Source organism: Papaver somniferum, chromosome 7, assembly GCF_003573695.1.
Source record: "Papaver somniferum cultivar HN1 chromosome 7, ASM357369v1, whole genome shotgun sequence".
In the NCBI taxonomy this organism is placed as follows: Eukaryota; Viridiplantae; Streptophyta; class Magnoliopsida; order Ranunculales; family Papaveraceae; genus Papaver; species Papaver somniferum.
This window is the reverse complement of record NC_039364.1, coordinates 224,362,437-224,427,986: the sequence shown is the minus strand read 5'-3', so window position 1 is coordinate 224,427,986 and position 65,550 is coordinate 224,362,437. Positions and strand designations below refer to the sequence as shown.

Sequence of the window (65,550 nt, the reverse complement as noted above, 5' to 3'; positions counted from 1 at the left end):
TGTATAAGAACGATACTTGTTCTGCTTTTAAGACTGTCGAAGAACGACGGACTCTGCGAGTCTGTTCTTCGTCTTCTTCTTCCTCCTCGAGCAGCAGCAGCAGCAACAATACCTCCTGTAACTTCTTCTTCTCGTCTCTCGTGAACTCCCAACTCTCTCCTAATGGTTTCTAAAACTTTCTAACCCTCTTTATGACTTGAACCAACTCTTATATAGTCCTCTAATCCCGAAAAATCTCTACTGAATCCGCGACTTTTCTTCTTTTTTTTTTCTTCTCTGCGTTGTTGAGAGAATATCTCTCTTGTGATCTCCCTGTACGCGTTTTTTAGCTATAAACTTGCCACCAAACTCATATCAAGACTTGAACAGGACCAAGTACAACAATCACTAGCGTGAAACTCTCCCAAATATTCCTCACAAAATCTTCAAACTCAACAGAAGCGTACGTGTCCTGTTTGGACTTTGATCACTTCTCCCAGCCATTCCAGCCCAATTGGTTGGGTCCAATCGATTGTAACAGACCTGTTGAGTCTTGTAGAGTCCATACGTACCAAATACAGCCATTGAATCTCCTAAAATCACGTAGAAATTCGATCTCCAAATCTGCTCCTCGCTGCATGCATTTTCCCGCCAAAACTTGTACTTGAATTATGAAGATGACCTCCCCTTATCCAGTTCCGGTCTCCCTTTAGCAGATGCCTGGAAATGGGTCACCCCTTAGTAATTAGGTTACCCCTTATCCAAAGTGAGAGTCTGTATAGTAGTTTTCTCCCACGGACGCAAAAACCATTTTTTTAGCCAATTTCGCCGCAAAAGCTTATTCTTCCAAGAATACCTACAGGGACATAAAAAGCCATAATAAATATAAAATCGAGCACCAATAATATATACAATTGAGATTATATAAGACACAAAAATGTGCCTATCAAATACCCCCAAACTTATTATTTGCTAGTCCTCGAGCAAACCAAATAGAAAATAAAATCCTAACTCACTGTCGCAGGCATCGTCGATTGCATTTAGCGTATGCAATAAGCCTTTAAACCCCTAGGTGGCCCTAGTGGCCGAGTTAAAGTCTCGGGAGGGCTTACCAGAGATATACCCACAAAACCATTACTCCTAATTGGTCACAAGTATCCAAAGAGCTATGAGGACATACATATTCTCAACCTATCTCCAAGTAACTAGAATGACAGAGAAATTAAAGGTGTCAGCTCTAAAGCTAACTGAAGAAAAGGGGAGACACATCCACACGACTGCTAGATAAAGAGATATCCGCTATACAGCTAGATAAACATTGTAAGATGCGTCCGCTGCTTTACAGCTGGATAAGATTAGGAGAGAGATAAAAATGAGAGGGACATCTTCTATACAGATGGACTAATTACGTGTGATGAGTTAAACCAGTGCTAGAAAGATCTTGTGCCAGATTGAAAGCAGACTAACAAAGCAACCAAAATGCATCTTTCTTCGATTCTCTCACAGTGCCCAGTAGAAACAACGCCTTCTTCGGTCTTCAACTGTTGATGATAAACTCTCGAACCTCATAGAACCTTGACAATTAACTCTTCTCTTTGATTTATTGCTTGACTTATAAATTTCTTCTTCCCTAAGGCCTTATTGAACAAAAAGAACGTAATGATGTTTCATTATTATTTTTCTTTTCATTTTTTTTTTCATTCTTTTTTTTTTTCATGGCTAAAATAAAAAAAATTACAAGACAAAAATTTACATGGCCATGAGAGAAGGACTTTCAAAACTTGGATCTTCGCAACTTGTGATGTCTTGGTATCATGGAGTCTAACAACTTATATCATTTACTCTTATAACTTCAACTTTGATTTTTGAATTATTCTCTTCTATTGTTGCTTCTAAACCTAAAACGTCTTCACTTTCTTCATAGATTTTGATGTCGCTCCGCTTGTTGATGATGATAAGTTTCTACTGAGAGAGAGTCGCAATCCAGTAACTAAGACTACATTGTGAGGTTGCTTTGTCTTTCTGGCATTTCTTGACCTACTTGCCTTTCCATCATGTATGGTTAGGTCCATCACGGTTACCCTCTAAAAAGAACAAGTTCTCTCCTGAATTTCAAGGATCTCAATGTCTTTTTCTCTAATGTCTCAATAAGTTGTTATCTGTAGCATTCCAATTTCTATCTTTTCGGTGAGAAATAATCTGTAAACTTAGCTAACCGGATACCATGTGATGCTAGAAGTTTCAAAAGTGCAACTAAAAAGTTTCTCCCATACCCCCAAACTTAAATCTAACATTGACCTCAATGTTCTAAAGATGAAAAAAAGCATGAACAAGGAGAAACTGTTACCATTTGAAGCAAAAGAGATAAGGAAAGATATTACCGTGTCGCATGAATATTGGGTTACCTCCCAAGAAGTGCTGAGTTTAAAGTCTTCAGCCAGACTAAGCAAGGATTAGTCAACTCGAACCGTATAACAGTAGCCGGAATAACTGTGGGTCTTTAAAACCAAAAAGAGCTGACAAAAGGAAACTGCAGTGAACCAAGAAAATGTACAAGACTAGCATGCCCTTACCTAGTTTCTGGATAACTATCACTAATTGCGGTTCAGCTCAGGTTCTATGAAGGGGTCTAAATAGACTATTTTCCTCGGATGCATTTCCTCATAGGTAGGATCCAAATTATTAGGTCCTAGAGTCTTGAAAAACTCAGATAAGAACCAGGAATCACAAAATAACCTAAATAATTTAGGATCCTCTAAGTCAATTAGGTATGACTTACATAGTTGACCACAGTCAGAGTAGTGGTCATTCTGAAGCAAATGTGTCGATTCTAATTTCCTAAAGTACTTAGGCTTAGTCTCAGAACGTAATAAGTGACACATTGGAAATCTATACGTTCCCACAATTGGAAGAAAACTATTTGGTGGGAAAACAAAGTCAATCTGGGTATCATAGCCTGGGCAAACCACATCAACCATAGGATGGGTTTCTAACGACTGAACTTTTTTCAGGACATCATTAGGTTCGGGAAACCTAGTATGAAGATAATCTTGTAAGATGGTTGAGGCATGGATATCAAGTCCTATGTGAGGGGACTTTCTGAGAGTTAAAGGTAAAGCACTAGGAAAGTGATAATCACCCCCAAACTTAGAGTTTTCAGTGTCTCTAGATAGACCTCTAATTATTTCTTGAATTTCCGTATCTTCAGAGTCCTTAAAATATTCAAGAGATTCTTCTAAGTTATTATCAGGTAGTGCATCTTTACTCATCTCTACGGGTCTATCTTCTTCTTCCAAGACTATTGTTTCTAAGTCGCTAGACTCTAAAACAACATTTTCAGAATAAACCCGTTCCTCTAAACCACTATCGGCTTCGTAATCAAAAGGAAATACTACATCGTCTAAAACGGTGGTATTCCTAATCAAATCCTCGTCCTCTTGAATAGGTGAATAATCATAAAAATTATTTGTATTTGAAGTAGAAATAATATAATCACTATAAAGCTCGATTGGATTACTAGATTCCTAATCACTATGCCTACATATTTCAGATTCTTCATCACTACTATCCTCATCATCATAATAGTACGAAGATGATTGAACCTTATCTAAATAAGTAGTTTTACCAATTATAACCTCGTTATCTTGATTATGTGAAAAACTATCTTCATTCTCAAGGGTATTATTGGATACACTATATTGGCAATTCAAGTTATTACGAGCAATACTTTCGTTCGTCTCTAACTCAAGTCTACGTGTCGACTCAGCTATCCTCTCAAGGGTCTCTTCCAAAGAAAGTTCCCTTAGTGTAGGATCTAAGTTTTGAGTTAATCTATTGAGGATATCTTCTACAGATTCATTTGTTGTTGCAGTTCTTTCGTCCATGACTACATTATTCACCTCATCTAATTTATATGTCGATTCAGCTAACTGACGTGATGACTCAGCTAAATTCCTGAGAGTCTCTTCTAGAGAAGGAATAGGAACTGAAGGATCATAATAAGGACTACTTTTCAATAGTTTGATTGTATCCTCTAGAGACGAAGAACTAGTACTATAATCTTCTTGCTCGTATGACTGATGCACGTGTGGATAGTAATTGGGCTCACCATGGTATGAACCATAACCTTGAAAAGGTTGGCGTCCCCAGCCACTATTCTCACTATGGTCATAATACTAATGATGTCCATATTCAAATTCAGGTCGATATTCATTGTATTGGCTTCTATCATACCAGTTCGACATTCTTAATTGCAAGGGAATTCTACACAATCACAAACAAGGCTGACTCGACCAAATCAAACCTATAGAATCTAGCAAACAAAAAGCATGATGGCTCCACTTAGATTGTTTCTAGACTAGCTTCTATCTCTCGAAGGGGAATTCGTTACAGTTTAAGCAAACCCCTCTGGAATCAATCCGAATCAAAGTAAGTTGAATTGAGGCGAGGGAATCTCAGTGGAGCTTTGATACCCAAGGCCTCACCGCTATCACAAGGCGGCGCAGTCACGCATTCAACTCACAGAAACCATTATGAACTTCGAGATTGCTTAAAAGATAACCAACATCCTTCGAAAATTTTTCCTAACAAGATCGATACCCTATAGGTCTCTTTCTAATCAGATTTTAAATCTTGGGTTCGCGTTAGGTTTCGTTTTCCTAAGGAGGGCAAGAAGGGAGCGGTGATGAAATCCGAACCCTTATCTCGTATTGTCCAGGCCTTGCCCTTTACTAGGAATTTAAAAACAGTCTGGTTCGTCCTCAAACAATTATCACCTTAAGGAATACAGTAACTCGCTTACAGGAGATTCGCGAGTGTTTCGATTGGACTTACCTCCCGTACCAGACGGGGGATGAACCGTTGTATTCGACTCGGGCCACGACTCATATGTCATGTACAAACCCGAGGGGCCGAGACGATATTGTAATCGTCGTCCTTCCCTGCAAACAGTTTGTATTTAAGGATCCCTTCCATAGGGTATAAAAATAAAAATAAAAATAAAAATGTCCAAAGTTTAAAGTCCACAGTCCACAAAAATAAAGTGCAAAAGAAAAAGTAAATTACAAAATATTTCCTAATACAATTCTAAAAAAAAAAAATGAAAAGAAAAATAATAATGAAACATCATTACGTTCTTTTTGTTCAATAAGGCCATAGGGAAGAAGAAATTTATAAGTCAAGCAAGAAATCGAAGAGAAGAGTTAATTTTCAAGGTTCTATGAGGTTCGAGAGTTTATCATCAACAGTTGAAGACCGAAGAAGGCGTTGTTTCTACTGGGCACTGTGAGAGAGTCGAAGAAAGATGCATTTTGGTTGCTTTGTTAGTCTGCTTTCAATATGGCACAAGATCTTTCTAGTACTGGTTTAACTCATCACACGTAATTAGTCCAACTGTATAACAGATGTCCCTCTCATTTTTATCTCTCTCCTAATCTTATCCAGCTGTAAAGCAGCGGACGCATCTTACAATGTTTATCTAGCTGTATAGCGGATATCTCTTTATCTAGCAGTCGTGTGGATGTGTCTCCCCTTTTCTTCAGTTAGCTTTAGAGATGACACCTTTAATTTCTCTGGCATTCTAGTTACTTGGAGATAGGTTGAGAATATGTATGTCCTCATAGCTCTTTGGATACTTGTGACCAATTAGGAGTAAAGGTTTTGTGGGTATATCTCTGGTAAGCCCTCCCGAGACTTTAACTCGGCCACTAGGGCCACCTAGGGGTTTAAAGGCTTATTGCATACGCTAAATGCAATCGACGATGCCTGCGACAGTGAGTTAGGATTTTATTTTCTATTTGGTTTGCTCGAGGACTAGCAAATAATAAGTTTGGGAGTATTTGATAGGCACATTTTTGTGTCTTATATAATCTCAATTGTATATATTATTGGTGCTCGATTTTATATTTATTATGGCTTTTTATGTCCCTGTAGGTATTCTTGGAAGAATAAGCTTTTGCGGCGAAATTGGCTAAAAAAATGGTTTTTGCGTCCGTGGGAGAAAACTACTATACGGACTCTCACTTTGGATAAGGGGTAACCTAATTACTAAGGGGTGACCCATTTCCAGGCATCTGCTAAAGGGAGACCGGAACTGGATAAGGGGAGGTCATCTTCATAATTCAAGTACAAGTTTTGGCGGGAAAATGCATGCAGCGAGGAGCAGATTTGGAGATCGAATTTCTACGTGATTTTAGGAGATTCAATGGATGTATTTGGTACGTATGGACTCTACAAGACTCAACAGGTCTGTTACAATCGATTGGACCTAACCAATTGGGCTTGAATGGCTGGGAGAAGTGATCAAAGTCCAAACAGGACACGTACGCTTCTGTTGAGTTTGAAGATTTTGTGAGGAATATTTGGGAGAGTTTCACGCTAGTGATTGTTGTACTTGGTCCTGTTCAAGTCTTGATAAGAGTTTGGTGGCAAGTTTATAGCTAAAAACGCGTACAGGGAGATCACAAGAGAGATATTCTCTCAACAACGCAGAGAAGAAAAAAAAAAAAAGTCGCGGATTCAGTAGAGATTTTTCGGGATTAGAGGACTATATAAGAGTTGGTTCAAGTCATAAAGAGGGTTAGAAAGTTTTAGAAACCATTAGGAGAGAGTTGGGAGTTCACGAGAGACCAGAAGAAGAAGTTACAGGAGGTATTGTTGTTGCTGCTGCTGCTGCTCGAGGAGGAAGAAGAAGACGAAGAACAGACTCGCAGAGTCCGTCGTTCTTCGACAGTCTTAAAAGCAGAACAAGTATCGTTCTTATACAGCAGTAAAGGCTTATCGTTTACAGCAGTCTCAAAAACACTTACCCCTTTGTAACAGTGACGTTGTAACACTTCTACAGCGTTGCTAATTCTTGTTTCATCTTATATACATCAATAAAAACACCTATTTTAGCCATGAATACATCTTGTGAGTGTGTTTTTGAGATGAGGAGCTAAACCCAATCCCAGGGGTGATGGAGGAAGCCATTCTTCCAAAAGTTATGTGGTAAAATTCATTTAAATTTATTTATGCAATCCTTTTATGATTAATTGCACCGAATGAAAATTGAATAAATGATTTTTATTAATTAATTGTGTTTTCTCTTGATGAAATATGCTTGGTTTATTGCTTTTGATATTTCATGCTTGCGATTAACAATGGATGTTTTGAAAATCTGATTTAGGCAATGATTAGAATCACAATTGTTTTTGATTTGAATTATAACGTCTAGAATTGCATGATAATAATTATTATTGAATCACATGAATTTTGGTGAATGGTGAAATCCTAACCCCTGGTCTTTCCATAATATTTACATCACCTTTGAATTTAATTTGTTTTATCTTTAATTTTTTATTAAGTCTAAAAATTATTTCCTTCACAAGTCTGAAAAGAACCCAGTTTTTACCACAACTACAACATCATTTGAAAAACCATCAATTAAAGATAACCGAACTACATGTTAATGGTGGTTTTTTAGAGTAGTTCGGTTATGTTTTTCCAGAACATGTAACCAAACTATTTTTATAGAGTTTACAGTGCATTGTTCGGTTGAGTCGATATCAACACTTTTGTTACCGAACTTTCTGTTTGGTAAGGTCGCAAAAAATATAAATACAGCGTTTCTAACCGAATCTTTGAGTTCAGTTTAGTCGAGTTTTTCAGTTTCATTGCCGAACTTGTACATAGAAAATCTAAAGATCGAGTTCGGTAAGGCCCCAATTTATTTCTGGAAACTATATAACCGAACTTTATGTTCGGTAGGGTCGATAAAAAAAATTACATTACCGAACTTGTAAGGAATTTTTTATGGTATTGACATTGTGCTATTACTTGTAGATTCCATGTGATCCAATAGAACCAATGGAAAACCAACCTTCCCCAGTTGGTATTTTGTACGATGACACATCCCATCACTACATGAATGACTTGGTATTCAAAAATCCGTAAGATGCAAAGAGTTGGGCTAGACAACATGCACAAAAAGACATGTGTGTATTAGTATTGAATGGGAGAAAAAGCAAAACTCGCATTGAAATGGTTTGTGAGAGAAGCGGTGATCCCGATAAAAGCCACAAGAGGAAGGGTTATGTTTATAAAGGAAAGAAAAATAGGAAGAACAAAACTTTCTCAAAGAAGATTCATTTCCCATTCAATCTTGCATTTAATTTGAACGAAGATTTGGGTGGATGGGTTCTCTACAGGGTTATGCAAGGTTGTCATAATCATCATCGTCCGGAGCATCTTGAAGGTCATTTCATGGTGGAAAAGCTAACTCCTAAAGAGATGGATAAGGTAGCTAAAATGAGGACAATGGATGCTCCAAATATTAAAGGAGGATAACAAGGATAACCACTCATCTTTGTCCACAATTTACATGCAATTGAGACAATTAGAAGGAAGGAATGGAGATATAGACAAGTAATGCAACAATTGTTTTTTTTTTTGGCCCAAGAGAAAAACTACGCGGTTCAAAAGTATGTGGATTCGGAAGGAGAGATAACACAACTCTTTATTGCGCATCCGACGAGTGTTCAATTGGCTCAATGCTTTCATGAAGTTCTAATAATGGATTGCACTTATAAGACGAACAAGTACGAGATGCCATTGTTGAATATTGTTGGGCGTACTTCAACGAAGTCACCGTTTACCGTGGCGTTTTGTTTCTTAAGAGATGAGCAAGAACCTAGTTACATTTGGGCACTAAAACAAGTTAAGGCAATCTTCTGAGGTGATGATATTCCCGGGGTTATAGTGATAGATAATGATGTCGCATTGATGAATGCAATAGAGGAAGTGTTCCCACTAGCACATAATATGCTTTGTACGTTCCATATATGGTGTAATTTGATGAATAGGTGCAAGCCAATAATTTGTCCACCCAAGAAAATAGGATATGAAGAAATTAAGATGTTATCGGAAAATGAACGAGCGGATGCAAAAGCGGAAGTTGAAAAACAATACGAAGCAAATTACGCTAAATGGGTTGCTTTCAACGGTGAATGGGAATCATTATGTTGGTCCCTTACCGAGGAAGAGTATTATCTAAATCTTGCGGAGTTTATCGCCCATTGGGATACTCCCGATTACCCCGGTGTTGTATCGTATGTTCTTCGCCAATGGTTGGAACCACACAAAGAGAGGTTTGTTTATGACTATACTAAGCATTATAAACACTTGGAAAAATCAAGCGACAAGTTTAGTAGAGTCGGCTCACCACCGGTTGAAGAAGAATCTCTTTGGATGTGTTGATAATTTCGTAACCGTGTGGAATGCTATGGCAAATTACTTCAAGCGCGACATTGATATAATTAAAGAGAAGTTCCAAAAAAGCTGTATATTCAAAATGAAAGGAAAATATGCCGACCACCCATTGTTCAAGGGAATCCATTACAACGTATCTCGACAACGTATGAAGTTGTTGATGATAGAAGTCGAGTTGATTGATAAGTGTGAAACCAAGGCGGATGAGGTGTGTGTATGTAACATGAAGAAGTCTATGGGACTCCCTTGTCGCCATATGATAATCAACTACGAGCATGTCGTAATTCCTTTAAGCGACATTGATCCATTTTGGAAGCATTTAAGTTTCATCCCTCCTCCAAAGGGAGAAGAAGCCGGAGAAGAGTTCGGTGATAACGAAATGGGTAGAACCGTACTAGAGATGTATCGTGGCATGAACAAGCTCCAAAAACAATTCTTTTGGGATGACATGAGGAAAATCATATATCCACAAATGCAAGAGAATGTCTATGAACCGGCAAAAGGCAAACCCAAAGGTAGACCAAGCAAAAAAAGAAACTAAAAAGCAACTAAGAGAATATGCAAAGGTGTTACGTAAGAAGAATAGTGAGCAAAATGCAAATACTAGAGATCCTTGTGGCCATGAGTATACCGCGACAATGTACTTGGAGAAAACCAAGAAACGGGGTAGGAGTATTGAGGAGAAAGGCGAAACAAGTGACCGAGATCTGAAGAAAAAGGGTCTGATGTGTCCATCACAACCAAGCCAACCATCTTCTGGCGACGTGAAGCTTAAGTCTCCAATGTGCCCCATCCAACCATCTTCCCTAGACGTGAAGCTTGAGGCTCCAAATAAAGATTATTTGAATGAGCTACCTATATACATTATAGAATACGTTATATCCACCGATGACGTTCCTACGGATGGTAATTGTGGTTTTCATGTTGTCAATCAACAACTTGGGCCTTTCATCGAAGGTGTGAAGCGATATAATGGGTGTGCAGTCACTCATATAAACAAAGATTGTTGTCCAAACAAAAGGAGAATCCGGACTTTTACAAGACAATGTTGTGCGATGGGAGGGTAGTCTCAATGAGAAATTTGTTGGGTATCAACGTAGTCTTCTTGGGGGGCATACGATGACATCGGATTATTGGATGAGCATGCCGATATGTGGACACTTAATCGTGGAGGCTTTTAATTGTGTGGTTCATTATTTCTCAAAATATGCTAGTTTCACATTCACCCCGAAAACAACCGTATGTGTCGAGCAACTCAAACGAAGGAGATGTGTGATGGCATTGGTTAACTATAACCACTTTATAGGCCTCCGGTTAAAACCCGATTGTCCATTGCCTCCAATATGTGGAACCTCTTATTGGCCTGCATTTAATCCGGATAAAATGTTGGGTTGGTGTATCATGTATGAGCCTAACATGGAGATGTGGAGTGCTTTGAAGAAGTCGTAAGAAATTGTACATGAAGGTCAAATTTCACTTGAGGATGATTAAATGACACATGTAATGTAACTAAGTATGCTTATCAATGGAATACTATGTTTTTTGAAGAGTGTTATTAATTATTGAGTAAATGTTAGTATTTTATGGATTTTCCAGATACTAGTTCGGTTAGGACATATTATTATCGAGATTGCCGAAACACTGTTCGGTTAGCAACGTGCATATTGCAGGTAACCGAACAAAATCTTCGGTTAGGTTGATGAATAATAACAGGTTACGGAACAGTAGTTCAAAAGTCTAAAATATTAACTACTGAATTTTACATTGAAGTTCGGTAAGGAAAAGAAATTACAGGACAATACCGAACTGTACGAGACACAAGTTCGGTTAGGAAATAAAATTACAGGACCATACCGAACTAATACAGGACTTTCGAAAATAAAATTACATAACATCTAATATCCAAAACGCATTATGGAAAAGTCTTTAAGGAAGCGGAAATGATATTCATATTTGAAATCCTTTATCTTCCATCCTCGTCATTCATTTTTTGATGTTAAAATTATTTCGTCGAATACTTCACTCCTAAGTCGATACCGCCTTACAATACGAAATAAAGCCATAAATTCCACAACTCTATCTCTAATCTTTCCAAATCGAATGAACAAAGCTATATGATCACGGTTATAAGGGTTTGTTGTGTCAGAGCAGAATTTCTCATGAATTTCCCCCCCAATAACTTTGACTCATAATACCATTCATTTTTAGTTCTTCACCCCTCTTTGGATAGTATAATATGTAGCTTCTGCAAAGAGAAAGATCTTCATCTAGGGTAAATTTAGGACTAGTAGCTTCCATTTTTAGGAGATTTTGAAACAAAATGTTAACTATGAGACACACACACACATATATATATATAGCACTTAGGTGTATAACGGCTATAAAATTAGCCGTTACTTGATATTACATTCTAATTTCAAAATTATGTACTATATTTGTGTCAGATAAAGTACATTGAAATTTCAAAATTAGAAGTTCGGTTAGGAAACAAAAACTTGCGAGCAAATCGAACCCTTAGTTCGGTTACATGTCAAATACATGGCTTCACCGAACTTTTTTGTGAAGGCTCATAGATGAACTGAGCATATATACGATTCCAAAAACACTCCAAAATAAACCTAAGAGTTGGTATATGTGATTTCTGCATCAAGAGAATGAGTTTTCCAACATGTGCAATAGCAAAAATTTGAGTCTCCGGAGAAGATTTCGGTTACCTAATATATTATCCCCTGCTAACTGAACAACTAGTTCGGTTGGGTGATAAATACATGTCTTCACCGAACTTTTATGTGAAGGCTCACACTCAAACTGAGCATATATACGATTCCAAAAACACTCCAAAACAAACCTAAGAGTTGGTTTATGTAATTTCTGCACCAAGAGAATGAGTTTTCCAATATGTGCAATAACAAAAATTTGAGTCTCCAGAGAAGATTTCGGTTACCTAACATATTATGTTTTGCTAACCGAACTAATATCTTATGGATGAAGGCTAACTGCTTCAGCCTACAGAGTAGTTCGGTAACCAGTGAAAATGTTGCGAGGTAACTGAACTATGACTTCGGTTACCTGGTAGAATTTTACAGGTTACCGAACTATAACTTCGGTGACCAGGAGTTTATCACAGGTTACCGAACTCCAAGTTCGGTTACAAGTTTAAAAATTGCAGGTCACCGAACCATACTGTATTTCAACATTTCAGTCTTATAACATTGAAAACACAAATGCAACAAAAATTGAAAACACAAACAAGGTTCTAAAACAAATATAAAAGTGTTATACATACCAAACTACGAAATCCTTAAGTAATTGTTTAAAACACACAAACATACCAAATTAAACCATACGAAATCCATAACTAAGATGTCTTTTGAAACTAAAATCATACGAAATCGCTAACGACCACTTTTACGACCCCTCTTACCACCTCCTTGTTTACCATGAGTTTTACGTGGAACTTCCTCATCACTTGTGGTATCACCTCCTTGACCAGTTTCCTCCACAGCGCGACTTGAACGTTCTCCTTGTTGTCGACCCCTTTTACCACCACCTTGTTTAGCACGAAATTTAGGTCGAACTTCCTCATCACATGGGGTATCATCTCCTCGCCCGGTTCCCTCCAAAGCGCGACTTGAACCTTGTCCTTGTTGTCGACCCTTCTTACCACCTCCTTGTTTACCACGAGTTTTAGGTCGAACGTCCTCATCACTTGGGGTTTCATCTCCTCCACCGGTTTCGTCCACAGCACGACTTGAACCTTATTCTGGTTGTCGACCCCTCTTTAGTTGCTTAGACCTACTTGGATCCACCATTCTTTTATTTATAAGACCCTCCCACTGCTTGTAGTAGTCGGTTTGTTCCTTAGTCGACATCGTCTCTCCACTTTTGATTTTATCCATCCATTTCTTCAACAATTTCGAACCCTTCAACACCTAATTCCAATTATAAGCACAAGTAAATATTTTTTCAATAGTTTGAAACAACCGAAAAGTATAAGAGAAATAAATTTTCTTACCACATTATCCCATAACCTTTTTGCTTCTTCTCCACAAATAGGCATCCCCTTCTGAGATCTCTTAGCCTCCCTCTCTTTTTCCTTTTCCTTTGCCGCATCAGTCTTAGCTTGTTGTTCTTTATTTATCACAAAAGGATGACTAATTTCATCATAAAAGTCCTTATAATCTTCCTCACATGCCTTTACATCTTCCCCGCAAGGTACACAATCACCTCCTGGTAAGTGGTAGTTAGTAAGTGCATTCCAATGTGCTACCGCAGGAGTTGGTTGATGTTTTGGCTCAAAATACTTCTCGGTGTTCTTTGTTCCTTCAACCAGCAAAGTGAAATTTTCATTCTCCATGTCGGGATCCATTTGGACGCAACAAAGTTGTCTTAGTACTCTCCTTGGATTATATATTGCGTAGACGTTAGGATACCAAATTGGTCCACAGTAAGGCGAGACAATATAGAAACCATTCAAGTCTTCTTCATCTACAGGGACATCATCGGGTACGGCGTATGGGTGAAATACCACATCATTCACCGTAAGTGCATCCAATCTCTCCCTCAACGAAGTCAACTGCTCTTCTTTATACTTCTTTTGTACATCCAAAAACAACCATTTTCCTGCTGTAGGTTGGCCATAGGGATAAGGATCTTTTTCCCTAGCCAATACCAATTTAGGGAAGTGGTCGTAAATCCAAACCTATGCAAAAATATCCACGTATATTAAAATTGAATTGGAAGCAGAAAAATTTAGCGAATAATTTGCTAATAAACAATGTAGAAAAACTCACCTGAACAAGAGTTAAGTAAACTTCAATTTGATTACACTTAATCCTCGACCCTTTGCTCATCTCTTCTAAAACAAAAGCAAGCACACCAATGGCCCAAGATTATTTATTCATCTCATCGAGATTCTCCAAAAGTTGTAGATAATGTGCATCCACCTTATTTCCAGAAGTGTCGGAGAAAATGACAGTTCCTAGCATATATAACCAATACGCGGTGATATGATGCCTAAGGGTCTCCCTGTCCATCACCAACTTTCCTTTCTCCACCTTCTTTTTTGTCCCTCCAAATGCTTCCTTCAACTTTACCAACTTGAATTTCTTGACCTTCTTCTTCAATGTTCCATTTGCCTCTCTTGGATTATACTCATATCCACGTTCAGGAGACCTCACAACACGTCTAAACTCACATTGAGACTTTCTTGCATCCCATACTAGACATTTTAGAGCCAAATCTTCAAGAGCTTCATAAGTCATTGAGGGGTCATAGCCTTTTAGAAGACATTTACCTTCCACTGGTAAGCCGGTGATATTATGGCAATCATCGGGAGTAATTCCCATCTCGCCGAATGGAAAATGAATAGTATATGTCTCGGGATAATGCTTCTCGAGAAATGCGGATACGGCAACAGTGTCAAATTCCACATGTGTTAACTCAATAGCTCTCCATAACACACATTCTTTAAGCTTGGCTACAAACTCGTCGCACTCCAAAGAAAGATCCCATGTGGACGCCTTTTGACGTTTAATAAGGCGAACTACATCTTTATGATCCTACGAAAAGAACATAACACTATTAATACTTGACTAAACACTATTAATACGAAAACAACGTAACACTATGAACTTAAAGAATACCTTTGTCGCATAGATCTTCGCAGCCCATGAGTGTTTGTAGCCAAACAATGTTGTCCCTCCATCATTTGGAGTACCATAAGTTGGGTCCACTGGTGGCAAACACAAATTAGCAGGGGGAATGTGTGAGTATCTTTTGCTAGGCGGCTTCGGATTCCTGTTCTCTTTAGCATGAACAATTTCTTGCTCTTCTTCAACATCATTCTCTTCCTCCTCTTCTTCCTCTTCTTCTTCATCATCATCCTCTCCCTCTTCTCCATCCTCTTCCTCCTCTTCATCGTCTCCCTCCTCTCCCTCCTCTTCCTCCTTTTGTCCTTCTCCTTCTTTGTCGGGTCCTAGTTCTTCTTCTTCTACATTTTCAACATATTCTCTTTGTTGTTCAACCTCTTCATTTCCTTGGTCTTCATTTCCTTTCTCTTCTTCATCATCATTCTCTTCTTCAATAACATTATCAATTGTATTCTCCATCACCTCTTCATTGACATCTTGGATTACATCGCGAACATTCTCTTGGTTGACTTCCGGTAAAGATCCCCCTCCATGTTTAGCATTTGTGGCACCATGTTTTCGGAAATATAAATATTTTTCTCCACAAGGGGTGGGAGTTTTCAAATCCTCATCTAGTTGTAGTCTCAATCTTTTTCCTTTGTTCCTAATGAACAAAAACCAAAGTATTAGATAAACATAAGAGAATATTGTGTAGTCTCATATCAAATAGAACTAAAGAATAAAGTAAACACAACACTTGAACTTAACAGATTATAGTTCGGTTACCTGAAAAAAAAATTGCGAGGAAACCGAACTACATATTTCAACAGTTCGGTTAGCAAAAAAAAATTATCGACAAAACCGAACTCATTGTTTCAAAGGAAAAATTGAGTTCGGTTACAAGAGTTTTTTTTGCGAGCACACCGAACTAAATATTTGAAAGGTTCGGTTAGAAAAAGAAGTTATCGACAAAATCGAACTCGTACAGTCAAAGGAAAAATAGAGTTCGGTTATGAAAGTTTTTTTTGCGAGCACACCGAACTATGTAGTTCGGTCACCAGATATTTATATGCTTAACCGAACTGTTCTTATTTTTGGAAGTTCGGTTACCAATTCTAGGGTTACAAAAAAATTTCTCCTAACCGAAATATCTACTGTAACTACCATTTTCAATGGGTTATGATGATTTCTAATCGATTTGTTCAACAAATAACGAATTTAAAAGAATGGGTATGAAGGAAATTACCCGCGGATTTGCATTTCACTTGAATCGGACTTCTTGGTTGTTGTTTGATGATTGATTTTGCCTCTGACGGTTCTTCAAGTTGTTTTTGAATTAGAAATTCTTTTGGGAGATTCACTATATGTGGGAGTCCCGAACTCAATCCTATAACTCTAGGTATTTTCTTGGCACGCATTGCTTATGAAGATTGATTAATCGACGATTAACGTCGATGTTAACGGAAAAGAGGAAAGGAGGAGGAGGATGAGGAGGAGGAGGAGGAGAGAAAATGAAAATGATTTTTTTGCTTTTAATTTAGGTTTTAATTAGTGGGTTAGATTAGTGGGTTATTAGGATTAGTTATAACCTTAATAAAAATAAGAGCAGATTAGTCTTCCCTAATCTTTTAGGACATTCCTTATAATGTAGGGTGGACATTTGTATCACAAAGTAGTCCCCCACCTTTTTTGAGTAGTCCCCAAAAAATCTTTCATTCTTAAATTATATCTATGAGCTCTTCATTTATATACCCCAAAAACTCTAACGGGACCCTGTTAGTTAGAAAAGTAGTTAAAATACTTTTCCTAGTACTCTATTATTCGTAGCTATTCGTATTATGCTGGGGGTATAGGATTTTAACCAGTTTGATGGGGTAGGAAGATAGGTTGCGGGATACATAGATCAAGGGGTATTGTTAGAGTTTCTGGGGGTATATAGAGGAAGAGCCTATCTCTGACTCTGTGATTTAGATGTGGTATTAAACTCTGGGGTACTTCTTTCAAAAAAAAACTCTGGGTACAAACCTAAGCCCAAGCCTGACGAATAAGTCTCTTCCGATTCTGGGTGAGCAAAATGCCCAGATCCGTGGACTTTACCTGATCCAATACGTATTTTGGCAAATGGATATCTGATTCGCCTTTTGGCGGATTGGATGGTGGTATATTTTTAAACCTCTTGGATTCACGGATTTGGAATTGATGGAATATTAACATCCGTCAGACACTGGATCCTAAAGATAATGTTGGTATTATGCATAAATATGAAGGTTATTATAGGAAATTGGTAGGTAATATGTATAGTTCATTTTTTCTGTTCATAAAGTATCGTTCTCCATTTCACCAGTTAGCAATTCCCTCCTTTACTCTCCCTAGGTATTTTTGTTCTTCCAGCATTTAATCTATTAGAGCACTGCTCAGTCGAACTCGCAAGTTTTTTTATCTTGAGCTTGTGGTCAATGTGTGATGTAAAAAACTATATATCTTGATCTCTAGTCTATTATAGTCAAGTATTGGACTAGGATTAGAGTGTGGTAGTTGAATATCAGACATGAGATCAAAAGAAGACATTTGAAGAATTTCATCGATAAAGAGGTATGTGACGACTAAACCATCCTATTTACTCATGGAATTTATCATTCTATCTTATGATACTATGTTATATGAGTTTAGTAGATTTAATATTGCAAAGAATAAATTTTTAGTCAAGTTTGTCTTGAAAAATGTCTCGAAATATGATTCAAGCAATGGATGTTCACAGATCCTTAACAATCTTGGTAAAATAAAAATTTATTGTTCGTGAACTATTTTTGTTTCAAGTTGATCATTTGGAAATTGCCCGATCAATGATATTTACTATCTATGGCGATTGAGAATATTTCGAATTATTTAAATAGAGTTAAGGATAGTTTTTAGAACTTACTGAAATTTTGGACACAGGTAGATACGCATACCCTAGTGATCCGAGTTCCAGAATGGGTAAGGGTAGACATACCTAGTACACGTACCCTAAGGTTCTGTGTTACCAAATGAGAGGAAGGTACGCGTACCCTAAGGATCCGAGTTTGTGGACGACTAAGGGTACACATATCCAGTACACGTACCCCAACAACATAAGTTCACAGACTGGTCCATAGGTATGCGTACTCTTACACATACCTACCCAGTATTGAACTAAGAAGATGGCCATAAAATATTTTGACAAATACGTTTGGTATTGCTACAACTCTCATAGACACTTGTAAGACAACTTTGTTCACCAAGTCAATATGTGAATCATGGTTTAAATCTTGAGTGTTAATGAACACGGCTTTTTCTTGAAAGTTCATAATGCATATTTGCTAACATAAACTATCATTTTACACGGTTTTAGAACCCTGGACCATAGTGCATATTCTTCTATGTAATTCCAAGGCGAACTTCTCACATGCATACATGAACATAATAAGAATTTCATCTTGAAAAGGAGAGAGTACCAAGTACACCACCAAATTTTCGTTCAACAACCTACATGGACAAAACCTAATATAATTGCAAGTAGACTAACTTAACAATCCTTGACAATATGTATATAAAGTTTATATCTCCATCCCTTTTCAATCAGACAATGTAGACTAAGGAGTCTGTGATCCTAATTGTTAAGAAGAGTATTTGTACGATCCCAAAAATCAATATCCAAGATCAATCTGGTCGTATCCAAATAATCCCATCGGAATTCTGCCAAGTATGAAAGATACGAATTCTACAAGAACGAATCTCGTAATCGACCACAATTAATATGGACATATCTAGTAAGATTGAATACGTACTACTTGTGTAATAAAGATAAAAATATGATATGGAAAGTAAAAAACACAAGACACCAAAAGTTTTGTTGACGGGGAAACCACAATAGCAAAAAAACCTCGGGACCTCGTCCAGATTTGAATACGAAATTGTACAGACACTTGCCTACTATCAAACTTCGGAATGAAATGTAGTTGAGACCGAATCCACCCTCCAAGAGATTCGGTTAGAGTCGCGCTCCTTATGTCTCTTGGACCTCGCAAGGCTTTACACAATTGATTCCCTTAGATGACGTCCTTTAATCAAAGTGAAGACTTTTGACACCAATCTTCCTCTAATAAATAAGCCTATTTGATTTCCCTTTAAATCAAAGATCAAGGGTTGGAAATCTGTTTGCCATAGACAAAGCTAGCAAACCTCACAAATCATGAATACTTACACTCACTTAGATGAGAAGATTTAATTCTTTACCACCTCTCAATAACAATCTTCAACTTATCAGTTAAGAATAATTTTCAGATATCTATCTCTTGAGGAATCACAAATTCTGAGACGAAGAGAATTTTGCGATTACTATCTATCTTGCCTGAAAGATATTACAAGATCTTGGATAACAGAAAAAAAAGATTAGGATACACGAATTATCAAGGTAAGATAACCGGATTTGGCTTCACGGATCCCTAAAGCGAAGTCTTTTATTCGTATACCTAATTATGTTTCAAAGAGGAAACTTAGGTCAATAGAGGGTGACTCTAGCTATCAACTAGGACACAAAGTGTCAGAGATTGAATTTCCTAGTTGAAATAGCATTTCTATTTATAGATGTTCAAGACTGAGGGTTGCTTAGAATTCAAGCTAAGATAACTTGAGATTCAAGCAAGCACTTTTTCTGTTTAGATAAAAATCTAATTAGGATTTCAAGTAATCATGTGAAAATTAGTCTTGAAATCACATTGAAGAATATACATAATGGTTCGGTTACGGAACCGTGTAGAGTGACCGTTCTTTGACAAATATGCCATATGAACTATAAGCAATTTGATGTTCATTTCAACACATAAGAATTTAATCATGATACACATACACAAGTGTTTTAGTGATCAATGATGTCTTATAGGTGTTTATGATATTCATAGAAATGTTAAACATATTAAAAAATAAGTTTTTAAGCATCTGCTAAAATTTTACTGGGACCGTTGGTGAAACGGTTCGTGAACCATATAGGCAGTTCACGAGTCAGGGTGCAACAATTAGTGAAATTGTCTAAACTAAATGTTGGTATGTGTTCTCTAGTCTTGAATACTCCTTTGGTTAATTCATTTTGATCCCGATTTTTTGTTTTTGCCAATTTTGTTGACAAAAAGGGGGGAAATTATTAAGTAGTATCTTACTACATTACATATGGCTTTTCGGAGTATCTTGTAAGGTGGAGTGGATTATTATCTATAGGTTTTACCTATTTTTAAAAAGAAGTAAGTATTGACTAACGAGGAGAACATATCACCCTAGTATTGCTTCAAAGTTGTGGTGCAATTGAAATTTGAGGAAGGTAACTGAAAAGCATGGGTATAACAACCAAACCCAATAATTCATTCGGCAATCTGTATGGACTAACTCCAATATAATTCCGAGAGCACAAGCTCAACCAAGAAAGATATCAAAGATTTATATCTCAATTTTTCAATACAACCTGCAACCGAACAGATAGAAATTTGTGAGCCCGATTAATATGAGAAATAACTTGGACGGTACCAAAGACCAATACCCAAGTGTTAATCAATTTATATCCAACAACCAAAGGTCGGATTTTCCAATTGATTGAACTACGCACAACTTGTGATATTTCAATTATATAAAAAATATAATGCGAAAAAGAAATAACACAGATACCAGAAGTTCTGTTAATGAGGAAACCGTAAATGCTGAAAAACCCCGGGACCTAGTCCAGATTTGAACACCACACTGTATTAAGCCGATACAGACACTAGCCTACTACAAGTTAACTTCGGACTGGAATATAGTTGATCCCTAACCAAGTATCACATCGATAAGTACAGTCGCGTTCCTTACGCCTCTGAATCCCAACAGGAATCTATGCACTTGATTCCCTTAGTTGATCTCACCCACAACTAAGAGTTGCTACGACCCAAAGACGAAGACTTATAAACAAATCTGTCTCTCACAGATAAGTCTATTCTGATAGATAAATCGGTCTCCCACAGAAGTACCTATGAAGTTTTTGTTCTGTATTTTGATAAATCAAGATGAACAACAACCAATTGATAATCCTATCTTATACTCCCAATAACTTAACTTTATGGTAGTAGAAGAAGTTATTGTGGAATCACAAAGAATGAGACGAAGAGCTTTGTGATTACTTTTTATATCTTACCTATAGGAGATAAATCTCGAGCAAATCTTAGAGAAGATAGTACTCAATATGATAGAACAAGTAAGATCAGAATGCGCAACTACGGAGAAAATAGTTGGATCTGGCTTCACGAATCCCAAATGAAGTCTTCAAGTCGTTAACCTATAATGGTTTTGGAAAAACCTAGGTTAAATGAGAGTTGACTCTAGTCGCCACTAGGACATAGGAAAGTGTCGGGATTAAGTTTTCCAGTTGCTAGAGTTCTCCCTTATATAATCTTTCAAATTAGGGTTTTCTTTCAATCAAAACTAAGATAAATTACTAACAAAGCATTCAATATTCACCGTTAGATGAAATCCTGATTTAAGATTCAAGCTAAGTTTTCTTAAAACCAAAGCAATATCTCTCAACTGTTAGATGGTCTTAGCTTGTTACACACAAATAAAATATACCTTCATTTAGACATGGTAACCGTACTTAAACGTGTATATTGAGTTGGCTCAACAAAAGTTAACCGAAGTTAGCCATATAAACACTTTTGTCTTAACCACATTCATCTAACACTTCTAGATCAAATATGATGATCAATCAATCATGAAAGATAATCAAATGAATCTAATTATGTTACTAACAGAGTTGTTAAATTGTTCACTATCTCATAGAAATATATATGAACCAATTGAAGCAAAATCGGATTGATTCGTAATTACACAAAGTACTAATACTGAAATCAGTTCATGAACATTAAGCTACGGTTTGCAAAGATTGCATTCCTTAATTTATAAATGTATTTGTTCATGAGTATGAAAACATACTTAACCGATTTTAGAACTTTAACCACTAATGCAAACTGGTACGCAAACTATATATAACATCCAGACTTTGGTCTTGTCCAGCCGTTTGCAGACGGGTATGCAAACAGCAGTCCCAGACCTAACTCTATGAAAACTTGGTTCCCGGACTTCAACAGTTAACATTGTTCGCATACTGGTATGCAAACAAGGTTTTCGGACCTGAATCATACCAAAACAGTTTGCATACTGGTATGCATACTGTGTTGTATCCATACAAAGGTTAATTGTTCTAAACTCCCATTTCAATCAGTAAAACATCCTTATAAGATGACAATGGCTGTCTCACACATACCATTAGCTTATAAGTAATTTTCAAGTGATTGAATGATTAATACGAAACTTTCCGAGTCGGCATCAAATGATTGTCTCACACAAATCATGTAAGATGTTTCAAGGAAATTTTCACATGATCATCTTTTGACTTATTATTTAGTTTCCAACAAATAAATTGTTTCCAACTAAATTTTTCAAGAATAATGATGAACGTAGATAAAGCAAAAAGCTTTCAACTCGTATTTCGAGAAATAGATACGTGAAATAAACTCGGATCGAAATATCAAATGTGTGTAATATAAAAGTCTATGTAACTATATGACTTAGTCTCATTAGGAGATAAAATAAAATAGACTTCTGAGTGATAAATAATTTTTAGTCTCCATATACCTTTTGTTGATGAAGTTCCTCCAATCTCTCCTCAGTAGATCTTCGTCTTCAATCAATGAATACCATGAAGTCTAAAGCTTAACTACACATTCTATCCTAATCCGAGACATAGCTATAAGTAGACTAGAAATCAAGACTTATAGTTTTGATCAACTAAACTTGACAAACAAACTTAAGATAGTAACGCTTACGAGTTCGACCAACCAATGCTCTAACAGTAACAATATTATGTTTATGTATAACAACCGATGATTAGAGTGTGATTATCTCATCTTAGTAAATCTCATTTTGAGTATTTTCATAAGTTGTATTCGCTACGGATCTTTAACAACAAAGGTGTTAAACGAACGCATGCAGAGCCATAAAAGAACTTGAAGTACGAAGAATTCAATATATTTGTTGAAAAACCAAGAAAGTCAAGCATAGTGGATTGAGCTGAAAAGTTTATTTGTTGAATCCATATGTATTGAATAGTGTTTGTCACTAAAATTGACAAAGGTGAAGATTGTTAGAGCAATGCTCGGTTGAACCCACAAGTTTTGTTATCTCAAGCTTGTTGTCAATGTTAGATGATCAAAACTATATCTTGATTTCTAGTCTACTAAGTCAAGTCTCGGACTAGATTAGAATTTGGTAGTTGAGTATCAGACATCATCCTCAAAGACTGAAGATCGACGAAGGTATTTGTAGAACTTTTGTATCAGGTATATGAAGACTGAACCATTCTATTTCACTCACTATATTATTATTCTATCTGTCGACACGATGTCGTATGACTTTTAGTAGATTTACAGAAAAAAAAGTTTCGAGTCAAGCTTGTCTTGTTAAAAATCTCGAAATATGACTTTAACAAAGATGTCTAACGATCCTTAAACAATATTAGTGCTAAGCAATTTATTGTTTGAATTAATTTATGGATCAATTGAAAATTTCACATGCAAATAATTTTATCACGTGGGAATATTTCAAACATCGTAAGAGAGAAATATTGAATTATTTGATATTTCTGCTCAGGGTAGGTTGGCGAACCAGTTCGCAAACCATAGATATCTGAGATTCAGAAATACAGGAAAGTTGGCAAACCAGTTCGTAAACTGTAAAGTTAGTTGGGGATAGTTCACGAATCGTTGTGAACTGAATTTGATGTTGGTATTATAGGATAGCAGTTGGCGAACCCAGTTCACGAACCGTGGTTAGCTAAGTATGGTAGTCTTGTAGGGTTGGCGAACCCGGTTCACGAACCGTTGCACCTTGACTCGTGAAAAATCCTAACGGTTCACGGACCGTTGTACCATCCGTCCCAGTAGATTTTAGCAGATGCTCAAAGATTATTTTTTTAAATATGTTTAGCATTAGTAGAACTCTCTCAAACACTTCTAAGACTTTATTGATCACTCAAACACTTATGTGCGTGCATCATGATTAAATTCTTAGGTGTTTAAATGAACATCAGATTTCTTTTAGTTCTTTTGCATACTTTCCAAACCGAACAATCATTATAGACGGTTCCAGAACCGGATCCTAATGTATACTCTTCTATTTTATTTTCAAGACCTAAAATTGTTTGCTTGATTCTCAAGTTATCTTAGCTTGAATTCTATGCAACCCTTGGTTTTTGAAAACTATATAAATAGATATGCTCTTTCAACTGGGAAATTCAATCCATGATACTTTGTGTCCTAGTTGATTCTAGAGCCCTCCTCTATAGACCTAAGTTTCCTCCGAGAAACATAATAAGGTCTACAACTAAAAGACTTCGCTTTGGGGATTCGTAAATCCAGGTCCGATTATCTTTACCTTGATAGTTCGCGAATACTGATCATGCTTTTCTGTTATCGAGGTTTTCGTAATCGCTTTCAGGAAAGATAGATAATAATTGCAAAGCTCTATTCGTCCCAGATTTTATGATTTCTCAAGATAGATATATGAAAATTGATCTTTTGAAGATTGTTCTTGAGAGGTGGTTAAGAATCTAGGTTGTTCTTCGGGAGTATTAAATTCCGGATTTATGAGGTTTGCTAGCTTTGTTTATTGAAAACAGATTTATTCACCTGTATATTTGATCTAAACGTAAATCTAATAGGGTTATCTTTTAGAGGATGATTGGTATAAAAAGTATTCACTTAGGTTGAAGAAACTCTTAGGCTATAAAGGACGCCAGCTAAAGGAATCAATTTCGCATCAGGGTACTTCCTCCTGTAGTCAATGAGAGTATGCCAACCAAGGAGATTCTTTAGTGCCGTCCAAGGTTCTGCGTAGATAGCTATGGTCTAGAGTAAAGGTTTTGTGGGTACACCTATGGTAAACCCTCCGGAGACAACACTCCGCCACTAGGGCCACCTAGGGGTTCAAATGATTTCTATTTTCTAGAATAAATGTGCTCGAGGACTAGCAAATAATAAGTTTGGGGGTATTTGATAGACACATTTTTGTGTCTAAGTTGTCCTCAATTTTCTATATTGTTAGCACTCAATTTTGTACTAATTTTGGTATTTTATGTGTTTGTAGGCATTTTTGGGAAATAAACATTTTTGGAAAATTCGGCTCGAAAAGTTGATTTTGGCACCCGGAGGGCGCATGCTATTCGGAGTCTCGCTTTGGATAAGGGGCACCCACTTGCTAAAGGGCACCACAGTGCTTTTCGCACCCCAGAACAGGATAGGGGCACTCCACCTTCTTCACCTGATTTTTGGCGGGAAACTGGTTTGAAATTCCGGTAACATACAGATTTTTCAGGGGTGATTTTGGACGAGATTCTTTGCAACCTTCTCGTGGGTTTTGTTTAGACTGGGCCTGTTTCGTCCAAACAGGGCTGGCAATCCATCCAGATTCGAGAAAATAGCAAGAACAGGGCAGTGAGAGTTATCAGGATATTTGGTTGATACGTATTGCATGGGAGAAGATTTTCTTCTTTACTCAACAAGATTCGACTCTATCAATCCAAGATATAAAGGGAAAGCCAGCTAAGAAAAAAACACGGAGAAGAAAAGGGAAGATCTGACATAACTCGATAAAACAGAGGTTTAAATATTCTCGGTATTCTTCTGTTTTACTTTGGGATGTTTTCTATGTGGCTGCAGGGAGTTCGATGACATCATATGCATATATTCAGCATACTGGAGTGTGAAATATGTAAGAAAACATCATGAGAAGATCAAAATAGAATAATTGACAGCTGCAGACACGGGAGATTACAAAAATATATTGTCGAGTTAATGTGGGAAGATATGGAAATTAAATTCGAGATATGATGATCCGTAGAGTATATAGACGTTGTTGGGAAGTCAGAGAAGGGACATGGAGAGTTAGGGGAGAAAACAGAGGCTTAGAATCGAGTTGCAGACAATCACCATTGCTGCAACGAAGAAGAAGAGAAAGAACACAAAACAACACATATAGACAGTCGCAGAAACCGTTGCCTTTACTTTCAAATTTGATTATCTTTGTAACAATTTCTGTAACACTTAGTCCAGTTCGCAACAGTCTGTTAGTGTTTCTTTATAACAGTGGGTTCTGTAACAATTATAACTGTTACAAACACACTGCTTTATACCTTTTCTCCTTGCAAACACCTTCTTGAGCAATGAAAAATTCATTTGAGTGTGTTTTCACCATGTGGAGCTAGAACCCATCACTGGGACGACGGAGGAAGCTGTATTTCATCCTTGGGGTAATTTAATAAATTCCTTATTTACTTTTTGCACAAATTTTAAATGATTTATGATTTCTATTAATCAATTGTTATCTTGTTAGATAGTGTATGCTTAGTCTTAGATGCTTTAGATACACCATGCTTGTAATTTACAATTGATGTTTTACGAAATCTACTTTGGCAAAGAATAGAGTTATTGTTTCTTTTGTTTTGAGCTGTAAATGTCTAGGATTAATTTATGAACCCCGTGAACATGAAAAGCAGTGGAATCCCGAGTCCCGGTCTCTCTTCATCCTGTGACAAAATTTGTATATATATTTTCTTATTTATAGTATTTTTATTTTATTAAAACTTAAAATCAATCCAACAAAGTACGAGTGAACGACAACTCTATTTACCACTATAAAATTCGATCAATAGTGTATCTGAGTTGTATCAATCCGGAAAATAGAGTAGTTTTACAACGGAAACCCAACCTAGCGATTGGAGATCCCATGGTTATTTAGGTTCAAAAGGGACAACCAATTTGTAAATTTATACCTACCAGAAACACGGTGAGAGATTACTCTCTTTCCCATTTCTATGATGAAACAATGTTGCATGTCAAGTAAGAGGTCGATAATTTCTCTTAATAATTCCTATAGATTAGTCTGACTAAGAAAAGTATTGCAATATACTTTCAAATAGGAAATCACTTATATGAGTTAGAAGCGAGGTCGCTTCTATGATAACTATAAGGCTATGTTACTCTAGAGCACTCACAAAAAATCGAGAACGTTCAGGACCGAAATGAACACAACCGAGAACCAATCATGTAAGGAAATAAGTTGGTAGACATCTATTGCATCAATTTACATCATAAAGTTGAGCAGTTCGAGACATCACGTTCTCTGAACAACTAGTAAACCAGGTAGGTATTCATTCTGGAAGATTCACAGCCAAAAGTTATCTATCTCGGTACAGTGATGTTCCGTGTACAAATTTTTTCTAGTGTCTACATTAAATTTACATGAATTTCTATTCAATATGTGGGGGATTGTTGGAGTTTTTGAATAAGAATATCATTTAATTAGTCGAAATTCAAATTGACATAACTTGTGTGAATGGATGTGTCCACTCACTTAAACCTTTTCATTTTGAAGTGTTATCTTAAGGGATGTGACTCTCCATGAAAGGATGTGACTCTCTGCGAAAGGATTTCTCTAAAAGTCTCCTTGAATCCATATAAACCACACCCATTCTCATCCCATTTATGGGTTTTTAGAGTCCTAAACTAGTATTACAAAATTGTAGTTTGCATTCATAATCAAGGGTCAAAGAAGAGTTTGTACATCATCTGATTGTATTAGTCGTATTCGTCGTTATTATAATGTCATGCTAATGATAAATGGAACCATTGTATCTTAGGAGACGTGTCGTTATGAAACTGTTACAATATAATACGGGACAAATAACATCTTAAGGAAAGAGATTAATCGCCTCGGTTCAAGTAAGTATTGTTTAATGTATTTAAGATTGATCATCTTTCTCTATTTTATCCTTTTCTTGTTTTGGTGTTGGTATTACGAGATGTAATACATAACAAAACCATTATTACAAAGATTTGTAACGAGTTGGTGGATATAATTCACAATTGTATTATTGAGGAATCAGTAACGAAGATATTTATCCAACAGTATATCTCTATAAACAAAACTCTTTACATCCCTAATTATGTCGATGCCAAGTTCTTCCTTACCATGTAGCAACTGCTAACTACGGTTAGGGATAAAACTGGTATCCGTATATGTAAGTGTGTGCTTTAGTATGGATACTCCTTTTCAGGTTTTGGTTGAAGAATATTTTGTGACGGAATGAAACACTACATTTTTTTTTCTCATTAAGCATCTTATGTTTTTCTTGGTATGCTATTTGGAAGTTAAGACAAAATCTACATCCTCCCTTTCAGAATTACGAAAAGAACTTCGAGAAAGGCTTGTTCACAGACCATGTATCTAATACTCCATCTGAATGCGAAGTGGATTTTGATTGTCCCATCAGATAGATGGAACTCCAATTTCAAGATGATTCTTCCACATGTTACCCTATTTATTATGTATGGGCATCACACAAACAAGTTAATGTTTATTGTTTTGGGAAATGAGATAAAAGGGATTAATAAGAAAAATGACGATGAAATCCAAATTTTTTTTGTTTCCTATTTTAAGAGAATCAACACCCAAATACATATATTAGGATTAAAATATTTACTAGTGTCTCTCATGCATAATTTTTTATTATTCCCATGATACCTTTTTTTTTTGACCTGTGCAACACCACCTATAGAAATATTTTGTATAGCAAAAACTTAATAGTTCAATGCTTTTAAGAGAAAGGGTTATGGCTCATTCACTTTCAAATCCAACGAGATACTAAATGGGGGAGTGATTTTTGGATCATGTTTGAGCAAATATAACAGATTAGGAGGTTGGTCGCCAGCCGCTTGGAGAAGAATTATAACTCAGGCGACAGAACATTAGTTGTTCTAGTTTTTTTTTTAATAATAAAACCTGAATTTCTCTGTTAAATATGAAGAACCCGAAAAATTTGCTTGAAAGCAAGACGATCAACTTCTCATCCAATTTTTTTTCCAAGCTGCTGCTCTTGAAACTCTCAGTACCACTTTCACTCACTTTTTCATATGAATAAATTTGGTTGAAAGTGGACTAGTTCACGTCCCATAGTAGCGCCTAATTTGATCTTTTTTAATCCAAGTCATTTAGTTTGAATGAGAGTTGACCCTTTCTGTAATCGAGGAAATAAAATTTGGTTTCTTTGTAATGCCATCGTTGAGCAACCAAATGAAGAATCAGGACTTGAGAATATTCAGGTATATGCGTTAATTATGTCAAAATTCAAGTTTTTGATACTGGATGATGGTAGCGATCTTGTAACAACAGAATTTCGAATATGCTGGCGGTAAAAAAGGATTAAACCTCTAAAGAATAATATTATGTCAAGCAAATTTTACGAACGAAAACAAGTTCGAACCTCTATTTTGAGAAGTGTCCAGCCTGACAATAGAACTTCAGCAATCTATGTTTAGTCCTTTTTGTTGAGTAAAAATTCGTGTAAAACAAAGATGATACTACACAACTCAAACAACCTCCAATAAAACAAAAACATTTTCTAAAACAACTTAAGACGATATTATATAAATAAATGGATAAATGCTTTTTCAAGAGACTTGATATGGTTCTCATCCTCACTCACTTGGAGAAGGTAGGGGTTTAATTCCTGGAACTTGTAATTACTAATTACTAGTATTATTTATGAGCCACTAAAAAAAGAAAGAAAAAAAATTATAGCTAAGTGGTCATGCAACTAAAACGATATTCAAATGCGCTTGAACTTGATCTGGAGCCCGTCTTCAGGTTTTGGGTGGGGAAGATACGTTATTTTCGTGCCTGGATTTGTTAGTTCCCACCTACAAACCATAAAAACAAAACAAAAAACAGAAAAACGAGTTATTTACACATAAAGATTGAAAAAATATTGAAACAATAATGCAATATACAAATACAATCATAACCAATTTAATGCTTCAAAAAAAACAACCAATTTTTATTCTTAGTTTTGTTATGGTTTATTTACTTGTAGCTCTTAATGCATGGTTTCATACATTCCATCTGTCTGGATTGAAGGACATTGGATCATTAAAATTCCTTGGGTCTGTGTGAAGATGGCATAGCCAAATGATGATTTTCCAATCTTTTGGTATTTTATAACCAGCAAAAAAAAAACAAAAAAAAAAAACAAATTCATTATCTTCTTTTAACTCATTAAACTAATTTTGTAAGTATGAAGCTTGATTTTCTACCTTGGTATTCTGTATCTTCTATAACTAGTCTGAAAATGAATGGTGCAACATTGGCAAGTCTAATAGTTTCTTCTACCACCTGCAATTTCATTCAGCATTGAAATTTATGGCATTGTATATGGTTTTGTCATTGATCAAATATCAAAAGTTCTCGTTCTGGTGAAATACCTTGCTTGTGTACTTCAATTATGAAATATCTTTTGCAGTTATGAAATCACCATTCTTCTTGTGAGTCATTGCAAGGTTCTCATCCTGCATTGAGTTACATTGTGAGACACATTTCAAACTAGACCAACTATTGTTCATATCTAAATTATCACTTACCGTCAGTTTTTGGAGAACGTCGTGGAATTTCGCCAAGTAATAGAGATCCCACATTGATGCGAGAGAAGTGGATCGTATCCAGCAATTACTAGAGACGCAATGTTATCAAGAACTTCTTCATCACCTAATTGTTTCCCTTGTTCATCTTTCATATTGATTAATCCATCCATGAGATCATTTCTCTCCTCAATATGGATTTTCGCATGCAATCGACGACTTTCTAGCTCTTTTCTAAATATGTCTGTCGCGCTTTTCCGACACTGTCAAAACAATTTCAAGAAATTTACCGAGTTCACCATGGACATGTCATGCAATCAATCAAGGCCACAATTAATTTCAAGAAACGCAGACCAGGATATGCACCTTGAGAGCGTGGTGGTATGTTGTTCCTGGAACGTTAATGCGTTGAGCTCTCACTCCTCCGATAATGCCAGCGAAATAACCATCAAGCAAATCCAAGACAGGTCTTGGCTCAAAGTTAACAAACATTTTCCCAATATTTGCAAAGGTTACCTGTAAATTATTGGAAAATATTTGGAGATATTCTACTCTACGAAATACTAGAGAAAAGAATGAGAATTATACTTTCTTGGTTTCCTTCATTCCATTGAGTGTGCCTTTGTCGGCCCACAACTGAAGAGACGATGAAATTCTAGGTTGCACAACTAGAACAATTCTCTTAAGAGCGTCGAGACTGTTGATCGCATTAAAAACATATCTTCTTAGTCTAGTATGAGCCTTTCCATTCACAACAGCAACAGATGATTCACCTAAAAGTTCATTTGAAGGCCAATTGATGGGAAAAATATCGTCTTGCTGCAGGAATATCGTCTTGCTGCAGGAAAAACTTGTTTGAAGCCGGAGAACGGGAGATGATAGATGGTGTCTCGAAGAGGCAAGTCTGGTACACTCCTACTCCTTCACCATATCTAATGAACATTGAGTTGATATTTGAATTAGCATAGGATTCTCTCAAATGTAGCCCACACATTTATTAACCATAACCCATTTAAAATAAGTGCTTAAGTTAACCAAACAAACCTTTATAATCATTCAACATAGCCCACAAAATTATGTATAATTATTATATATAGCCCATAATAATAAGATAACCATTAAATCCCTCGATCAACATCAATAAAAACAAAAATAAAAAATTTAACTATCTAATCAAGTTTATATAAGATATTTAACATAATTAATGTCTTTTTTTCTTAAGAATAATCAACACCCTCAATCAATTTTAGTATAATCATGATTGAGAAGAAAAAAAAACATCATCTTATAGATTTTTTCTTTTTATAGATTATGTCTATGGAGTTCATAGGAGAATGGTCTTAGGACAAGAATTAAAATCTTAGGTAATTCCATTTTGATTGACGTTGTTGTGAAATTTTTTAAGGTAAGGCCTTGTTTGGTAAAATTTATGATTATTTATTTATGATTATCGATAATCATAAATTGATAAATGATTTTAATATAATCATTTTTAAAATAATTTTTCCCTTACACTTTTTCAAATAATTAATTATCTTAGAATGATAATCTCAAAAAGGAGAGGAAAGAACAATGATCTAGGAGTTTTTTTTAGTCCTATGCTGTTTTTGTGTCTCTCTTGATGGTTCAGAGAAAATAAGAATGAAAATTTTTAATTTGAGTTTGTTAGAAAAAATAATTGATTATAATAAATATTCAAAACAAGTTTTTTCTGTTTATGGAAATAATAGATTTTTTCAATTATGATTAAAATAATTGATTAGTATAATGGTTACCAAACACATAGAGAGTTTGTTTCGTGTTTGGGAAAAAATAAGAATTAGGGTTTATACATATTTGTTCAATTTATGAGAATACTAAAAAAACAATTATAATTAATTTTAAGTATTATGATTAAGAAAAAAATTAGGATTTATTTTGATTTTGAGGAAGAAGTAAGTTTAATTGTTAGCAAAAAAAAAAAAGAAAAAACCTTAAAACTTGTTTGGTTTTTCATTTTAACTTTTGGTTTTTCGTTTTTGGCTATGGTTAATAAAAGTGTGCGCTACATTTAAGAGAAGCCATGTCATACATGTATACATTATTAAACATAAAATGAGCACAAAAACTGCCCTTTGCCTTTTGGCTTCAATGAACTCGTCAGGTAGGCGAAGGATTTTGAAGTACCAAAGAAAACTCAGCATTTCGCCAAAATAAGGCAAACCCATAGTACCTGGAGGAAGCTTAACGTAACCACCGTAGCGAAGTTTAAGAGGACCTATGTGCCAGATTTCATTCCACCATTTTAGCAGTACCCAAACTAGCAATGGTGCACCACCAAAAACTAAAGTTTCCGAATTAATGTCCATTTTCCTTGCTCTATAAATCTCAGTATGTTGCGCTCAAGTGGTTTGCGGTATTTGAAACTCACGAGCATGTCTGTTTATAAGGAGAAGTATTGATTCCCAGTCCTTCACAATCTGTAGAGCTAATAGACAAACTGTTTTCAAGAACTTCCGGCTATTTCATTGGTGCTTAACTTGGTTGTCGGGGACCATTCGAGCTAACCAATAAAAACTTGCTAATTACACATCTTTCCAAGAATATTCTAAAAAGTAAGAAGTTCCAACTTCCCAGCAAGTCCAATTGATACTGGGGGTTAGGAGGTGCAACACCGGATTTGCGAGTGGCCTTCTAAGCAACTCCCTATGCTTTCACAATAACACTGTGCACAAATGAATTTTTGTTGCAATTATCCCAAAATCTCTGCATAAGCAAAGTATTCTCCATGCAGTTGCTGGAGATAAAAAAGTAGTAGTAAATTTTCATATATTGCAGATGCTGAAACCAGTACATCAATTGTTTAGACATGATATAAACGGCAGGATGCAAATGTCTTGGCTGAGAAAGGAATTTAAACACCGCAAAAAGTTCTTTGCTGGTCGATATACAACAAGAACAATCAGCACCGAAATCAGTAGTTATAATCAACAATTGGTAACAACAACTCAAATAGGAACACAGACAGGATTGTAGAGAGGGTGGAGAATGTAACAATGACATGATTTTTCCGTAAAAATGGCTGCAGATTAAGTTACTCATTCAAATTGATAACTCCATCTTTGACACAAGAATTCCGTCAGTATCTGCGTAAAGCCACTCACCATCTAATATACGTGTTCCAGCCATAATGACGGGTACGTGCTTGTCTCCAACTCCCCTTTTATTGGCTTTCATTGGATGTGAAGCCAGAGCCCTAACTCCAATATCACACCCATTGATCTCATCGACATCTCTAATACAACCATTGATCAATATGCCAGCCCATCCATTGTTAGTGGCTTGTTGAACAGGATTACCTCCCAAAATTGCACACCTCAAACTTCCACCACCATCAACAACCAGAACCCTGCCATTACCTTTCTCTTCAAGAAACTAACGAACAAGAACGTTGTCCTCAAAGACCTTGAGGGTCACTACTGGCCCAGAGAACACCTGACGTCTCCCGTATATCTGGAAAATAGGTTGTAGAGCTCTAAGCTCACCACTATGAATGAGTGGTGGGTTTGCGTCACAAACTTCGGCTGTCGCTACCATCGACATGTTGTTGGAAATACCTATGAGGAAAGGAAAAGTGTGTTTACATTAACAGCAAAACATGGGAAATAAACAAAGAGTTCCCATAGTGCATTACTTAACTCTATTTAACTCAAGTACTGAATGACATCTGAAGTGCATAAACCACGACTTTCTCCAAGTTATGAACGGAACAAGGAAATTCTATGAAATCCTTGAAAAGATTGAACTGCACTCATCCTCACAGTGCAATAGTATAATTGGAACCTCAAAAGTTGGTTAGCATCGAATTCTCCTTAACACCGCATTGATCAACACCTTAATTGCAAAACTTCAAGAATGCTTCTAAATTTGACCAACTACAGGTTGTCCAAAAACATCGTAAACTAAAAACCCTCATTTGATTGTTTGTTTAAAAGGTGATTCTAAATGAGGATCACCACTTCAAAAGCCATCCATCTAACCATCTCCTTGTATGGCCAAAAAGGGTAGATACTAAATTGTACTGTAGCCAAGCATAGTAGTTATTAAACAAGTTGGATCCATAATTGACTAAATTATCATATCACTCTCCAATTATGTATGTGGAACAAACCTTATATGCCTTAAATCAGATTTGATTTTAAAGAAAATCAATTATACAGACCAACAATTTATACTAATATCTTTGAAAAAAAAAAAATTCTTTCCCTATCTGATTCAACATGATAATAGTAAGACAGATTTCTCAACAAAACAGGAATCCATAAATATGAATCATACAGCTATGAGCAGTGAGAACAGATCTGAGTTGAAAACGGAGAAATGAGAGACAAATACCTGAATGAAAGAGGGAGAGATCTTCAGAACAATCAAGAAGGAAGTGCAGTGGGCTGGGTGGGTATATCTTTGATTTTGCTTTTGTAATTTGTTATAATAATGGGATAGTTTTTTGGGCCAATTACAAATTAGTCATACTTTTGTAATTTGGTTTACAAAATGATCACACTTTTGAATTTGATTTACAAAATGGTCATCTACCATCGGATCTAACAGTTTTGAAAAAAACGGTCCCAATTTTTTACTTATATACCCTTCACTTATAACACGAGAAACTTAACCATAGTTAATCAGATAGATGGGCACCATTTAGACCCCTGGATGCGGAATGGTGAGCCTTTTGGAGCCATTTCAGTCATGTGCTGAATGCGGACCAGTACAGCAACAGCAATTCCCACCCCATCTTCAAAACCACCAAAGCAGCGGCAGCAGCAGCAGCAGTCCATTACCACCTCCATCAACATCTCCAAAACCACCGTAGCAGCGGAGGTCCATTACCACCTCTATCAACATCTTCAAAACCATCACATTAAATCAGCAAACAGAAGGAAAAAAAGCCAAAAATCTTACAAGCAGATGCTATTTTAACCATCATCAACCCATATAACTTTCCGTCACCACCATCAGCAACAACAGTAAAACAAAATGGAGTGATACAACTCACTAATAAACTCGAAGACTAGAGTACTCACTCGCATACAGTAGCAATTGAGGGTTTTTCAAACTAACTGGCTATATAAATACCATCTTTCCGAGGACAACTATTCTTCAAATGAAACTAATCATCCTAGAATACATTTCCACACGACAACCATCATAGAGCATAACTCAAAACTCCCCCGGAAACAAACTATATTTAAGCACTAGTAATCATCATGGCACAACGAAAGAGGTTCTGCATACAGTCTTGTATAAACCCACAAATCATAACTTCCAGTCTTATTATAATCAAGCACTTAACAATCGAATCCTTACTTTAACACTCAAAACATTTTTATGTCAAGTGAATTCATAGAACCACCTATCTGACAAGTAGTCACAATCAACATATAGACCACTATAAGTGTAAGCTAGAAGCTACAGATTTCATACATCCATACCATATACGTTAAGTCATCAATTCATGATCAACTAAATGGGCAATACGGTAAGCTTAATTCAAGTCGGTGTTCTTGACTACCTACATTCAACAATTCTTATAGACTTCAACAAAGTTCGAATGAAAGCATAAATCATCTCACTACAAACCATACCATGCATTATATCATATAAAAACTATAGACAGATAAATAACTCAAATGGTCGCTTAAACAGTCACCAACAGACCATGACACAACCTGCCATTTTAGGATTTTCAGCTTTGACTGCATATATTAAAAATTCTCGACAAGCTTCATTTTTCAATGAAAATAAACAAATTATATCTAGTTGGAAACTAGAGATGTCCCTCTACAACTCCTTAGGAGACTCTCAGGACTAGTTCAGAGTTCAACTACTCCAAAACTAATCAACAAAACTCTGCCACCTGCTGTCATTCAAGGAAATCAGTTGCTACTGCCTGTGCATTTTAGGCTGTAACTTCTAAACTACAGATCCAAACGACATGCCCTTTGGAGAAGTTATAGAGGACACCACAACAAACATTTCTCGAAAAGAAACCATTAGATAAAACCCCACCAATACACACCGAAACTAGCCTCTAAAAGGGCTGTCCGCGCTGTGATTATAAATGTTCGGTGAGACATTCTATCATACATGCTAGCTCCATGGAAAATTCAGAGTTTTAATTGAGAAATCACTCAATTCCTAACCATCTACACACATATATAAGAGCAAGGCATTATTTAAAACACAAACAAACATATGCAAAATCATGGATCAAAATGAAAGGATTTAATACTCAATTATGGGGAAAAACCATTTTAAGTTTTAACACTGTAAATCATGAGGTTCATGTATCAAAAAAAAAAAAAAAACATTAACAGAAGACCTGACTATCATGCTCGACACCATTTTACACAAACCAAAACTATCAGTATCATGCAATTACATTTCATTGGAGATTTAAATACTGAAATTAGGGTTTCCAAGAAATCTCCAAATTCTAATTACGGTTTCTGAAAAAATACCAAAACTAAAAACCAAATTAAAAGCGATTCGAACTGCTAGAAAGGGTGAAAGAACATTACCTGTTGAAATTGTATGCGATTTTTTGCGTCTCAATCATCAGTTTAACAACCAGCTTGCCCTTTACGCTTTTCAGAATACAGAAACAAATACTTATAACAACATCATATCTAACTTTTCATCTTCATAAGAACACTAAATCTCCATCTTCAACCAGTTGCAGAGAAAATAATAAGGTTAATAAGAGTGAAAGAGAAAGAAGTGCGGCGGTGAAAATAAGTTTAAGAGATGGAAGAGGCGAACCAGGTATTGTTAGATTTCATCTCGTCAATTAACCCAAATTCGAGAATAAATACGTAATTTACAGAATCATTTAACTCTGAGTGGTGGACCCAGTACGACTTAACTCTGACCCAAACGGTTTTATGACCATTTTGTAAATGGTTTGTAGCAGTGTGATGCTTTTGTAGATCGGGTCTTAATTGTAGGATCATTTCTTACATTTCCCTATTTTTATTTGGATTAGGATTGATTGATCCCCTTCATCATTATATATGATTCTATTTCATCTCGTTTTTTTGTTTTCTTAGAGCAACCACAGTCATGGACTCGATTAAATACTAAAAACAAGACCAAAGACCAAAAAAATTTGGTATTTTCAATGCTCAAACACAACGGCAAAAGACTAAAGTTTACTGCGGTGCAAATAGAAATAACGCCTGATATCATGCGTTGATATTAAATCCGTCCGCTGGTTGAGCGCTGATACAATCCACGCTTGACTGGGGCGTTGATTAAATCAAGGTATGCTTGGGCGGACTCAATAACACACCCAACACAGGCGCTACTTCAACATACGCCTAAAAGACATACGTCACTTATAACAACGCCTGATCCGAAACGCATGTTATATCTACGTCTACACACGCGCGCTCACTACACTTACGCCCCACTATTTTTGATTATAGTCCGTGTCGGTGCCCAAATGTAGTCTCAAACCCTAGAAAACTGGATTATATTTGGGTTTAGAGCATCCACAGTCATGGAGTCGACCAAATGCCAAATAGCAGACCAAAAGCTAAAAAAAATTGGCATTTTACACTGAGCAACCACAGTCGTGGAAGACTATTTTTAGTCAGGCGGAAGTATAACAAACGCCCCAGTTCAGGCGCACTTTTAATGACCGTCCCAGTTCAGGCGCGCTTTTAATGACCGTCTCATTCAGGCGCATTTTTAATGTCCGCCTCATTCAGGCGCACTTTTAATGACCGTCTGATATCAGGCGCATTTTTAATGTGCGCCTGATTCAGGCGCACTTTTAATGATCGCCTGATTTCAGGCGCACTTTCAATGACCGCCTGATTCAGGCGCACTTTTAATGACCGCCTGATTAGTGAATTTACATAAATATTAGCCACTAATCTTCTTCTAATAACGTATTAGCCCACTAATCTTCTTCTAATAACGTATTATCCCACTAAACGAGTGAATATACCAACGTCCCATTGGGGCGTACATTAAAGCAACGTCCCATTGGGACGTAAAATATACCAACGTCCCATTGGGGCGTACAATATAACTACGTCTGTGTTGGGGCGTATGTATTACATGCGTTTGGTTAGGCGGAGTTTATAGATGCGCCTGATTCATACGTTAATTATACTTCCGTCTGATTTCATACGGTCACTAAAATCTCGTCTGCTTTCATACGCTATTAATACTTCCGTCCCACTATATTTCGTTTAGTCTGGGTTAACGACCACATTTGGTCTCAAACCCTAATTTTGGCGATCAAATTTGGGTTTGGTCCCTTCCGTTGCGGCATATTTTGAGACCAAATTTGAGTTTAGTCCCCAAATTTGGCCGTGACTGTGGTTGCTCTTAGTCTCGCTCACTGTGTTTGAATTCACGATCAAATTTGGTTATAGTCTCCAAATTTGGTCGTGACTGTGGTTGCTCTTAGGACCCACGTGGTTGTGACTTGTGAGTTAGTGGACAAAAAACTAAAAGTTATGGCCTGATGCCATTAGCACATGAGCAGCAGCATCAGCCATCAAGTAAAAAAGAAAGGAAAAAAAACAAAATACTGAGTGTCAGATTGCTATTTTGACATGGACAGATGAAATACACGTAGAAAATACAACTTGAGACATGTATGTCAGGAACATTAGGAAGATAGCATGGGCAAACTAGTCCGGCCCTAGGTGATTGCCTTCCCCTGTATAAATCTAACAGGATTTCTCCCCACACAATGAACAACCATTCTACATACACGGCTGCAATATGCTCAAAATAGAAAAACGAACTTGGAATATGCATGGATGCGGGATGCCCTACTCATAAAATCAAAAGTGCCATCTTTTATGCACAAGAGTGAGGAGACAACAATATAATTCTGCATGTTACAAGTTACACAAGAACACCAAACCAAGTTCTACTTTAAGATGATTTTGCTACAATCAGTTGCCTCAGAATTCCTTATTAAAAGCTCTACAACCCCCACTATTACTGACTCAGAGCCACTTGAGCTCTTAACTGATGTAGGAAAATGAAAAAATTTACTCAAAGTGTTTAACTCTATGCTGTACAAACCTATTTACTCCAATCACCCGAGAGCTTCCCTGACTGAGGACAAAAATGGGAATAGAAGTGCAGGCTGCACCACCACACTAACCCTAAGAAATACTCTTCGAGTGTCAATAGATCTTCATCGCAGTAATCCTCCATACCACAAGACGTATATTGAAGCTAGCCATAGTAGAACAACTGACAATTAGCTCAATAATCATCAAAAAAATCTCTGTAGCAGCTGGAGGAATACAGTCCATTTTTTGTCTCTTATTCAGATGTGAGAACGAAAAGATCTGACGATTCCCGCCTCAGACAGTTCTCACTAAATAGAAAGTTGATGGTGTACTGTCATCTAAGAGCAGATCGTCCTGAAAATAGCAGAGCAACGTTAATTGAAGCAAACATTTGCCGAATCAAAACGCTGATATGTGATGTACATCCAGTATACAGAGCTATATGGTACAAAGTGTTACTCTGAAACTTGGCATGTACGAAAACAAAGTCAATGAACGATAAGCATAGATTCTATACAGCATCACCATTTCTAGGAAGACATGAATAGTGGAATATAGAAAGGGGCAGAAGGAGAGAACGTACTGGTCTGCCTAGTGTTTTGTTTAGCTTGGGCTTTTCCAGAATTAACTTTCTCCAAGTAAGGAGCGAGCAGAGTGTCAAGTTTAGCCAACCAAAGAGCAATTGCAGAGGTTGTTTGTGGCATAGTCGGAAACAACGCAACAATCTCATCCAACACTAATTTGGAACCCAGATCACCGCTGCATTGGCACAACCAATTCTCATCGATGGCTCCGGTGAAGTCAGAGAGTACCTGTATATATTTCCAGTGACAACATGTCAGTTTTAGCACCATCGATAAAGCAAGCACACTATATCAGAGATCGTTTAATGGAGACACCCCGGGTAGCTAGTTTCACAGACTATCTCCTCATGTTGTACACTTCAAGTGGGACATAAATCTTTTTCTTTTTCCAGGATTCCAAATGCTAACTAGTTTGGACAATGCGATTTTTGACAAACAGAACAGAGAAAGAGTACATCACTACTTTTGCCTCAGACCAGTCCGTTTCTACAAACTGTGGAAACAACAAGGTAATATAATAACCTGAAACAATTCTGCAACAGATGATGTGCGCCTTAGACGATTCACCCAAAGCTGGTGAGTAGAGACTGTCCAAGAACTGACCAAAGCACCAGGGGGCATCACAGCCTGGATTCAAACACAATAACACTGGTTTCTGAGTGCACGAGATAAATCATAATATCAGGCGAAAAAAATCACAGGGATCAGTGAAATCAAAGTTCTGCACCGAAAAGGGTCTAATGCGCCATCAATAGCAATGTATGGACTTACCTCAATAGCATGAATAGCAGCTTTGAGTGACTGCAATTGCGATGAAAGAACTTTATGCTTCGGGAATATGTGACTTTCCTTTGCCGTACATGTGGCTGCATGGATGGCGTACCGTTCTTCTAGATCGAAGTCTAACTCAAAGGTAATATGACATACTTGACAATGTTTTTCATCTCTCCAATAAAGGTCGTGGCAGCTGTCACAGTGAGCTAGTGAATCAAGATAAGACCTCTTGCTATATTTTACAGCATTAAGATTGGTGTAAAATGAATTCCATATCCATGCATCGAAGGCTTGAAGGCGATCCCATTTTTGTTTCTGGTCTTCTTTCTTCTTCACATAGTGGGAAATTACAGAATGAGAAGATGAACGTGAATCATTCAAGGCCTCGCCTAGAATTTGACTGTTGTCTATATCCGAGATTGGGGAAGAACCTTCACCACTATGGGTGTCTGGGCTAGATTGATCACATTGTCTTTGTTCATTGATATCTTTATCAGCAATTTTAGCTGCTGACATAGACTGAGAAAGAAGAGCTTCTCGCTTCTCCAGAGACGCAACCAGACGAGCTTCCCTTGTTCCCCTGCTGTCCAAAATAGACAGCAAAGCACATAAAGCCTGCAATCGGTTATGTTAGGGAGCAGGTAGCTATAGATTAATGAATGAATTTCCACATTAAAGGAACAAAAAAAGACAAAGAAAGCAACAGATGCGTGCTTAAACTTTCAATGTACTCTTAAGAACTATTGGATCACCTCTTCCGTATCGATGACCTCCCAGTGACCATCTTCAGAAGACTCAAAATAAATCCTCCTATGCCCTGGATCTTTAACATTACAGGGGCCCAAGAAAAGCCAATAACAATTGTATCTGCGATCAGATCCCAAATAAACAGATAACAATGGATGTCCATTCAACTCCATTGCGTCCACTCTCATGGCTTCACTTGTATAGCGACCATCTTTTCTGCACAAACGTTTCCCCTTGCAAGAGGGGTACTCCATCCCAAAATGATATGACATGGTTGTGAGAGGATCAACTGAAATGCAACCCTGAAATGAGTTTCCCACATTTAGCTGGGCTGCTGATGATCTTTTTATTTTTCCTCCACCTTGATGGTTGACAATAGGAACCCTTTCTGTTGTAATTCTCGAAGGATCCTATACAAAAAGGAAATTCAGTTAACCACTACTGAGAAACTGTTTACTATACAGAAGTAAATGACTAGTCCAGAAAGCCATCATTGTCAACGTGATTAAGTTCCAGAGAAATAGTGAACGATCAACTCAGATTCCAAGTCTTAAACTACCACTTGGCATAGATTTGTTATGAATCTTAGATACCCTCATGGTGTAGGTTTAGCTGGACATGATCTGGTCATGTGATAACTAACAACATCCATAGGCTAGTGTGTCAAATGAAATAATTCATCAAGTAGCCGACACTCTATGTACCTACTTCTTTTTCTTTTTTTACCCATGCATGCAATATCTTTTATTGACCCTTAAAAACAAGTTTTGCTGGACAAGATGTGATAATTAACAATATTGGCACGACATTAACAATATTAGCTACATTCAAACTAAAGACGAATAAACATGCAAATTGAACAATACATTCCAAATCCCAAATCTCAACCACCTTTTTATTTGAATACTTATCTTAAATTAGAAGACGGGTTGACACTTTGTTAAGCAGAAAAAGATGTATTAAAAATGACAAAAGCACATCAAAATGAACTCATATTATTTAGCAGCAGATGCTTTCTAACCTTTGTAAGCTTAAGAAGTAAAATATCAGTAATAAAAATGATGTTTCTAGCCTATGTTTTATTAGGGCTAGGCGAGACGAGGCGCCAAACCCTTCGCCTCGCCTAGGCGCCAGAAAAAAAAATTGAAAAAAAAAATATTGCTCACACTTTTGCGCCTTGGGCGTTTTATTGTCTAGGCGCCCCTTGCACGACTCGTGCGCCTAGGGCGGCTTTCACAACATAGTTTCTAGCAATAAAAACTACCCCAATTTAAGTTCAGGTGTTTAGCAGTTACCGAACTTCAGCAGGGCTAAGAGGGTAAGAATACATCTAGCTATGCAGAAACTACTAGAAAATTAGACTGAGTATTTGTAGTACCTCCACTCTTTGACTAGAACCAGCATTTGCAAGATCAACTAAAGCAACCAGAGCATCCAACTTTTCTTCAATGCTTAGATCTGAATATTCACCTTCCATCAACCCTAAAACCCACATTTCTCCAGGATGGCTCTCATCAATTTCAGTGTTAGCAACCACTGTGCTATTTTTCCTCTTCCTATGCCCCTTATACTTTACTATACTGAGACTGCTGGTTCCTGAATCTATTTCGGAATCATCGTCACTACTGTTGCTTGTAATGCTATCACCAGAATCATCAGCATCGACACTTTTAGAGTCTTCACTATCTGATTCTCCAGCAAGTTCTGTACTTGGCGGATTATTTCGGACGCGATATGCCGAAGGTGAAATCTTTTCAAATAAACTGATGTCCCTTGAAAGAGTTGAATATATTTGAACTTCCAGTTCATCAATTGTTTCGGCGAGATTTAAGTCGGAAATCTTCAGAACAAAATCCCAGTATTCGTCAATTAGATATAAGAAATATAGATATTTATATTTAATAAAAAAAATGGTCTCATATATCTCGAGAACATGAAATTTCTAAATTAGTATGAACAAATTCACCTGGAGTAAGTTAGCCAACTCAGGTACTTTCAACCCATTATTTCCTTGCTCAGAAAGAATACTGAATAATTCACCCTTCATAGTACCAGGAAAGAGACCATATTTTATCATAACATTCCCTTCCTGTAAAATGACAAGAACGGTTTAAGACATGGGGCTGTGGTAGATCATATATAAATTATGTCTATAGACCTTTTTATGTAGGTCCTTCATAGGCTAAGAAAGACTATTTTAAAAAATCATATATTACAAGAAGATGCAACTGGAAGCAATGCAAATTTCCTGCACTGGTTCTCCACAATGTTTTTTCCTAAAACCTACTGCGTTAAGATAACTCTTGGTTACAAACTATAACGAGCAGCATGTTATAAGATTTTTAGCAAATAGAGTTCGTAACAAATTTGACCAACACTCCCAGCAACTTTCTAACCAATGAAATATGACCAGCATGTGCCTAATTTCACCATGTGAAAATTATTTTTACCTACGAATGCATTTGAAGTACACTGGTCCAAATGCCCATGTATGGAAAAATCATCTATGTAATAATGTTTACATAAATCAAGTAGAATATTTTTACCTTTTCAAGCTGTTTTTTTCGCAACACTGATTGTTTGGAACCAAAACCAGCTCCAATTAACACCTGGCGCAGTATTTCCGTCCATGTAAGAGGATTCAAAGATCTATTCCAGAACTTCACTCTTAACTCTTGATCTTTGGCCTGCCAATATAAAGGGGAATTCTTTATCACACATTCCTACTCTCAAGAGTTTCTCCATCTATAACTGTTCTTACAGATCTATAACAGTAGAACCTACTGCACTAAAAACCATTTATACGACTAGAAGTAAATGCAAAAAATCATATAGTCTATTTGAGACAGGTCGTAAAATACTAAAATGAACTTAGAACTTGGAGAAGATACTAGATAGAAGAGAGATTCTTTCAGCAATAATAGAAGTTGTGTAAGTAATTATGTATGCACAAGATAGTTGTAGATACTTAATACTGCAAAAGATCTTTTGGGTGCAGGAAAATCGGCATAAAGAGTTCTTTTGTTAACACCAACTCTTTAGTTCTGGCTTCAAAAAGAAAAGATCATAACGGCAACTGACCAGTTCTAGACTTAGTGGATACCTTTACTGCACGCATCATTAATGGGTAATTGTTTATCCTCTTGTGGTCACAAACCTTATTTGTAAGACAATTCTCTACTCAATCTTAGTACATCAAGGTCCATGTAGTATGTTTAACAAAGGAACATATAAGCTAATAAACATAGTTAGAATATTAATTTGCAGCCCTGTCTAAATGGTATTGTATAATAATAAGTCGATTGAAGTAATTCTGATAGTGTGTGACTACAGAAAGAGTAAACTTACATAGTGAAGAAATGCTAGAAACCTGCTGTCTTTGCTTGCATGGGAATATAACCCACTACTAAGCTGTACCTCAACATCTGATAGAAGACGCTTGAGAAGAGCCACGTGCATTTCTCCAAGTAACAAGGAATCCTAAAAATTAAAGAACGCTTGAGTTTGCATGTCCGAATCAGAAAGTGCTGACAAAGATTTTTGGTTATATGGAGAGTACAAAAAGACCTTATCATGAAATGCCTGGGCAAACTCATCAAGAGTAAACGGGCTCATGTCAACTGTAACTGCATGTGTATACAAGAAGCGAATAGCCTGTTCAGGACAAAACAGAAAATCCTTCAGATTAGCGGTGTGTTTCAGTATTTTCAGAACAGTGACTAAATGTAACATGAACAAAAATACTAGCTGAAACCCCATCAATTGATAAAGAAGGTACATCACAAGAACATATCAGATTACACAGCACTAAACAATCCAAACAATTAGTTTATCCGTCACTATTCTCATTGCCATCACAAGTACTGCTAACACCACAACCAATTATGTGGTAATTGTTGACTAACTTTATTTCTGTACATGAAACTAATCTCAGGTAAAAAAAAATTCATTATGGTGCTGTACAACCCGTAATACCGAAGAATTGAACATGATAGTCAGTTGAAGTTAACTACCTTCGATTATAGATGTGTGTAAACGGCTTCTATGCCAGGTACAATATGATCATTTATGAACGAATGCTAGGTGCTGAATACGTTTATACACAAAACTATTATAGATGTTGTATTTAACCAAGAGATCATCAAGTTTGTAAAGTAAAATAAACAGTACCTGTTCATGTGCAGGTTTACAGTAAAAAAAAAACACACAGTTAAAAATGGCAAGACAGAAAGTGCGAAACAAACACAAACCTTGAACAGTTTCTTAACAAGTTCCGTCGAAGAAACCCAAGGTTGCATTTGAAAGGGTAGATTCATCTTTACAGCAATTGGAGGAAATCTAGGCAGCAAATCTGAATAAATAGAAGAGAGGCTGTTAAATATTAACACACTACTGTATGAGAAAATAAAAACTTAACTAGTTTAAACAAACATTTACAAAGTGAACAGCAATTATATATATCTAACTAACTAAAATCAGATCATTTCCAAACCTTTGCAAAGTGAACAACTATGAATTCCGTTAGAAGCCAAATTAGCAGAACACATTGGTGGATTTGGTCCTTCTTGTAATTCCCTGAGCTCTAGTTCCTCATCATCCAGCGACGTCGCAAACGCACTAGAGGTGTCTTCATCTCTCAATTCCCCGCTGCAGAGCTTGCACTCTTCTTGGTGTGACTTGTTTGAATTTCCATTCTTTCGACTTTGCATCTATAAATTGTAGTCAAAATTTAACTTACAGAGCCTTGAACATTAATTTGTACCAGAAGAATAGAACAGAAACCTAATTACCTTTGGCTTCCTAACCACCCGTTTCCTTCTTTCCTGCACCTTATTTCGTAAATTCTTCTGCTTCTATAACAGGCAATATAATGTCAGTAAATACGTGTACCTGGTTGACCAATATTTCAAATTTAAAGTGTGAAGCTGATAACTGATCAAGACATGTAGAACAATGTAAACGCAACCCCAACACCAGCAGAAAAAATATAGGGATAGTTAAAACATAATACCTCAGCAAGCTTTTGGTGAACCGACTTTCTTGTTTTCTGAAGTGTAGCTTCTTGCGATTTCAACAATTTCAAGTTGTTACCTTTCCTAACGGTGATTCGGCCATCAGTAGAAAATATATCAATGTTATTAGGGTTCACTGCATGCCGCGCAGTCATTAGACCTTTCCCCATACCATGCCTCATCATCAAACCTTTTCCGATACCATGTTTCATCATCAAACCTTTTCCCATACCATGCCTCATCATCAAAGCTTCCCCCATATCATGTCTCAGCATCAGGCCTTTACCAATACCATGTCTTAGCACCAGGCCTTTGCCTATTCCGTGCTTCACTAAAACACTCTTGTTTTTGCAGGCTTCCTGTTGCAAAATGAGAGATTTGGAGACCTGTAAATTAACACTATCTCTTTATTTGACAGACACAAGAATAAAAGCTGTTTTGCATAAAAACCATACAAAACAAAAACCCTGGAGAAATCTTTCTGAAGCAATGCATTTAATTATCATCGACTTGATCATACACTTCATAAGGAATTCACTCCTTCCGGATATCTCTAGAAGCAAGGAGATGTATACTTATTACAAATTTATAATCCAATCTCAAAATTAACTTTGAGAAAAGTAATGTATGTTACCTTTCTCCTTTTAGGTGCTCTTTGGTTGTCTGCACAAGTGGAACGAAAGCTACAAGCATCTGGGAAATACCATATTTAAAATTGCTTAAGTGAACCGTAAGAATAGATAAGAGAATGGATAAAAGCACAAAACAGAAAAAAACTTCAGCAATAAGAAAGCTTTCAGTAGTGACCAAACCAAAAGGCATACATAAACGCAGGAACCAAACCAACTAGAATTGCTTCCCGAACGTAATCAAGCATACTTCAATCTTTCACAATGGAAACTCCTTTCAGACATTATAAACAATGTTCTCAACCAGAGTTCACATAATAACTGATAAAGAGGTTATCAGTTCGCATACTTTGCTGAACAATTCCCTTTAAAAGCACGAGTATAATTGATACATTCAATTGGAGTGATAGAAGAGACCAATATGGCAATCCGTCAAAGAATACATTTAAAGCTAAAGGTATTCATACCGCCATACTATAGTTCAATTTACAAGCAACATTTGTTTGTTTTACTTATTCCTAACATACTACACCCATGAGGTGGAGAGATATGACATGTAAAACATTGGGCCACGACGGACAAAAATAACTAAAGAAGGATGATAAACTATACCTGTGACAGCAGAATGAGAAAATGCTCCCAAGGGAAGAGAATCGAACTCTACACCAAGAGGAGGACCATCTTTTCTAAACACCTTCTCCAATAAGTAGTCAGGAGGCAAAATGTCTTGAATGTAGCTAAGCTTCCGTTTTTTCTGGTTACTCTTATTTTTTTTCCCAAAAAAGTCTATCAGTCTCTCTTCTCCATGATTTCTAATATTGGAACATTTGGACTTCCCAGCATCCTTCTTGAAAATCTTTGATCGACTAGTTTTTGTAGACAAATGAGCATTTGGTTTCTTACTTACACAATCTCGAAGATTTCTCTTCTTTGCAGGACATCTCCCAGTTTTAATACAACTTCCCTTCATAGATTTCTTACTAGGCAATTCTACCCCCTCCCTTCCTTTTTTATCCCTCCTCCTCTTCTCAGCAAACCATCCTCGGACTTGCTTATATGTCAAATTCAGAACAAATGCATAATCCTCCAATGTCTCTTGTGTTGGAAACGGTTCCTCTGTATACAAAACCAAAAGTTAAGCAATCTGTGGTATTCCCAAAAACACCTTAACCTACAAATGTACATTTTCTGGAACTGGATCACTGAAAATACAATGAACCAATACAACAGTCACCACATCGCTGTAAAATGTGCATCCTCGCAAAAACAAACACAAAACTGAATATCCCCCAAAATCTCACTTGATACCAAAAAAATGTAAATTTTACACAATCTAAAGCAAAAACATAATTCAGATAAAATGAAGAAAAAAACTAAAATAAAAATAAAAGAGAAACGGATTTACCTGAATAGAAGTTCTCAAGGGATTCAAGCTGGAAAGGGCTTTTCCTCCTATTATGATTAATAATTCCATTATCTTGTTCACTGGTCGTAACCATATCATCATTTCCCATAAACCCCAAATTAACAAGAAAACCTAAATCCTACTGCAAAATTCACCGAAAAATCACATAACATCAGGTACTCTCCAATTAATCCAAAAAAATTAAAAATGAAGCCGAACAGTAAATAAGTATCTTAATCATCAACTCGGAGACTGAAATTTCTCACCTACACAATAAACTACGCCAGTGCCGTCACCGGTAACTCTCTGCTTTCACTTCTACTAACTAATTACCTCTCTGGATATTTCAGTGTTGGAGAATGTGAAATTGGAACAACGACGAGGACGATGGTGATGGTGATACAGTACCAAATTCAGTGGTCGTCAGAGACATCCTAAGATTTATAGAGGGGTTTAGTGGAGGTGGAGAGAAATGAGAGTTAGAGGTTTAAGAATGGAGGTACTTCGTTCTTCTTCTGCTGCTGTGGGAGATGGGGAGAGGGGTGTAGGGTTTTTGTGTTTCGAGGGTTTTGGTTTGGGCTTGAAAGGAAGAAAGAGGAAAAAATATCTATTAACAGGATGACGAAATAGGTGTAAGAAAATAAAAAATGTGGTCACTAAATAAATTACTGAAAAAGAAAAATTGTTTCTCGATTTCATCCACAAGTTTAGCATTATCTTAAAATGATCCTTGTGATTTTAGTCAACCATGTTAGACCATGTTGGATCTTTTTCTTTTTTGTGTATTTTTTTTTTTTGATAATGTGATTATTTTGTTATTTAACAAAGAGTAATTTTACAAGAAACTAGTTGGAAGGGTACCAAGTTGAGCTCCAACAACGTGTTATTACATTTGTTGAACAGCTTGTCGTGCTAGTCTATCAGCGGGTCTTATGAGGACCAAGCCAAGGGAGCCGAAGCGAATGGGGGACTGATTATGTCGCATGGGGCAAGCTAACTTTACCTTCCACGTCAAATCTGCAGTATTATGCCATCAGGGACTCGAATCTAGGACCTCCTGGAGCGCATCAAGCCTTTGAGGAACGGGGATGACCAACTGAGCTGGCTATCTTTTTGTGAATTATGATTTGTAATACTTATTTCCATCATTCACTTCCTTTGCATCTGGTATTAAGAGTAGTTCGTCCAACAGAGGGAGAAGGCCAGTGTAACTTAGATTGAGATCTGTAAGAGATTATTCTCAAACTTAAAACATCGAGAACAGTCGGATGAACATACAGAATTACGTTTATAGGTTTTAGTTTTTTCTATTATGGTAGAAAGTAATTCATATTTCTGAGAAAATATGACTTGGTCATGATTTTCTAATGAAAAGAAGAGGGTACAAGTACACCACCAACCATTTTGTTCGGAAAGTTATATGGGCAAAACTTAATGCAACCGCAAATAGACCAACTTAATGATCCTTGACAATATATATACAGAGTTTATATATCTATCTCTTCTCAATCAGAAGGTCTAGACAATGGAGTCCGTGAACCTGATTGTTAAGAAGAGTACTTGGACGATCCAAAAAAATCAATATCCAAGATCAATCTAGTCATATCCAAATATTCAGATTTGAATTCTGCCAAGTATGAAACTTGTTATTTATCTTTGAAGATACGAATTCTACAAGAAACGAGTCTCATAAATCGATCTTAATTATATGGACGTATGTACTAGAATTGAATACGTACTACCTGTGTAAATCATATTATAAATATAAATAATATAATGCGGAAAAGAAAAAACACAAGACGCCAGAAATTTTGTTAACGAGGAAACCGTGATAGCAGAAAAATCCCGGGATCTTGTCTAGATTTAAACACCAAACCATATTAAGTCGCTACAAGCACTTGCCTACTATCATACTTCGGAACATAATGTAGTTGAGACTGAATCCACCCTTTAAGCAATTCAATTACAGTCGCGCTCTTTACGTCTCTTGAACCTCATAAGAATCTATGTAATTGAATCCCTTAGTTGACGCCATTTACAGCCTAAAACTTGCTTCAACAAAGTGAATACTTTTGATGCCAACCTGCCTCTATAAGATAAGCCTATTTGATTTCTCTTTAGATCAAATATTGAGGCTTGGAAATATATTTGCAATAGACAAAGTTAGCAAACCTCACGAATCTGAAACACTTGTACTCAGTTAGCAGAGAAACTTAGGTTTATTTAACCACCTCTCAAGAACAATCGTGAACTAATCAATTCATATATGTATCTTTAACACAAAGTCTGAGACGAAAAGAACTTTGTGATAGGTGGTGGTGGTTTTAAAAGAACCTACAACTTAGACCTGCAAGTATACATGGTCAGTTGTAGTGAGTGAGGTAAGAAGGGGTTTGTCGTCAGGGACAAGGAGGGTGTAAAGCTGAAACTATGGTCTCACTTAAACTGATTCTAAACAAGAAAGAGTAACCAAAATGGGGGTTGTTTTGATGTCGATACGACGAAGATGATTGATAGTAACAGAAACAGTAAAGTAATATGCAAAGAAAGTAAATAAAGCAAATGATGAGAATGGTACTAGGGCCTTTGAGTCCACCACTAACTTACACTAGTTATTCTGCTCATAACACTAACCTTGTCCTTATATCTGATAACAAAAGGGATGTCAATCCTCTGTATATCTAAGGTCACCTTGATATGAATGATTCAATCACAACTAAGGTATTTCTCCTAAGCATTAACTGTATTTTCAGGGAACAGCTAATCAAAAGATCAATATATGGGATTAAGTATGAGTTGTAGTTCTTCAGCACAGTATTATTCTAACTACAATGGATACATGGCATACACTGTGAAAGTAAAGTACTGAAGTCCTAAGATTGAATTTTATTCTAAAACAATTAAGCACAACAAGGTTACTTCCATTAACAGGAATAACTAGTATCAAACTAGGGCTTCATCTAAACCCTAGCAGGTGAATTTAGAAGCTGATGAAGATGATGAAATCAAACATGAACCACTGCTTGGTGCACCGGCTAATCCGGGCATACCCCCTGACATTACAAACACCATGTTCTATTTATAGTGCAGAATCCCCAAATTTCTAAACCCTAATTTTTGAAAACCTAAAATTTGATTTGGGGATTTTCAATTTGACGTACCCACTTGCGATTTCACCTCGACCCATACCTTCTTCTGTTCTTCCCACTTGTTCTGCTGCTTTTGTTTCTCTTCTTTGTGAACTGTGAACCCTAGCTCGAGTCGTCTCATCAACTCCACACCCTAGGCTAGGTAGAGAGATGGTGGAGTTGTCGGGTGATTGTGGTGGTGGTGTGGTTCGAGGTCTGGTGGTGGCAGTGATGACAGGAGATGGTGGTGGCGGAAGTTGCAGGTGATGGAAGAGAGGAATTTGGGGAGAAGAGGAGAGAAACCCGATGGAGAATGGGTTAGGGAGTGTTTGGGTGAAGTCGATAGGTATTTGGCGATTGGGTGTTGAGCGGGTGTAGCAAATTTGATGTCCAGAGAAGATGATACGTTGGATGATCACATCTGTATTGAATCGAACGGCTAAGATGGAACAAGCTTGCAACGACCATTGGATGTGTGATACAACAATTCTGACGGCTTAGATTGGAGTTAGGTACTATGATGTTTGACAGGAGCTTCAAGATTTGATGCTCGGTGATGAGGTGAACGTTGGATGATGTGATGGATCCAATCTGACGGCTCTCATGGAAATGGATTTGGGTAAGGGTTTTGGGCCTTGGGTATGCCAATCCCATATCTTCTTTAAGAACAATTCTTCCTCTTCAAGCCCACTTTTAATTGATCCGGCTCTTGCAAACATCAATCTTCGCTGCCTTTCTGCGGGAGTCTTTGCCGTTTCTTTGCTCTTTTCGCTCCGTGAGTTAACCAGGCTTTATTTAGTACCTAAAAATGCAAAATTAATTGAGAAAAGTATTTATTCTTGAAAACAACGAAAACACAGAATATGGGATAAAATGGAGCGTTAGTGCACAAATGATGAGTTAAACGCCAATAAAAAGGTGCAAATATATACAATATTTGGCACTCATCAAATACCCCCAAACCTGAATTTCACTTGTCCTCAAGTAAAACAAAACTAAGGAAATCCTACCTAAACCACTGTCGCTGGTCTCTCGATTGCATTTAGCGAATGCAATAAGCCTTTTAAACCACTAAGTGTCCCTAGTAGACGAGTTGAAGTCTCGTGAAGGTTTTCTTAGAACGTACCTACAAAGTTCTAGGACAAAATATAAGCTCAGATTCCATGAAATGTGACATGTGCAAGACAGTAGAAGCTCACAACAAAATGGAGATGTCAATCTAGCTATCAAAGGCACAATCCTAGCACTAATAACAAACAAAGACATGTGATAAGAGTGTAAAGTGTATCTACACATGTGTAAAGAAAGATCGGATGTTATGACTACTAATCACCAAGAGATAGTTTCTCAGGCTAAGAACCGAGGTCGAAATCTAGCTAGCTGTCCGGACTTTACGAGATTTTTGAATGAGTTGGAGGTATTTCACAATTACTCGCGTTGTACATCAATGGCATACACCCTTCCTTGCTTATAACACAAAAACACAAAAGATGACTGTTATTTACATTGACTACTCTCTTTTATTTTTGGAACAAGAGAGGATGGAATTGATAAATTACTTTATTTTTTTTTTATTTTTTTATTTTTATTTTATTTTTTTGATTTTTTTAGAACATATTTACAACATGGTAACTCTTTTGATACATAAGCAAAAAGAAACAAAAAATTACATGACACTTTGCAAGAGGTAGCCCTTTTTGATGCACCCAGTTAAATTCGATGGTTGTCTTTCTTAATGTAACCTCCACCTTCTATCCCAACCAACCAAAGAACAAGCTAGTCAAGTTTCGTTCAGTATTCTAAAGTGATTGGCAATCGTGACTTCCGATAGAACACCTCAAGGATGAGGCTATACATGTATTGGTAGATCGTGCGCGTGCAAGTTTCTTATCACTATGTGAATTGTGCTAGAATCAGGGTGCCTAAATATCTAGACTAAGAATCCTTATGTTTACATACATGCACAAGAGTCAACATTTCAAGGTAAATGAGCTCCATTTTTATGTTTTTTTTCAAATTTTTTAATTTTTTATTTTCATTTTTTCATTTTTTTTTTCCCGAAAAGAAAGAGTTCTGTTTTCAATTATAGCATGTTATCAAAGTATCTACTTTTCACCCCCAAACCTAAACTAAACATTGTCCTCAATGTTTCAAAAGATAAACATGATTATAACACATACCATGAGAACGATGCTAAGTGTAGAAAAAGGAAAGAGATTACCGGATATTGGAGAAAGCAAGTTTTGAACTCCACTATTCAAGGCAAAACCCAACAGTAACTCAACTGAATTGACATTGGGTTAGCACAATATATACAAGAAACATATGATTCCACTAAACATTACCTACCAGATTATATACAAACAATTCACTATATACATACAGTCTAAAGAGTTGATGATCAACCCAAAAGACAAAGTGTTGAAACATAGACAGTTTCAAAACACTAAAATTGGACTTAAATGGGAGTGAGAGTGAAAAACCAAATGAATCACCCCTAAACCTGAATTTTTCAACAGATTTATTTTTAAGCACAAAATCTAGCAATTTTGGGGGTTCGGGATTCACCAGGTCTAACTCAAAATGGACTTTTTGCGGGATGGGAAAAGAAATGTATTCCAATTGTGGCTCCTTAAAAGTATTGTATTTTGATGTAAAATAGTCCAAAAGGACTTGGGAGGCACACAGTTCCAATCCTAGGTTGGGAATTTTCAGAAAAGTTGGTTTAAAAGTTTTGTTACAAACCAAATCTAGGTTGGGCGGAATAATCTCAATATGCGATTTAGGTAAGAAAGTTGGTACTTCTAAATTATTTTTATGGATAAGATCAATAGTACCAACACATAATTCCCCTAAATCAGAAAATGGTAAATCATGCTCACATTCATCGAACAAAACATCAAGACCTAAATCGGTATCATGATTGTCCGTAGTACTCAAATCAACATCGGAAGAAATAACATTCTGTGACTTAGGCAAGGAATCAGACACATCAAATTTGTTTTCATGCATATTAACATTAGTGTCTACAGAAGATTCAACTATTCCTATGTCATGCTCATCTTCGAAGAACAATTGTACAAGTACCATATCAATATCAAAATCATATGATTTGCTATGAGTATTAGAAGAAACAACATACATGAAGGTCGAGGGCGAGAATCCATATGTTATTGAACCAAAAGGTTCCTCAATATTTTCATGTTCTTCTAACATAACATCATTATCATCATAATCTTCATAATCATCATCATGGTAACATGCATATTGGTCCTCATTAACAGTGGTGGTGTCATTAGTCGATTCATGTTCCTCTAAATTAGGTTCATATTCAACATCATTTACATGAATGGGACTAGACACTTCATTAGGGACAACATACATTTCCTCATGAATTTCCTCCTTTTGTAGGTGAAGCAAAATCTGATCTAAATATGCCTGAATTCGTGATGTAGATCTAGCAAAGTTTTCTTCACTGAGTCTGAAAGCTTCTGTGGTGGGGACTAAATTCATGGGAGTACAAAATTCTTCATGTTCGAATTGTGGTGAATGGTACATGTGTGCATGGTCATTAGGGTTTATAAAAGATTGATCGCAACCCTCAAAGGATTGATTATGGTCCCAATGACTACCAGCCTCACAATTTGTGGGCATTTCATAATTTTGATTTTCATGGGATTCTCTAAATTGCCTATAATCATGCAAAATATAGCAATATTTATCCGGGTGGTCTAAACCACCACATAAGGTACATGCATAGATTTCAGGTCATCTATGTGAACTAGATGCTACAGATTTCTCATGTGTTTGCATTTCTAAAGCAGTGATCCGAGCCTCTAACTGATTCACAAGTGACGAATGTGTGAGTTGGATATTGTCTAGATGTTCATTTTCACTCAATGGTGGATGATACATGTGTGAATAGTCATTAGGGTTTGCATATTGAGGTTCATGACCTACAGAAGGTCCATAATAATAATCCCTATAACTATTGACATCATGGTCTGTGGGAGGCTCATAAGGCGAATCTTGCCCGTAAGCTTCTCTAATAGATTTATTCCCAGTGGCAGACCAAAATCCAGACATGTTATGTTTATCAAACAATCACACAATTCAAAAAGAGAAATAAGGCCCACACTTTTCAGTTATGGGTTTCAAAATTTTGGTTTTTAGGCTTTAAAGGTAAAGCCTATTTGGGATTTTTGGTTAAAAAGAGGGAGAAAAATTTTGGTTTTTGAATGGGAGAAAAATTTTGGTTTTAATTGGGAGATAAAAAGAAAAATTTGGTTTTTAATATTGGGAGAAAAACTTTGGTTTTAAAATTGGGAGCAAGCCCACATTGGTGGAGCAAGAATTTGGTTTTGAGTTGGGAGAAAAATTTGGTTTTATTGTTAGGAGAAAGCCCACATTGGTGGGAGAATTGTGCAGCCCAAAAGGAAGTTTTGAACAGGCCCAACTGTTGGGTTGGAAGTTGGTTTGGGCTCACAAATTTGAAGCCCAACAGAAGTTTTTGAAATTGGAAAACTTGATAGATTTTCAAAGATTTTAAGCCCACTGTTCTCAAAGTTCCAAAGTTGTTGTTTTGAGTACAAGGCCCAGTTAATGTTCAAAGTTATAAGCCCACAGTCCAATTAAAATTACAAGCCCAAAAATCCAAAAACACAAGCCCACTGTTGGGTTTAAAATAATATTACAAGCCCAGAAAAATATAAACCCAACAGACAATAAAGAAGGCCCAGTTGAGTTTTGCTAATGGGTTCAGGCTTACTTGTTTTTGGAGGGAAGCCCAGTTGGGCTTTTATCCCCTTTTCTTTTGTTGCACAGCCCAGTTGGGCCTTGTTCAATCTTTCAACTCCAACAGCAGCAGGATCACCTCTTCAGTGGCAGTAAGCTAGCTCACAGCCCACAGCAGCAACATGTCATGGTCTTTGGCCCAACAACAGAAGAGAAGGACCAAGATCAGCTTAAGAGTTAAGAATGGAGATGCACTGCTAAGATGGAGTGAAAAACAGTGCAAGAACAAGTTGACAGTGCAAATGACAGATGAAGAGTATGTAATGAAGGGGATGCAAGATGTAACAGGATGCAAGTAGAGCAAAATGCAACATCAAAAGAAGATGCAAGTAGTGACAGTTATGCAGTGAACAATAGAGCAAGGATAAAGAAGATGCAAGCAGTGACAGGAGTGAGATGGATCAAGTGAGATGAAGGTGAAAGAAACAGCAGGTTATGCAGGAATGATGCAAATGTATTTACAAGTTATGCTAAATGAAATGAAATGATTTTTTGTAAACAACAAAGAATATGCTACCAGAATGCAATAGAAGCATGGGATGAATAGATGCAAGAAAATGATGCAGTGAAGACTGCAAGATGATATAATGCAAATAAGATGCAAGAAACAGCAAGACAAGGGAATGTACAACAAGAACAGGACAGTAAAGATCAAGATCAAGAGCAAACAGTGAGCAAAGAGTATGAGATGCAGGTGCAGCTACAGATGAGAAACTAAAATGCAGTTACAGGAAAAACATCAAATATGCTTACACTAAATGCACAGTAAGTTAGCTAAGATGTAAGTAAAGAAAAACTAAGATGAACAGCAAGGAAAACAGAAAACAGCAAAGCAAGATACACAAAGCTTCAACCACACAGCAGCCAAGTCCCCGGCAGCGGCGCCAAAAACTTGGTGTGATTTTAAAAGAACCTACAACTTAGACCTGCAAGTATACATGGTCAGTTGTAGTGAGTGAGGTAAGAAGGGGTTTGTCCTCAGGGACAAGGAGGGTGTAAATCTGAAACTATGGTCTCACTTAAACTGATTCTAAACAAGAAAGAGTAACCAAAATGGGGGTTGTTTTGATGTCGATACGACGAAGATGATTGATAGTAACAGAAATAGTAAAGTAATATGCAAAGAAAGTAAATAGAGCAAATGATGAGAATGGTATTAGGGCCTTTGAGTCCACCACTAACTTACACTAGTTATTCTGCTCATAACACTAACCTTGTCCTTATATCTGATAACAAAAGGGATGTCAATCCTCTGTATATCTAAGGTCACCTTGATATGAATGATTCAATCACAACTAAGGTATTTCTCCTAAGCATTAACTGTATTTTCAGGGAACAACTAATCAAAATATCAATATATGGGATTAAGTATGAGTTGTAGTTCTTCAGCACAGTATTATTCTAACTACAATGGATACATGGCACACTGTGAAAGTAAACTACTGAAGTCCTAAGATTGAATTTTATTCTAAAACAATTAAGCACAACAAGGTTACTGCCATTAACAGGAATAACTAGTAGCAAACTAGGGCTTCATCTAAACCCTTGCAGGTGAATTTAGAACATGATGAAGATGATCAAATCAAACATGAACTACTGCTTGGTGCACCGGCTAATCCGGGCATACCCCTAACATTACAAACACCATGTTCTATTTATAGTGCAGAATCCCCAAATTTATAAACCCTAATTTTTGAAAACCTAAAATTTGATTTGGGGATTTTCAATTTGACGTACCCACTTGCGATTTCACCTCGACCCATACCTTCTTCTGTTCTTCCCACTTGTTCTGCTGTTTTTGCTGCTCTTCTTTGTGAACTGTGAACCATAGCTCGAGTCGTCTCATCAACTCCACACCCTAGGCTAGGTAGAGAGATGGTGGAGTTGTCGGGTGGTTGTGGTGGTGGTGTGGTTCGAGGTCTGGTGGTGGCAGTGATGGCAGGAGATGGTGGTGGCGGAAGTTGCAGGTGATGGAAGAGAGGAGTTTGGGGAGAAGAGGAGAATAACCCGAAGGAGAATGGGTTAGGGAGTGTTTGGGTGAAGTCGATAGGTATTTGGCGATTGGGTGTTGAGCGGGTGTAGCAAATTCGATGTCCAACGAAGATGATACGTTGGATGATCACATCTGGATTGAATCGAACGGCTAAGATGGAACAAGCTTGCAGCGACCATTGGATGCGTGATACAACAATTCTGACGGCTTAGGTTGGAGTTAGGTACTATGATGTTTGACAGGAGCTTCAAGATTTGATGCTTGGTGATGAGGCGAACGTTGGATGATGTGATGGATCCAATCTGACGGCTCTCATGGAAATGGGTATGGATAATGGAAATGGATTTGGGTAAGGGTTTTGGGCCTTGGGTATGCCAAGCCCATACCTTCTTTAAGAACAATTCTTCCTCTTCAAGCCCACTTTTAATTGATCCGGCTCTTGCAAACATCAATCTTCGCTTCCTTTCTGCGGGAGTCTTTGCCGTTTCTTTGCTCTTTTCGCTCCGTGAGTTAACCAGGCTTTATTTAGTACCTAAAAATGCAAAATTAATTGAGAAAAGTATCTATTCTTGAAAACAACGAAAACACAGAATATGGGATAAAATGGAGTGTTAGTGCACAAATGATGAGTTAAATGCCAATAAAAAGGTGCAAATATAGAATATTTGGCACTCATCAATAGGGTATCATTTACACCACAATCTTTTCGATATCAACCTATAAGTATGATACCTTGCGGGATCTAATGTAGACAAGGACTGTGAAGAAGATAGCAACCCACAAGGTATACACTTGGTATATAGTATACGTCTAAAACTGGACTTGAAACTATATAGATCAACCCAAGTGTTTGGGATTAACGTACCAGTGTAATTACTTTAATTATAACTTAAATAATTATAATGCGGAAAGTAAAGTAAAGCACACAACAATATTTTGTTAAAGACGAAACCGCAAATGCAGAAAAACCCCACGACCTAGTCTACTTTTGAATAATCGTAGAATTAAGCAGTTATACAAAGACCACTATAAACTTCATATAGTTGAGACCAAGTAAACTACACTCTAGGTACCTAGTTTTCTCAGTATCCCTGCGCCTACAACCAATCTGAACAACGCAGGTGAATCCTAAAATAGAGTCCACTATCATTGGTTGATTTAGTCTATCTGAAGACTTGAAGCACGCAACCCTTTAAATCTTCCTCCAAACAGTAAAAAACTAATCTGTTTGGTAACTACTCTTCTTATCTCAAGAAGTTAATCAGACATATTATAGTTGAGCTTTGACAAAGGCTCTTATGTGGAAAATCACTTAAACTCCTTTGTCGGGTTAGATCTTCCAAGATATGGATTAACAAGTTAACCAGATCAAGTCAAATAGAACTACGAGGTTCTAATACTGAAGAGTACCACCAAATGATACCTTGTCGATCTAAATACGACTAGTCAATCAATTTTCTATCAAAGAAAAACGATATCTAGTTGGATCAAGACGATCAAGCTTGTGCATGAAGCAAATCACAAAGATACAAAACCAATAAGAAATTATTCTTGTCTCAATCTTCTATTATCTTCTGTACCTGCATAATAAAACTTGATTCCAACTTATGATCGATCAACACAGAACGAAGTTTGTTAACAATAGATGATCACAAGTCAACGTCAGATCTAAAATCATATCTGAACTACCGCTAATCTCTTGATCTAGTTTGAGTGACCTTATGTCAGAAGACAAGGCTCTCAAGAATAATCATACTAGGTGCAATCAATAGTTAACAACCGTTAGTCAATCAAACCAATAACCGAAAACAAAAATAACAATGCAGATTCTAGTTTCCCACCGGTGGTACTAGTAGACGCTTCTTGATCCCAAAGAAGGTCTTTAAAGTAGATGGCGTAAGAGATTTCTCCTAATTAGGTTACTATCATATCCAAGATAGTATTACAAGTAATACTTTTAATTAGTCGGCTACAACAGTTACTACGAAACAAAGTGTCTGCCTCAGAATAAGTTTGTAAGAAGAACAACTTTACTATTTATATACCAAGGTAGTTTGGACACCAATGAATTTCCATAACCGGAAATATTTTTAAGATATGCAATAAGCACCTAAATCCGATTTTGTCTAATTCCAACCAATATCCAACTGTATAACCGAAATCTCTCTTAGACAACTCAATATTATCTAGCGCTTAACCAATATATCTTTCCAGAGATATGTTTTGTTTGCTGGTAAAACAATAAGATATACATATAAAAATCTCAAAAGATTCCCAAATATTTGGTTTGGGATCCCACCTTGAGTATCAAGGAATATCTTTGAACAATAAAATATAAGATTTCAGCACATGTTTAAATTACTCATCATGTCGACATCTTGAACTTTCCTATTTTGCAAACCCAATTTCCAAACTGCACTAACCCTATAGTGTACGTAACTAAGGAAATCGGTTTTTCCTATTGGGACCGGTCGTGCCTTGACTCCCAACATAGCTTAGAATCTTTTGTACCTTGACTCCCAATATAGGTAAGGATTGGTTCTACCTTGACTCCCAACATAACGTATGATTGGTTCTACCTTGATTCCCTATGTAGGTTAGGATCAGTAATATCTTAGATTTTCAATGAAAACCGGACCATCATTTATTCATTTGAACTAAGAAACAAGTCTACAAGTCTACTTCCTTAAACTCATGTAATCAAACGTATGTCATTAGGATAGAAGTCTATACGTCTACTTCCTTAAAAATAGTTTTCTAGGAATGAAATCAAACCTATGTTCACTGCACAATCTAGTAACGAGTTACAAAGATTATGTTAATATCGCAATTACAAGGTTCAAAAGAGAAAATATTATACTTTATAATATAATACACCAATATAAAGCATTCATAATTATTGATATATTCTTCCTTGACAATTTGATCATAATAAGATGATCAATTCTCTAATTCTAGAGTTTCATGTATATAAGTTTGCATGTTATGTTTTCAATCAAAAACAACTTGAAAAACTATGATATATATAAATGGAAACAAGTTAAGTCATATATTATTAACCTCAAGTGGAAGGATGATGTTTTCGTTGATGTCGATACGTCTTTGGATTTTCAGGTCTTCAGAGTAATACTTGTATGTCTCAACATTTCTAGACCTCCTAGTCTTACCTAATGAAGCTGAAACTAATAATCTAATCAAGCGACTTATGAGTTTTGACACTAAAATATGACAACATGTTAGAGCACTGCTCGGTCGAACTCGCATGCGTTGCTATCTCAAGCATGTTTGTCAATGTTAGTGAACAAAACTATAAGTCTTGATTTCTAGCCTATTTATAGATGTCTCGGACTAGGACATAAAGAGTGTAGTTGAGCTTAGATTTCACAGAGTTCATCATTTGAAGACGAAGAACTACTAAGGGGAGCTTGTGGAACTTCTTCGACAAAAGGTATGTGGAGACTTGCACTCATCTATCACTTGGAAAGTCTATTTCTACTATCTCCTATATTAAGACATAAGTCGTGTTACGATATAGTTTTCTCTATACACATTTGAGATTTCGAGCTGAGTATATCTCGCTTACATATTTCTCGAAATATGTGTTGGTAAGCTTTCGCTTCGACCAAGTTCATCTTATCCAAATCCAAATCCAAAGCTCTTTTCCAGTAGCAAGTACCAGGTCAAGCAAGTTCATCTCATATCATGAGAAAATTTCCGAGTAACATCTTACATGGTTTGTGTGATACAATCATTTGATGTAGGCTTCGAATGTTTCGATAATGATTATTTCAATATCTTGAAAATTGTTTTGATGCTAATACTATTTGAAAACGGCTATTGTCATTATAGAAGAATGTTTCAATGATTGAAATAAAAAGTTGAAAATGTAACCATGTTTGGATATAAGCATATATAGTGTGTTCTCACATTAGTGTATAAATCCATAAACCGGGAGCCAAGTGTATGCATATGCCTGTATACGAAATTGGTGAAGGAGACAGGTTAAGTATGCGTACCTGTACGCATACTGGCGGAAGTTTTCGAACCGAAAATTTCCGTTGAGTTTGGTTTTGATAAACTCTTAACTAGTCACCTTAAGTATGCGTACCCATACGCATACTGGAGGAAGTTTTCAAACCGAAAATTTCTGCTGAGTTTGGAAACTAAACAAACTCAAATCCGGTTGCTTAAGTACGCATACCCGTGCGCATACTTAAGCCGGTTACTTTGTCAAATCGGTCAGTTCATGGACTTAAACATTTAAATCATAAGGAATGCAATCTTTGCAAACCATGGCTATAATGTTCATGATTGATTCAAATGAATCAAACCGATTTGGTTTCAATTGTGTTTTTTATTTCAATTGAACAAATCTTTAACTAGTTTCATTTGAATCATTTGAACTAGTTATGGATGAGATGAATAAGGTTGATATGAGAATAATCATATGGCTAACCTCGGTTAACTATTTGTGAACCAACATGGTGTACACGTTTAGGTACGGTTACATAAACCTAAATGAGGGTACATTTCATTTGTGTGTAACAAGTTAAGTTCGATCTAACGGTTGAAAGATATTAGCTTGGTTGAATCAGGTTTTTCATCTAACGGTAAATATTGAATGCTTTGTTACCAAGGTAACTTGGATTGCAAACCCTGATTTGAAAACTATATAAAGGAGAACTCTAGCAACTAGGAAACCTAATTCCCACACCTCCTGTGTGTTACTAGTTTCATAACTAGAGTCGATTCTCCTTTAACCTTAGGTTTCTTCTCGAGACCCTGTAGGTTAACGAATTGGAGACTTCATTGGGATTGTGAAGCCAGACCCAACGATTATCTTTATAGTTACGTGATGTGATCTTGTTGTTTCTATCGTGTTGAGTGCAATTGAAATAATTGGCTCGAGATTTTATATCTCCGATAGGCAAGATAGAAAAGTAATCACAAACAACTTCGTCTCATCGTTTGTGATTCCAAAATAACTTGTTTTGCTAGTCGATTAAGTTTATTGCAAGGTGATTGATAATACTAGGTTGTTCTTCGGGAATATAAGTCCGGTTTATCAATTGGTTCCTGTTCACCTTAATTTATCAAAAGACGGGACAAAAACTTTTGGGTATTTATGTGGGAGACAGATTAATTCAATCCTATAGACTTTTTTTGTGTGAGACAGATTTGTCTATTAAGTCTTCAACTTTGGGTCGTAGCAACTCTTAGTTGTGGGTGAGATCAGCTAAGGGAATCAAGTGTGTAGTATCCTGCTGGGATCAGAGACGTAAGGAGCGCAATTGTACCTTGAATCAGTGTGAGATTGATTAGGGTTCAACTACAGTCCAGTCCGAAGTTAATTGGTAGTAGGCTAGTGTCTATAGCGGCTTAATACAGTATGGTGTTCAATCTGGACTAGGTCCCGGGGTTTTTCTGGCGGTTTCCTCGTTAACAAAATTCTGGTGTTTGTGTTATTTCTTTTCCGCATTATATTTTGTTGTATAATTGAAATATCACAGGTTGTGCGTTAAGATCAATCAATTAGAATATCCAATATTAGGTTGTTGATTTACATTGATTGACACTTGAACATTGGTCTTTGGTACCGTTCAAGTTACTCCTCTTATTCAATCAGGCTCGCAGATTTCTATTTGATGATTGCGGATTGAATTAAGAGTTATAGATATTAAACTCTTTGATATAATTTACTCTAGATTGAGTCTGACTGTCTAGTTGATTTCCTTGAAAGTATATTGGAGTAAGTCCTCTCAGATTGCCAAACGAATTTCTGGGTGTGGTTGTTAGACGGGCTTTTTACAAATCTAGGCCTGTTTTTTTTTATGGTTTACAAAACTAAGCCTCTTTTTTTATTTCTTATAAAACTAGGCCTTATTTGACCAATATCGATGGATGGAAAGTTAACATCGTTAAGTGGGAGTAAAAAGACTTATTAGTCCTTTGAATCGGTAATTTGAACCCAATTAGACGGGTTGACTCTGTACACGTGGACGCGGGTATGCCAGGTGGACTTTGTACATGTCACCGACTCCGGATCCACATCAGCAATATTGACACAACTCAATCTTCACTGATCCATTAATCATAGCCATGAGAACTGTTTGCAACCACCACCAACACCTGTTTGATATCAATAACATCACCACATCAATTCATGCCTGCAATTCTGTCCACAATTTCCTCCTTTCTCAGCCAACTCCCACTGCATCACAGAATACTCAAACCCTTGAATTTCCTCCAGCATCAATATTTCCCTGAGCTTATATTTTGAATTCAACTTCTTCGCAAACCCATTCTCAAACCATTATGCACATCCAAGAACAACACCAGACCAAGACATATAACCACCAATTTTCCTGTCTTAAATTACCACCAAGATCAACCACAACACATCTTTTACTGCAATCACCACCTGCAGTTCCACACAAACCATTCTGCACATTCCCTGACTTTGTAAACACATCTTCAAAACCATGTCTCAGCTGACCACAACTCAAATCTCAGTTCTAACACTCATCTCATACATTCCATGACCAGCACATACAACAAATCTTGCATTTGTTCTCAACTTCAATCCATTGAAATTATACTACCACTGCACCTGCAACAACCTCGATTCCTCAGTTGCACCTAGCCATTGCTTAACCAGTCACCATTGTCTTAGTCCATTGCAGTTTAGCAATTGCAACAATCTCAGTTCTTCAATTGCAAGATGCTGGATGGAGGGATACAAGGAAGACAAGGCAGAAAAACTTGTCCTAGTACTTCTAGGGAAAGGACACCAAGATGCGTAAAAGAATACAACTACATATCCATGACCATATCTGAACAACATTAAGTGCCTTTTTCAATGAGATATCATTACCCTGCAGAAAATTATATAGTTCATCAGCATCAAAATACTACACGAACATATGCATCTAACTATCTCAGAAACATTTTCAGCATGCTGGACCTTACACATCTCACTAGGTCATACTAATAGATATAAGATAGGTTCATATATGCAGCTATTCTTCGTTTTATGCATA

At 36.7% G+C, this 65,550-nt stretch overlaps 1 protein-coding gene and 1 pseudogene across 2 annotated transcripts; both read right to left on the bottom strand.

The window, feature by feature from the left end:
- Nucleotides 1-33,163: 33,163 nt before the first annotated feature.
- LOC113299679 lies at nt 33,164-33,954 on the bottom strand (annotated as a pseudogene).
- Nucleotides 33,955-39,218: 5,264 nt separating this feature from the next.
- On the bottom strand, nt 39,219-49,192 carry LOC113299678 (homeobox-DDT domain protein RLT3-like). Of its 2 annotated transcripts, none has more exons than XM_026548751.1 (18): nt 48,862-49,192; nt 48,596-48,737; nt 47,803-48,306; nt 47,196-47,254; nt 46,561-46,947; nt 46,340-46,402; nt 46,042-46,258; nt 45,800-45,900; nt 45,117-45,203; nt 44,898-45,029; nt 44,096-44,236; nt 43,516-43,638; nt 42,928-43,389; nt 41,555-41,959; nt 40,800-41,417; nt 40,551-40,655; nt 40,028-40,256; nt 39,219-39,798 (listed from the first exon to the last, which is right to left on the bottom strand). In XM_026548751.1, the coding sequence occupies exons 2-18, from the start codon at nt 48,702-48,704 to the stop codon at nt 39,779-39,781; spliced, it is 3,762 nt and encodes a 1,253-aa protein (XP_026404536.1). In that variant the 5' UTR covers nt 48,705-48,737; nt 48,862-49,192; the 3' UTR covers nt 39,219-39,778. The 2 variants fall into 2 exon arrangements, with proteins under 2 accessions (XP_026404536.1, XP_026404537.1); XM_026548752.1 differs by having other exon boundaries at nt 46,561-46,920.
- Between the last annotated feature and the right edge of the window lie 16,358 nt (nt 49,193-65,550).

Bases quoted from the DNA above. Each gene is read 5' to 3' on its own strand.
- LOC113299678 (XM_026548751.1), bottom strand. From the start codon at position 48,704: ATGGGAAATGATGATATGGTTACGACCAGTGAACAAGATAATGGAATT. The intron at 43,390-43,515 runs GTGAATTTGTTC...TTTGTTCTGAAG, and splicing joins AGTTGGCTAACTTACTCCAG to ATTTCCGACTTAAATCTCGC. The intron at 39,799-40,027 runs GTACGTTCTCTC...TGCTATTTTCAG, and splicing joins ACAAAACACTAGGCAGACCA to GACGATCTGCTCTTAGATGA.